Genomic DNA, 72,089 nt, shown 5'->3' with positions numbered 1-72,089 from the left:
CATCCTTCCAATAAGTTCTGGTTTCTTTTTAGTCACACTGTTCAATATAGTGTGACAAAACCCAGAAAACTAAAATATCTAAATAACATTATTAACAACTTTAGAAAAAATAATATACTTAAATGCAGATATCAAATCCTAGTTTGACCTAATAATCCCCTTGAAAACCGTAAAAAACTTCACAGATATGCTTCACATTAACATCTTTAATGAATGGGAAACTAAAAATGTTATTTGTTGGAAACAATGTATTAAAGATTTTAAAACTTTACAACTTCAGCAAATTATAAAAGACTGTATAACTTATCACTGCAAGACTGATTATTACTACAAAGTGCAATTGCTTATTCTCGAGACTTATGCAGAATTATTCAGAACTCTTCATATTTAGCTCAACCTCCCTTAATCACAATCATATCTAAAATATTATTTAATGACCAACAGTTTGACAATTTAGTATCCAAACTACACAGCATTTTGTTACACTACAATCCATTTTAACAACTAAGCAATGGAACACAATGACTAAAGGCTTACCACATAGTCTCTAACAGACAGGAAAACCTAAACTCTATCTTCAGTGAAACTTACTTCTTGAGGTCAATATTGGAGTGTATTTACCTGGAAGTTTTTACACAGAACATTTGTAACTCCTAACAAAATTGCTAAATTAAAAAAAAATTGAATAGTATAATTTGCTGGAGATGTCAAACATTGTGTAATGCAGATTGGTTCCATATTTTCTATGACTGCTCTAAGAAATTTTCAGAGAGATATTGATGATTTTCTTTCTGCTTTATTTTCTTATAACTTCATATTAATTAAAAGTTCAATTTTTCTTAATGTTGATGAAACCTTTTCTCTGAATAAATCAAATCCATACTTATATTAGACAATATTAGCAGTAGCCAGGAAATGTATTACAAGGAAATGGACCCCTACCACCTCTCCGAGTTTTGGTGAATTTCTCTCCTTACTAGATGAAACCATAAACAAGGGAGTCAGAACTAAAGAACTTAGAATATATCCGAGGAGTTTTAAGGTTTCAAACCTAATTGAGACTTTCTGAAATAATCTTTAACACTGTTTAATCATTATGTGTTTGATTAACTGAAAGTATTTTCTTAAACTATTTCTAATATTCAAACATTTTTCAGGCCTCTGTAAATAATGTAAATAGTTGATTTAGTTTCGTTGTTGTTAAATGTTGTCTATTCAGTATGGCCAAAGTATTAGACAGTGTTTATTCTCTTATTTTAACTTTAATAAAAATATTGGGGAAAAAAAGCCCATCAGAGACCCAATTTAGCAAGTCATTATCAGTGCACCTGAAGGCAACAAATAAATAAACAAATAATTTAAATTTATCTTGGAGTAATTGGAGGAATGTGAATGTAGAACATGTAGCGCTATCTCATAATCTTTATTATTTACAACCATAGTCTCTCCTTCCTTATCAACTTTTTACTAACCTTAAATTGATCATAACTTGCAGCTCCCTTAAGCTCTGTCTTTGTGTAACAGATAAACTGGAGAGGAGCCTGGTAAAACTTTCCTTAGGTCACTCTCACATACAAATCCAAAGGCAACCAAAGCACAAACTCATGGCAGGAAGTGAATTGCTTTTTTGTTTAGAAGCTTAACTCTAGGTACAATATCACCAGCTTTCCCATCTTGTTGCATATAACTTAAATTTACTTCCCTTATAAGAAACACCATTTCAAAGATCTACATACAAAAATGTAAGTATAAATAGAAAATATATATTTTAACTGCCTGAAGTGATGAACAAATACACACACAGGTGCGGGCACATGTGCACAGTACATAAATTCACAGATACAGTCAAAGAGTACTTGGTTGCCTACACTCACACATAGGCATATGAAGGCTGTACTACCACACAATTATGTGGATTTTTACTGTTCTAGTTTATTTCATTGGTCTCATACCTGTTTAGCCTTGTTTATAAAGATACACATGCACACATACACACAAATTATTATATCTGCTTTCTTTAATTTAAAAAGTCACTGTAACTCATCTGATCAACTACATCAACTATTAAATATCTGCATGATGAAATCATAACTCATCACAAAAACAAACTTATGAGGTTTCTTCTGTGATCATGAAACTAAGAAATGACTGTGCTCACAACCTACAAACTAACAGACTCAAAGCATGTATAGCTCCCAAACTCACTAATGTCAGTGTTAAGTTGTCCCTTTTTCTATCTGTCCCTGCTACCTACATTTGCCCTGTATTCTATCTTCGCAATATAGTCTTAAAAAAGTGTTCTTTTCCACAAACGTTTACACTTCCTTCCGTCCCTTCTTTGTGTGTGTTCCCTTTGTTTGCTCTTCTCTCATTTCATACTGTCCTATCTACCCCATTCCTCCCTATTTATGTGATAAAGAGAATTACCACTACATTGTGAACATCCACATGGATATATCTGTAGGCTACTGAGCTGCCTTTCTTGTACTGGATAAGTATTATATACAGCTATGTGGCACTGCATTGCAGATATGAGAGTGCCTGCTTTGGCCACACCTCATGCCTTGCCTGTAATTCCCATCAGATTGATCACGTGTGGTACTGCTGTGCTGCTCTTGCCACGGAATCTCACTGTTGCTTATTCCATTATCATTGTACTGCTCCTTAATCATGTGGTCCTTTGCTTGGTACACTGATACCATTCACTGTCTAATATATGTCTGATTAACTGTACAGCTCTTCCTCAGGTGACTTCCTCAAAAGATAGCACTGCACATGCAGCATTTATCTACAAACCCCAGCAATTCATTTTCAGCAGCTTGTACAGTGGTCTAACACCACATTTTGGTTATTCATGGATTTTCGACAATAGGTAATCAAGCCACAAAATGCATATAACTTCTTTATACAGAGAAGATGCCTCAAGAATGACTTTCACTTTTAAATGAAAAGGTGCATCCCCTTTTTCTGAAAACATATATTCTGGATGTTTAATCTTTAATTTAATGTCATTTTAATTTTCTTACAGCTATAACATAGTCTGGGATTAACTACAATGCTTCATTTTACTAGTAAGAAATTCATCCAGTCCAATAGCTACACCTAAGTACTTGCATGAATAATTCATTATTCAGTGTAAGATAGTGTAGAGCTTTTTATTAAATAATAGCCTGTTGTACCAAACATTTCTGAACACTGATCATCACATATTTTTATATATTTATAGAACCATCATCAGATAGTATGTACTGATAAGCAATTGTTACAAACATAAATCTCAACCTATTGGCACAAAAAAAATTCTAGACAAAGCTAGAAATAATGAAGGGACAAAGCACCAAAAATAGGGACAAATTTTAAATACTTTTCTTATAACCTTAGAAACCTGCTAGAATGAAATATTTTGTGTTGTCATGCATTTTCTGAAGGATATGACATCTGAAACTCAAATGCCTATCATTGTATAATGAATTCAATCATCACTGATATGCCACAAAAATGCAGAAAATCACAAATTTTGTGAAGAGCAGACCAAAAATATAAGGCAAAAATGTAGACATTCTCTGAAAATCTGGACAGCTGAGAAGTATGGTTACAAACGTTTTAGGAAATGAGGTTCTGCCACCCAACGTGGACATCAGCTTTTTACACTCAGTTTGTAATCACTATAAATATGCTATTCAGTTTTACAAAGAGAGCAAACAGAGGTCCCCATTCAGTGAGCTTTACTGAAAGAAAATACCTTCTTTCTCAATCTTTCATTCTCTTTATCCATATATATTTTTTTACTACAAATGATAATGGTATACTTTTGCAGAAACCTGGTGCAACATCCATCCTCGCCAAAGTGGCAGATTTAGCACCACGGTTTTCCTAATTCTTTATGAGACATTTTTTTTATGCAAATGAAACACTTCATGCACTAATTTAAAAATCATATAACGCACTTCATTTCACAAATGAAATGTAATTTTTTTTTTCAGTTTAACACTAATTTCTGCATCCAGTGCCTGGAGCTCAAAGCTGGTAGTCATCTTTTTGCAAGACTAAAGGCAAACAATCTTTCTATACAGTTGTCACCTTTTCAAATGCTCAAAGTGGGGCATTTATTATGAAAACAGATAACAAATCATACCCGCAGCTAGTGCACATGACTTGGCTTCACTTTGTTCAATAATAAAAGCTTCCTTTTACAGGATTTGAGTTGTGTCTGTTGTTTCATATCATATTAAGCTATTTCAGTTACAATATAATTGTTTTATGCAATTGTTATAAAAATTTAGGAAATACTTTTTTTTTGTCCTAACATCTCTGGACATTAAAGCCAAAAATAAACACTGCAATGGCAGGGATCCACACCATGAAAATCTTTATTTAAACAATTGTACACGATTGAACGCTTTCTTCTCTGCTACCAGGGATTTCATCAGAATCTACATCCATTCCCATTTTCCCCTATAAATACTTGAATTACCTCATGATGTCACAAACTGCTAAATTGATTGGTGAATTTAAAGTGCTAGGTGCATTTAAAACATGTTAAAAACCATACAAATAACATATAACTATACACATTTTAAAAGAAACAATAAAAACTTATAGAATACAATTCATACCATATGAATAGCCCTAAGTTGTGGAATATATGGGGTAATAAACCAAATTTTGTATATAAAGTAGGTGCAAACCTGAAAAATAATTTTGAATTGCACACTAAGCTGAATTATAAACTCGGGACTACAAAAATGTGGTAATTGCCCACAGTGTAAATACATATGTACAGAACAAAATATAAAAATTAACAATTATTTGCAAAATGTAGTGAAACCAGTAAGAGGGAATTGTCAAACGACTGGTGTGATTTATCTGGCTATGTGTGAAACCTGTTCCAGTTTTTACATAGGTAAAACTGAAAGAAAATTGAAAGACAGAATATATGAACACACATACCAGATAAATACACACAACTCCAACAACGCCCTATATAGGCATATTAGTAGTTCTCATGGCTGTAAAGATTTTAGATTTACAATTTTAGAAAAGGTTTCAAAAAATCCAAGGGGTGGGGATTATAGAACATTTATAGAAGAAAGAGAAATCAAGTGGCAAATAAAACTACAAGCAAGCCTACCCCCTTGTTTAAATGAAATCATTACAATAAAGCCTATATTGAATAGAAAAGTGGAATTCATAAAATGAAAATGTTTTATGGGAACATATGGTATGAATTGTATTCTATAAGTTTTTATTGTTTCTTTTAAAATGTGTATAGTTATATGTTATTTATATGGTTTTTAACATGTTTTAAATGCACCTAGCACTTTAAATTCACCAATCAATTTAGCAGTTTGTGACATCATGAGGTAATTCAAGTATTTATAGGGGAAAATGGGAATGGATGTAGATTCTGATGAAATCCCTGGTAGCAGAGAAGAAAGCGCTCAATCGTGTACAATTGTTTAAATAAAGATTTTCGTGGTGTGGATCCCTGCCGTTGCAGTGTTTATTTTTGGCTTTAATTTGTGGACTTGACACTGTTTGGCTCTATTTCATAAGGTTTTGGTTGATCTCTGGACATTAGCCATTTTTAATTTTTACAGGGCATATTTCTTCAAAAACATACATTGCACAGAATGAAGGATAGGAGATAAATCTATGTTTGTACTTTGTTGTACAACAACTATTATTTACATAATAAAGACAACTCCTGGCATGTATGTGTTTTACATTTTATATTAATATTCTGCAAACTTTTCATGGAAGCAAAGTGGTAAGCATTAATATAGGTCTAATACATGCCCAAGCTTGTATCCATTTCATGTCTACTTTTTAAATAATTTTTAACTCCAAACACTAGCACCTCTCATTGAACTGGGGTATTAATTACACTGGTACTGCTATATGTGAGGGATATCTTGTTAAGTCTGGTCAACAGTACTTGAAAGGCAGACCACACTAATAAGCCACCATGACTGCACCAGTAGAATGTTGAAATACTTGAATGATAGTTCCCATTTCAGTACAGCATCACAGAATGAGATTAATATCTTTAATGTAAGATTAGATATGACTCTTGAAGAGCTTTTTCAGGAACACATATTCAGTGAAGATGAAGTGACATATATGCTACCAGTCCTGTAATCCCTTCCTTTTTTGGGATCCCCAAAATTCATAAATCATTGGGGGACCCACCTATGAGACCTATAGTGATGGGAAGAGGGAGTACGACAGAACCCTTAGCGAAAATGTTGGATTTTCATTTAAACTGATTTTTTGAGGATAAAAATCATGTGTTGAAGGATTCTTGGTACCTACTACATGATTTGTTGAGGATAAAAATCATGTGTTAAAGGATTCCTGGCACCTACTAAAATGTATGGCAGAAAATGAGTTTAAAGAGAAAATACATTTTTTTAGTATAGATGTCAAAGACCTATTTTTGAGTATACCACATGAGGAAGGAATGGAATACTTTCAAGAAGCTTTAAAGAAAGGAACTAGATTTTCACAAGATGCAATCTATGTACTAGCTACCCTCATGGAATTAGTTTTGAAAAACAATTTTGTATGGTTTCAGGGGGAATACTTCAAAACAAACTTGAAGGGTAGCAATGGGTGCAGCAGTGGCACTGGTGGTTGCCAATATTATACTTTGGCAATGGGAAACCGAATATGTGTTGAGTTCCAAGTTTAGGAAAAGTATATATATATATATATATATATATATATACTATAGATTCCTGGATGACAGCTTAATATTATGGGAAGGTGAGCTAAAAGAGATAGAAGAACGTTTAGAGTATATTAACACTTCTACAGGACTTTTGAGCTTCATTAGTAAAATAGAGAATGAAGCAGTAAACTATTTGGACATCCACCTGTATAAAAACAGAAGGGAAGGATGTTGAATCCTGTATATACAGGAAGCCCACCTACTCAAATGGTTTCCTACACTTTGAAAGTGACCACCCCTTTTGGCAAAAAAGAAATGTGGTAAAGGGCCAAATGATTAGAACATCAAGATTAACTACAGATGATAACAGGCTCAGCGAACAAGTGGAAGAATTAAAGGTTATGCTTAGAGTAAAGGGCTACCCTATCAGTGTACTTGAAGGACAAGAGAGATATGTAGTAAGCAAAAGAAATGAGTGTTACCCTCCATTACTGCAAAACCCAGAGAGTTTGATAGGGGTGAACAAACAGAATGTGAAACTACTTGTTGTGTGTTAACATTTGACCAGGATAGTGCAGAGGTATGCAAAATGGTGGAAAAGAATTGGAACTGAATTTCTGGGGCATTCGAATTAACAGAAAAATTGGGTAATAAACCAAAAATAGTGTTCAGAAGGGGACCCAATATTAAGAATTTGTTTGAGAGGAAGATAGATAAGGGCAGGATCCCTTTAGGAAGTATGAGTAAATGTAATGGACGTAGGGAGTGTAGATACATTTATGAAAGTAGGAACATAGTTATAGAAGGCTACAAAAGAACAATCCCAGTAGTAGGAAATTACAATTGTAACACGAAAGGAGTAGTGTATGTAGCCCTGTCTCTAACATGCTGTGCATATTATGTAGGAAAAACGGAAAATAAATTAAAAAATAGACTATACCAGCATGTATAGGCAATAAAGGGACAGGTTAAAATCAATGCCCTGTTCAGACACAATGTAGGGTACAAGGATTTCAAAAAGTTTATCTTTTGTATATTGGAAAAGGTGGGTAGGCAGGAGAGAGGGGGTAACTGGTCTTGTTTTTGGAGTACAGGGAAACATATTGGCAGGTTTTGTTAAATGTCACAGTATTCCTTGGAATTAATGACAGAATTTCTTTAAGTAGTTTGCTGCATTTAAAGGCAGCAGTGATTTGATAAAAATGAATTTATTTCTTTTTACAATCAAATGTATAAATAATAATATATATACATATATTTTTTAAGGAATTATTATCTTTATCAAGTTATTAATTTTAAAATAGGCTGATTCTAACAAAATGATTTTTTTAAATTATGACTTGTAAAACAAATAAAGTCTAGGAAAATGGATTCTTAAATAATGAAGAAAGTATGTTTTTAAAAATGGGGGAATGTAGAACTTAATTGGTTGTAAAGTGTTTTGACTGGTGCAAACATCGTAACTGAATTGTATAAAGAGAGGGGAAGTGGGTAAGGTTATTGTATCTGATGAAGTTCCTTTTTTGATTGTGAATAAAGGGAACGGAAGCACTAATTACCTTACTCTGCCTGGTGTCTGATTCTTTCAAGGAATAGTACCCTTGTTTTATGTGGACAATTGTTTGCAGTCCACACTCAATTATTTTAGTTTGCTTTATCTTAATCATTAAAAATAATTTGCAGTATTCTGTGCCAGAATAAAGCACATTAAATATGAAACAAATTACTGTAGCTGAGTAGGAAATGCAAAAAAGTCTGCTTTTCTTGCTAATCTGCCTTCATAACAGCCACAAACATATGGCGAGTGACACAGGAAGAGACACCTGAAATAGGTGGAGGAGGGAGAGAAGACCCCCTCTGAGCACCCCAATCAATCCACCTGTGTGGCACCTTGCCCACACTTTCACTATGGCCAGACTGAACTGGCATAGAAGCTGCAGTAGCCACACTTCCCTGATCAATATCCTCGCCTTTCATCCATGTCCAATATTTGTGTGCTTACTGGACTGGGTAGGCATAGGCCTACTGGTTGTGTCCAATGGAAATGCAGGGGATACCTGTATGTCAACCTCAGTGTCAGATTCAACCTTTTCACCCCTGACTGTGCCTCAGTTTGGCCAGCATCATTATCAAAGTATGCTGATACACTGACATCAGGTGGCACAGGCCCACACTTCCACTGATCATCTGTGTTAAAAAGCAAGAAACAGAGGAATAAATTAAGACCTGCACTAAAATAGTGCAAGATATACTAACAAACTAACAGTGCTGCCACTATTATAGACAGTACAGCAATACATACAACAGGCCTGAGATCAACATCACACACTACAATATTTCTTTAAATTGCTTTGCAGTACTGACATAAAAATGTTTGCCTTACCATCTGCAGATGAAATACTCCTTTGTAGTCCAGATGGTCCTGGAAGAAGTTAAACAAGAGGTAAGGGCAACATCATCACAGTTAACAGTAATACAGGGGTTAATACATTTAAATCTTTATATGTCTATTTACTATAATTTCAACAAGATCATGGCTGACAACTCTAACCTAAGCTTATAACTGTATAAATCTTCAATCCCCCCCCCCAAAAAAAAGATATGTGACACAGAATTAACTTATTGATTATAATATTGATTATAATTGTTTTACTGTACAACAGTATGCAACTGTTCAGATATCAAAGCCTGCCTGAAAGCTCTACCTGAGATGTGCTTGCAGTCTTGGAAACTGTTGCTCTGACATCCAAGACATGCTGCACTGCACTCTCCTGGGAGCTGTCTGGATCTCTGATATTGGCCATTAACTCTTCATTGGGTGTGGCTCTCTAGCAAGCCCTCCCCTGGTAACCATCTGGTTTCAGCCCACTGCAGCTGCTCTCCTCCATGCAGATGTGATCATGCCAGTGGCCCTGTGGTGCACCTGCTCATATGTCTTGCCATATCCACCCATGGCATCATTATCATCTACTATCTTCCACCATATTTGCATTCTACTTGTCATATCTCCCCTCCCCTATCCAGCAGAAAAGCACCATATTGCCTGAAGACATCTACAATCACTTGGTTCTAGGTATTGGTGAAGGAGGGGGTCTACGTGGATTGACACGCCTGGGTGGCATACTCGTAGGTGTCCTAAAAGACAACAAAAGGATAATACACATAAGTATCACATAACTACAAAATAACTGTTTCCAGATAAAACAGATAAGGTAACCATTCAGTATTACCCACTGGAGAAAAATAAAACAGTTTAAAGATTTATTTATTTATTTATTTTACATTTGTTGACCGGGCTGGTCTAGCTGGATATATTTCCATTTTCAGTAGAGGCCCGGGGAGAAAAGCTCCAAACAGTAAAAACATGAAATACAAACAATGAAGGAATCATAATTGTTACATAGTACATAAACATAGTAGAAATAAAGTATGCATCTTTTTTTTTTTTTGTCAACCAGTATGTATCATTGTGATCATCAGTTCAGTCCCTCATAAGAGAAATAATGAGGAAAAAAACAAAAAAAAACTTAGTAGGGTATAAACAGATATGAGCACAGGCAAGGAAGGGTTAGTCTGGTTTACTGCATGGGCATAACCAGTGTATTTTAAAGTGTGTTTTGAGCTTTTGTTTAAAGAGAGGCAAAGAAGAGAGTGATGTTAGTTTTTTGGGAAGTAGGTTCCATTCTTTTCCCACAGTGTTAGAAAACAGGGAGTTTCCAGCCAAATTGTTAGTTTTGGTTATGCTAGCTAGCTAGCATATTGCCTGAAGACATCTACAATCACTTGGTTCTAGGTATTGGTGAAGGAGGGGGTCTACGTGGATTGACACGCCTGGGTGGTATACTCGTAGGTGTCCTAAAAGACAACAGTGATGATGATGTGAAATACTAACAACAGGCAATATGCAAAACAAGGATAGTAACAAGAGTAACATATCCTTTTTTGTGCTATAACAATAACTCACCTTTGCCACCCCAAAATAACAGTCCATCATTTTGTGCTATAACAATAACTCACCTTTGCTCCCCCTTAAACAACAGGAAAATGACCCATTTTGCTAATAAACCATCCTTGAAATAATAAAAGAGCTATCAAAGGACCTGTTCCTGAATTATTTCTACATACTGATCACACAGCATTCCATTTTCATGTATTGGCAATCATGTATACCTCTGAAATGGCTTGATAAGCATGCCCATGCCATCAGTATACTTCTAACTATTGCATACAGACAAAACTGTAAAAGCCTTTGCATCAGATTTGTCTTAAATACATTCCAGCATATGCAGTATGTAGGTGACAAAATGGAAGCATACCTCACTACTCCTCTGTACAGATATATCCTGAAGGGAAAGGGGTTTTGCAGTCTTCCAAACATATGCAACTCTCCTCACCATCAGCTTGCCTAACTACATGGTTGCCTTTTTATATGGTGTAGATTCAGGGCTGTTAGCATGGTTAATTTGCAAATGATGTGTGAACTCATTATACTTGCTGAATCCCAAAAACTTGGATCTGTGTAGGAGATGTAAACATACTGCACGCACTCCCTCATTGTTTGTTTTTAATGGATTGCACAGGTGAATGATTAGTGGTTGCGAGAAGGAAAATGCAACAGCTATGCAGGCTGCCTTACTTCCACTGGGTGCATCAGGTTAGATCTACAACATGTGGTTGGAAATGTAAGTAAGCAGCACACAATTCACAGCTTGTGCTCCTTAACATCCAACATGGCCTTCATCTTTTGACAGCTGCACATGATATTATTTCCACTTAATATCCTCACACATTTTAAGGCCAATGCTATAGAATGGCTTATACACTGCATGTCTCAGATTACTGCTCAGATAAATGGAGAATGGCCCACAAACACAAAAATGTAAGGTAGAACTGTATATTTGCAAGCAATAATCATGACAGGTTGCGTGATCACTAGGTGCACTACATCCAAAACTAGTGCATGTACAAATAACACTTGTAGGGTTTGATAAAAGTGTAGACACTGTTGCAGTTGGTTATGATACTGAGACTTGTATTTTCTCTTTGTGGGTGTTCTTTCTATGCTTTTAAAGTGAGGTTTCTGTGTTCTGCTCAGGTGGCATAATCTTGATAGAGGTCTGTTGTCTAGGCTGGTAGTTTTGTTTGAGTTTCCTGTGTTTCTGGCAGCCATTTTTTACTGATTGTCTTCATTATTATTGAGAGTAACAAGGCCTCCTGACCTTCTGTAGTACGAGTGATTGGGTAATAGCAGGGGCTGAGTAGTAATCTGATCTTCCAACTCTTCCATTCTTACTGCTATATAAACCCTGTGTCTTATAAAGGTTCTGCTTGTATTGTCAGGCTCTGGATTGCTTTGCATAAGTGGAAATTCCTTAAGATTCCAAGAGCAGGATACGTTATTTCTTGCACTTATTTCACTGAACTGCACTTCCGAAATGCTTATAATTGTGCTATACAGTTGATCTCCTACATTTTTACATTGTTATAAAGCTTTTTTTATTGTTTCACTGCATTTATGTACTGTTTTATACTGTTTTAACATTACTTAACTGTAAACTGCTTTTTCATACTGAGAGTTGTATTTTCTGTTTGTGAGTGCTCTATCCGAGCTTTTCTGTGCATTTTTGTCTGTTTACAGTTAAAAGCATTCTCAAGTCTGCTCCTTGATCTGTTCAAAAGTTTCATTTAGTGGCTACAGCTAGGAACTGTAATTTTTCCCACCCACCCTACCTAGTGTTGTGTGTTCTTATACTTGGTGGCTTTGCAGTTGCCCGCCCGTACTGTATATTTGATCTGTGACACTCCTCCAAGTCTAGTGTCATTAGTTCCCTCAAACTAATAGAGAACATTTGTGAAGGCCAACCCACTCAGATTCTTAACATTTAATTAACTTCTGATCCAGCTTTCTATATTTCCACTTTACTGGAAAAAAAAATTCTAAGCTTTCTTCCCCCCTTTTCTGTGGCAGGTCAGATACGGATTTGCTGTGTTCAGGACTGTTTGTGAGCTCCTAAGCCCCCCGCCCCCACTTAACTGGGGTTAAACTATTTTTCCTGGCGCCATAAAGTCTGTTCTTCAAAATTTCCCCTGCAACTAGCCAGCTTTTTAGTTTTAGCACTCATCTGTTTCTTTGATCTCGGCACTTGTTCAGAACTCATTGTAAGCACTAAATAAGTTACAAATTATTACAGCACTCAACTTTCCTCACTTGTCTAGAGGAAAACAGTTTTTAGTACTTAATAAATAAGCACCTATTCAGGCATGTCTAAAGGTCAGCTCCCTGTGTTTTCTCCTGTCTACCTGATGAATCTGGGCATCTTGGGACAAATCAGCAATTGCCTCATATGCACAGACAACCCTCTCCTCCTACCACCCAACACTATGACCTGTGAGAGATGCACTTATATAGCCAAACTGGAAGCAAAGCTCTCTTCACCAAAGACTGGCCTAGACAGTCAAGAGGAGAAGGTAAACACTTGCACCACACCACACTCATCACATAGTCCCTCAAAACCTACACCACCAAAACACACACACACAGAAGCACAAAACACACACCTACATTCGCGGAGGCTATCAGTACAAATCTGCCCAAATAACAGAGACCTCCAAAGCAGAAATGCAAGGAACCTCCACCCCCCAACACAACCCAAATGGCACATAGGCCACATACTCAGTGTGCCACTCAACTACAGCCCATAAGGCATAATGCACCCAACACTCTAGTCATAGGTGACTCTATAGTCAGGCACACTGATGTTCCACTCACCAGGCTAAACAAGGAAACATTTAGTGTCAGCTGCATGTCAGGTGCCAGGATCTGCCACATAACGCACACACTCAGGTCACTCCACAACAAGTACAAATATGACTTTGTCATTGACCATGTTGGTGTGAATGACCTGAGAAGTACCTCCATGGACTGCATGAAAAGAGACATGGAGGAGCACTCCGATCTTGTAGCCCAGGCCAGTATGACCCTAGCCCTGAGTAGCATCCTGCCATCACCCAGAATGACACCACAGTACAAGGACAAAATGATTGACTCTAACAATTGGCTACGCTTCTGGTGTCATTCTAAGGGAATCCAGTATCTGTCTGCCTGGGATGACATGATCAACAGACCACGTTGCTTTGCCAGAGATTGCCTGCACCTGTCACCCTTGGGATTCTGGATACTGGCAAAGGCTCTTGCCACCCCTATAGTGCCTTTTTTAGGCAAGGTTCAAATGACAAATTCACCACCATAACAGGTACAAGCAAGCAAAATATGAGGGTAATGCTACTCAATGCTAGAAGTCTAAACCTCAAAATGCACTGACTCGAGGCACTTCTTAAAATGGAGAACATTGACATCTGTGCAGTGACAGAGACCTGGTTCAAAGCTCCAGAGAGCACCCCTGCATTATCAGGCTATAATTCATACCACATCTTTCGGCCACTAAACCCAGACCGAAACACTAAAGGTGGAGGCGTGTCCATATTCATTAAGGATATCCACACTTCCAAGCTATTTGCTCAGCATAATGCATCCGAGATTATCCAAGTTCAACTAACTCTGGGCAAAACTGCAATCCAGACTGTAGTTTGCTACAGACCCCCCACCATGCCCCAGGATTCCCACTCATCTTTTCTTGATACACTAGAAAATACTAAGGTACACCCCAACACTCTAATAATGGGTGATTTCAACTACCCTACCATTAACTGGGAAAACTACTCATGTACCAACTCTTTTGCTCAACATTTTCTGGAAATCATCAATTCCAATGCCTTGGAAAAACTTATACACACCCACACAGGGGGCAGAAAAACCCTAGACCTGGTCATCACCAACATGGGTGACCGGTGTTCCACACCAGAGGTCATCTCCTCATTGGTCAGATCTGACCACAAGCTAATCACCCTAGACATCCACATCCCGCTCCCACCCGCCATTAGGAAAACAACCGTAAAAAAATTCTCCAAAGCCAACTTCATGCTTCTTAAGACAGAAGTGGCAAGCTTCACGACACCCATGCAGATGGACAATAGAGTTACGACTGCTGAATCCTACACAAATGCACTTTATAAGCACTTACACGAGTGCATGGATCGTGCTATCCCTAACAGAACAAAGATGCTATCCTCCAAAAAAAGGAAGCCAATCTGGTGGTCTTCTGCCATAAACAAACTCTACAACAAAAGAAAGAAACTGTTTCAAAAAAGAGTAAAATCCCTCGATTAGAGGAACTCATTGGTCAGCCGCAGTAAGAAGCTGAGATCCCTCATAAAATCCTCCAAAGCTAGTTATGAAAACAAAATTGCCACTGATTCTAAAGACAACCACAAAGCATTCTATAGCTATGAAAAATATCAATGGCAACACTCAGATCTGCTCTGAGTTACAGCACAATGGCACTAAATATACAGAACCAACTGATATTGCCAACATCCTGGCAGATAGGTTCAGTGCTAACTTTACCCCCCTCTCACCCCTTAAAAGGCCCATCTTTATACCAGAAGAATGGAAAGTTCCTGTAATCACGGCTGCACAGGTAAAAACTTCACTCTCCAAAGCCAAGAATACAGCATCCATGGGACCTGACAACATCCCAGGCTGCCTTCTACATGAACTACGGAATGAACTAGCACCCCACCTAAGTACCATGTTCAATCATAGCCTCAACTCAGGCTTTGTGCCCATTGAATGGCGCACTGCAACAGTTATCCCACTCCACAAAGGGGGGGCCAAAACAGACTCCAGGAGCTACCGCCCCATTAGCCTGATGAACCTCGTCTGCAAGGCCATGGAACATATCATCATGGAACTCATAAACAAAGACATTGGAGATCTCCAAATTCTGGACCCCACACAGTTTGCATTTGTAAAAGGCAGATCATGTCTCCTACACCTGATAGACTTCTTTGAAGTAGTCACCAAAGCCATAGATGAGGGTAAGGTGGTTGACACAGCCTATCTAGATATTGCCAAGGTGTTCAACGCCATCCCCCACTCTGGAATTATAGATGAACTCACTAAACTAGGTATAAATCCCTATGTCACAAGATGGGTTGCCAACTGGCTTACTGACAGAACCCCCACCGTGAAAGTAGCAGACTCCAAATCAGACTTCAGACCAGTGACAAGTGGAGTACCACATGGTTCAGTCCTGGGTCCTCTCCTATTTGGTATCTACTTCTCTGAAGTACAGGCTAACACAGAAGGTCTTTGGCTAACTAAATTCGCAGATGACTGCAAACTAGGAGCCATAATCAAAACTCCTAATGATGTGGACATCCTGCAAAAGGGCCTCACTGAGACAGATGCCTGGTGTCAAAGACATGGTCTCATGCTCAATGCCAAAAAGTGCATTGTCATCCCCTTTGGTAAAAACTCTGTACCCATGAACTACCACATAGGTGGTAGTCTACTTAACATGGAAAGTGTGATAATGAGACCTTGGGACACAGGTGGACAGTAGTCTCTCCTTTGATAATCACATCACCACAGTGGTCAAGAAATCCTTCTACGTAGCACACCTCATCACAAAAGGTTTCTCATCCAGAAAAAAGAGGTCATTGTTCCCCTCTACTCATCACTCATTAGACCCATTATAGAGTACAACGCCCCTTTTGGTATGTACCTCACAAGACATCTACAACAACTTGAAAGGCCACAAAAATACCTCACAAAGAGGATTACTGGCCTCAAACAGATGCCTTACGCAGACCGTCTCAAAAAACTCCAGCTTTACTCCATCGCATATCGCCTACTTAGAGGCGATCTCTGCCTAACATACAAAGCTATGTCAAACCCAGAGCTGTTGGACATGCTCCACTTAAAGAAATTCCAATGCCTCCAAGCTACACGCTCTAGGGACCTAAACCTCATCACCACAATAAACAGAAAATGCTGGAGGGATAGATTCCTGTCCCAGAGACTTCCCATACTCTGGAACAGACTACCTATCTATGTCAAACAGAGCTCCTCATTAACACTCTTCAAGAAAAATCTTGATGATTGGATGGGTAATAGGAAATTCACCCCAGGGATCACTTCTGTGGTTCTGCTTGAGAGGGGCACAGGAAAATAATTTTCTTGGGTGGCGAAAGCCAGGGTACCTTTTTGGCTAGGCTTGTATAGGCCCTAGGGCCAATAGCCTAGCATCTACCTATGAACCTACGTGCAGATTTATTTAACTTCTTTTCTGCAAAGCTGTTTGTGTGGCAAAGAGGGATAAGGCACCCATCCTGTGTTCTGAAGGTGCATTGCAATGAAAGTTCTAATCCAGACCTATGTAGAAACATTTCATGTGTACTAACATTTTATGGTGTGTATGTCATAGATTGCTTTTCCTCATTTCAAGTACTTCTCCCTTTTTTCTTTTTTTTGGAGGGGGCAATATTTGTGCAGTGCACCACTTAGTCCAAACTGGACAATTGGCCAGACAGGACCCAGACAAAAGCCGTATGCTTTCAATTAATACTATTAGGTATTGAGCAAACCCAGTAAGTGACTTTGTGCATCAGATAACAGTGAAACCTTAAGAACTATTAGTAAAATAGGTAATATCATGTATCTATTCCTGTGGAAGCAGGTTTAAGTGTAGGGATGGAGTATAAATGGTCCTGAGTTCCAGTACAGGGTGTGCAAAATTTGTTTTACTGGTGTGACATTAAAGTTTATAGCAATGAACTGCTACATATACAAGTGTTTTCTCTACCTTTTTGTGCCACCAGGTGTAAGTGTAAGACTGACATACACCTGGTCCTGGGTTTGGATACAGCATATTCCATGTACTTTTACTGCTTTTCCACTTGGTTTACTATCATTTTTGTGAAGACAATTGGACAGCAGGCATTATGACAAAAGTCAGATTGTCATTCACAAAATGTGAAATGTATTGCAAAGTTGAACACACTTATGTGAATGCAGTAGTGTAGTCACATAAGTGTGTTCAACAAACTGTATGGAGATCGTGGTACAGTGAGGTGTGGAAATTCATCCATATCCCCACTGTAGTGCATCTTGGACTTGGAATATATTGTTAGCAGGGGGTGTGATATGTTGTATAGGAGTATGATTTACATGAGCTCCTATACAGTTATCACATGATGTTTTCAAAGACAATGTTGACTTTGCTGAGTCAATCAGCTGAGTTGACATTGTGACATAGTCATGATGTCGTGATGCCGAGTACAATGGTTTACTTCAAAATTGTGACGGGAAATTGTTTTGCCTTTCGCAATTTCGATAATAAACCGTTCCACTTCCCATTATAGTCACTCTCACTTATAACACTTGACATGGTGCAGCTGATATTAATTATATGCATGAGGGCTGAGACCCTAGTATTGTGTCAGTTATGCATTTATTTATCTATGTATTATCACATTTATTCTCAAATGTATGACAGGAGGTATATTGTGTACTATATTCCTGTAAGTATATTTCTGCTATCTGGACTGCCATGGCTTTCACATTTGTCTAACACACATACATAACTGTCTGTACATCCAATAACTTTGAATTTGCTTTTTTACTGTTGTGCTACGCTTACCATCTTGCAGATACAGTGCTCAGCAGTGTGCACTGTTGAGCACCATGTTTGCACAATGGTAAGTAGAGCACAATATTTTCAAACAATGTGTGTGTGCTCCCAGTAAATGAGATGACTGGAATAGTTGGGAAAGCATCATTCTTCATTGCTGTAGATCCATGGCAGACATGTCAAGCATTTGTTGGGAAGGTGTTAGGTTTAAGGCACAAAGATGGGCTGTCCAGGAGTCCAAAATTTTTATTGGACTCCTAGTGAAGAACCACATCACTAGGCTTTTGCAGGGGGACTATTTTGACTCTCTGTTTAAGTCTGAAGCTTGCAATAATTTAGCCCAGGCTGTAATCAGTACCACCCATATCCCCAATACTTGTGAACAATGCGGACATCACTACAATGACCTCTGGAGGAGGAAGAGTGAAACCCTTAGCCATTGGATTGGAGAATTTAGGACAGAGGATATCCCACACCTGTGTAAGTATCAACTACAGAAAGTACTTGTAAGAATTAAAAGCTGAATATAGGCAAGAATCGTATTCATAATGGTATTCTGTTATGTTCTCTTTTTTCCACAGCTGTCAGGGACCATGAAGTCAATGTATGAACTCATGTGGTTAGATTGGTGAGGATGAGGCAAGCACGTGTATGTATACAGCAGAACAGTAGTGTTATTCTAGCATTAAAAGTTAAAGATTGCTTTTTGGTGTTTTATAGAGTTGTATCAAATTGAGCATACGTATCTCAAATGTAAAAGCAAGTATGCATGCATTAGTCTGTAGCACAAACCTTGAGTACAATATTAGACTTTAGTCAGAAGTTGTGATTCAAAGACCACACTTCCCAACTATACAATACTGTTCATTTTTCAATTATGTGTTATTTAAAAGTTTAAAGTAAAAGCTCTATACTAGTGGCAGACATGCCCTGCTGTAAAGTGTAATCTGTATAACTGGAACACATATGTGTGATATATGTGGATATGTCAAGGAGTACTTGCTGCAATCTGTGGTATAGTGTGCATCTGTTATGTGCTGGTAGTCTTAAAAGTAAAAATTATCTGTTAGGAGTTGGTAGTCTTAAAAGTAAAAGTTAAGATAATAGTCAGTTAATTATATCAATGCAATGTATGTCACATATGAAGGTACTAATCTTATATCTTTTTTCTCTTACCCCAACCATTATCTTCTCTTTTTTATTTTATTTTTATTTATTGTTTATTTTTTATTACGTGTCATCAAATTGTGTCCATGTCATCCATGTGTACCACATCACTAAATGCTCCACACCATAGATGGGTAGGCTTTACCCACAGAATATGCCTGCCCCCCCTCCACTGGTTCCAGCAACACTGCCCAGCATGTCTGGGAGCCAACTTCACAGCACCACTTCTGCTGCCCCTGCACTACCTGCCCACTCAGGTAGTCCTGCCCTGAAGGATGATCCAGTGGTGCCCTCCGGGAGCAGTGACAGAGGTGGTGATTTTAACACCCCATTCTGATTTGCCAGGGATGGTGCATATGGTTGTACGCCACATTGTTGGTGCACACCTATGCTGGCTAGACAGGCTGCTCTCCATCATTTTACATGATGCCTGGAGGAGGAGATGCAGATGTTATGCACTCCATGCAGTCCAGCCAGTGACAGAGTGAGGTGACAGTGATGACAGTCCAGTGGGTGAGAACTCGATTCTCCCTGTCACCCAGCTTGACGACCATGGGTTTGTGATATCCCCATTCTCACCCCAATCTTGGTTTCCTCCATCCTTTTGTGTTCAGCACTGTCCCTGTGTCTTGTCTTGTTTATTTTATCTGCCTGCAATTGCTTTCTCACCTACTCAACTTATCTCACCCAGACATTCCTATGCCTCTTCCCCAACATTCCTTTCTCTCAAAAAAAAAATGTGCACCTGTCACACACACAAAAAAATCATCCCATACATAGCTCTCCATTTTGCAGGTGTCTTCCTGAGACACTTGATCCAGTCCAATTGACTGTACAACATGATTGTGTTATGGTCACCCCCACCCCCCCCTCTGTCTCTGGAGGTGACAGTTCAAATTTAGCTAATGAGTGTTTACTGTTTTAGAAATGGATAGCTATGGTTCTTTCCTACCCCCTCCTGCACATTCTTGTATTGATTTCCCTTTGTTCTTCCCCCTGCTTGCTCCCCATTTCACCACTGTCCTATCTTCCTCGTTTCTTTTTTTGAATGCATTAATATGTGATGGTGTGCATTGCACACCAATGTACAGCAACAGTAATGCAGAAGTAGTTAAAAGTATTACATACAGCTGTTTTCTAACCCAGTACCATCTGGCCCCTAAAAGGAATGTATCACTGCATTAAAACATACTACCATGGAGTCAGTTAAGTAGCAGGTGCGTTCTAGACACTCAGTACTAACTGTCAGACTTTGTTCTTCCCCATGTTTGCACCCCAATTTCAGCACGTCCCTATCTACCCCATTTTAACACCTATAGTCTGGTCAAAAAATAGAAACATGCAGAACAGACATAAGTAGCAGAAAAAGCAATGGATCCCTTCACATTTTGGGCTCTGTCTTTGTGAGGAGTTGCACATCATGTACCAATGCACAGCAACAGTGAGTGGCAGCAAAATGCAGCAACACATCTCGTATAAACAATGAATGTCACTGCATTATCACTTTTAATGGAAAATATTTTAAAGCATTAGATATGCCTGTAATCAAACCCACTACCATCTGGACCAAAAAAAAAAAAAGAATATATCAATACATACATGTGCTGCCACAGAGTCAGTTAAGCATCAGGTGTATTTAATAAGCTCAATACAAACTGTCAGATTTTAGCAATGTGGCTCACATTTGTTCACTGCTTACCTACACACAAACGTGTATCTTGCATGCATATGCACTTTGCAAACTGTTGCGCAAACCCACTACTCGCTGTACTATGTAAATGTTTATATTTTGCTCTATTACTGCTGTTTACTGCTCATTTGCTGTGAGTGACATGAAATTACATGTGTAAGCATTACAAATTGAGAGCTCTATCTAACAATATGTCCCATATTTACAATACATCCATTTGTTGCCACCCCAAGCTATGCAACCTTGGTGTCTCAGTACTTCTTACAAACATATATCAACTACAGTACAAAATGTAATATCAAATGTTGTGTGGTATGCAATACACATGAACCTGGTAACATGCAGAACTACAGATATTGACCCATATGCCTAAAAACACTTATCTGCAAGGCTAGAGAAGGAATTAGCATGGACTATCTTGATAGAGACATAGGTGACCTTCAACACACTTTCCCCTACCCATTCTGTTTTTGTCAAGGGTATATCTTGCTTATTGAACCTTGTGGACATTTTGGATACTGACCCCACAGACCTGGATGAGGGATAACAGGACATACCACCTATTTTGACTTATCCAAGGCCTTTGACACTATCCCCCATTCATGTGTCTTATTGAAGATCTCCTATGTGGGAATTAAGCCATACAGTAGTGCAGGAATAGGCAACTGGCTTACTGACATAACACACACACTGAATGTTGGGGGCTGCACCTCCACCAGTAGCCATTTACCATTAGAATACCACAATAATCTGTGGTGGGCCCTCAACTGTTTGCAAACTACTTGCCTGAAGTGCAGACAATGGTAAATGGTCTGTTTACCAAGTTTGCAGATGACTTGTAACTGGGTAACTGGATGTACTAATATAGAGTCCCCCAGTGATGGTAACATATTATGTAAGGAGCTGCCGCACATAAATGATGGGCGTCAAACTCACAGACTGAACATTAAAGCATACAATGGCTCATTATCCCTTCTGGCAATGAAGTATTCCTGCTAATTATGATATACATGGCACTTCTCTAGGCTCTAACACAGTGTTGTAAGACTTGGGAACACAAGTTAATAGCAATTTGCACTTTCATCACTTTGTGTCCATAGTGATGACACACATATTCTGCATTGCACACATCATACATATTGACATCATATCTAAGACCAGGGTGGTCATACCTGTACTGTACTCTACCCTTATCAGACCACTAACTGAGTACAATGCTCCTTTCTGTCTGTACCTCACCAGAAAACTGCAGCAATTGGATAAAACACAGGCTTATGTCTGAGAGACCTCAGGGCCTCCAGACATGACAAACATGGAAAGACTAAAAGACCTGTCACTGTACTCAGTACTATGCAGGCTGCTGAGTGATAACCTATGCCTACCCTACAGAGCAGTGCCAGACCCTGTCCTACTGGAAATGCTGCACATCTGAAAATCAAATGGGACAAGAATAACTTGGGCCAGGGTTCTTAACCTAGCCTGTGACATAAACAGAAAATGCTGGGTAGACAGATATATCCCTCAGTGACTCACACTTCTCTGTATTAGGTTCCCACTGCATGTAAATCAGTTCTCCTCAATGAACCTTATTCAAGAGCAACCTTGACTACTGGTTGGGTGTTTGTAAAGTCACCTCTGGGGTAACACCTATGTCCCACATGGACAGGGCCAGTTGGTGCTGCTCACAATCTTGCCCTGCTAACAACCACCATCCAACTATGCTTAATATGGGTACTTGTGTTTTTATACAGTTAGGCTTCTAAGCACCATAGGGTCATTAGGATAGTAGCCTCCTATGTACATTTGAAGCTATGAGCCTATGCAAGTCTCCCACATGGCCTATTGATGTCATCTAGGTTCATCTGCAGTCTTGCAAAAGTCAGACTTGTGCGGTGGTGCTTGCATAACATGCTGTGTTCAATAGTCAATGCACTTAAAAAGGTAAGGGTTCTGTTCTCACTACAGTCAACTGGGTGTGTTTATGTCTGTGTCTATCCAGGAGAGCAGAAGTGTGTATTCTACAGTTACCACTCCAATCTCATGGATTGACAGTATTTTGATGCTTGCACATGCCTGTACAGCCATTCCATGCAGGCCTGCCAACTTCTTCTTTCAAATGTGCACTGCTGATGTCATCAACTATAAGTCGACCTGGAGCCATGTAAAAATCAGGCTTGTACTGCAACACTTTTGTAAAGTACTTGTGTGTTTGTCTGGTTAGAAGAACAGAAGTGTGTATCCTTTAGTTACCACTCCAATCCCATGAAGTGAGAGTATTTTTGATACTTGCACATACCTACAGACCCATTTCATGCAGGTCTCCCAATGGCTTCTCTCCAACATGCACTGCGAATATATCCACTATAAGATCACCTGCAGACATGTAAAAGTCAGACTTGTACTGTGGTGCTTGCATAAAGTACTGAGTTCTGTAGCCTGTGTACCTTAGATAGGATGGGATTTTATTCTCACTGCAGACGTGTGTGTGTGTGTGTGTGTGTGTGTGTGTGTGTGTGTGTGTGTGTGTGTGTGTGTGTGTGTGTGTGTGTGTGTGTGAGCTGTTGCTTGACATTACATACAGCATTTTACACCAGCATGAGGGACACTGTAATATTCTCCTCAACTGGCACTGCTGATGTCATCAGCTATAAAGTGTTATCTAAGAAACTCCAAGTTTGACTTCAGCTGTGGTGTTTGCATGAAGTATACAGTTCTGTAATTGTGTGCTTAGGTAGGTAGGGGGGTTATTCTCACTCCAGTCAACTGGCTGTATGTGTATGTGTGCATGTGAGTGTGGGAACTGTTGCTTGATGTAATTATGTGAGGTACTGCCAACTATGCCATTTGAATAGGGCAGTGGATGTATAACACATGCCAGCATGGCTAGCTGGAGTTTTGTAAACAATTATATGCTATTTGTATAGAAAACTGATTTGTACAGGTGCTTGTGTTGAAAATGTATTTTTTTAGAGATGCTTATGTTAAAGGAATGTACCAACCATGGGTACTGCTGGACAGAAAAAATAAATATACCTGTATGTCAGACTGTATTATAACTGTTAAAAATAATATTGTAACAGTGGATACTGGAAGCAATCCCAGCTAACACTGAAAAATAGCTTGAAATTAAATTACTTAATTTGGGCCATAAAGATTGTATCTCACAGGTCTCAATGGAGATAGAGACAAAAAGTCTGTACTAGGAAGCCTTCTGTATTGTCCTTAGCAGTGAAATAATTGCTACCCTGGAAGGGTGGAAGTTCTCAAATGGTTTTATGGCTTCCAGATATTATAGCACATCTTAGCAACGATCTATCTGTGTGTATGGTAACACATATATGAGAGATTCTGGTTCCATTTCTAGTAAAGGAGGTAGTATGGGAACCTGAAGTCAGATGGCCAGATGTATGTGATGTCATTATGAAATCCAGGACTAAAATGATGCTTTAATACCAGATGAGACTGAAGTCTCAGAGCAGTTTGTTTTTGAAACCTGACGTACAGTAGAAGGATCAGTCACCTGCTTCATCTTACCTTGCTTTAGTAAGTAACCAGGGAATAGCAATTTTTGAGATCAGTCAGGGAAATATAGTGAAATTAGTTAAGTACTGGTTTCTGTATCTGTGTGAATCTATTAATCTGTGATTGAAACTCTAGAGTTTTCATGTTATTTTATTATTTATTATTACATATATTTAACTTTTCATTGTGGCTGGTCCTTTAGAGAATATTTTAAACATTGAGAGTACTTTTATTTGCTGACGTTGTGGCACCTCCTGAAAGCCTGGCTGTTTGGATAAAATTACCATTTGTATTAGTATTAATTTCACTCAGTATAATCGGTTACCCTTTTAAGATCCTTAGAGTAGTTGGCTTGAGTGTCTGGTGCCAGTAATTACCTTGTAGTCTGGGCAGAAGGGGGCATAGCTAGTAAATGTTTGCCAGCCTTTTGTGTGTGTGTGTGTGTGTGTGTGTGTGTGTGTGTGTGTGTGTGTGTGTGTGTGTGTGTGTGTGTGTGTGAAAATCAAATCTCAAAGAGAGAGAGAGAGAGAGTGTGTGTGTGTGTGTGTGTGTGTGTGTGTGTGTGTGTGTGTGTGTGTGTGTGTGTGTGTGTGTGTGTGTCACTTGCTTGGAGCAGGGACACAAAGCACTGGTTTCACAGAGAGAGAGAGTGGTGGAGGACTTGGCTTGGATACTCAGCTGAAGAATCAGCTATACATTTGTGCCAGTGGGAAGTCTTACTTGGGACCTGGAGAGAGAGAGAGAGAGAGAGAGAGAGAGAGAAATCCAGACCCCGGACTGAGAGTGTTCCCTCTGTGCTCTTAAGGAGAAGTGTACTTGGTGCAGAGAGCTGCACCTGGAAATACTGTATCTATTTTTGTTCCAAGTGAATTTCCCTCATCGGTGTCAGTGGTGAAGATTCAGGCTCCTTGATCACTGGTCCAAAGTGGAGGATGTCACATATTGCTGAACAGTGGTGTGGATATTAATTGAACTTCTGTAGCCTGTAAGCAGTAATCACTGAAGGTGTGCGTACTCTCATCAGACAAAAGATAAACATACACAGTTTCATTTTCACAACAGTTTTATTTTTTCTTAGTTTAGTTTATTCAGGGAATGCAGACAAAGATCTCAGCAGATGATTATGGCAAGCTGACAAAGAACCAGTTGGCCAAAGTGTGTGAAGCCAAATGATGGTGCATGCCAACCTGACTAAGAGGAAATTATTTCAGCCATAGTCACTACTCAGACCAACAACCAGGAGGATATCCAGTCTAGTGATGGGAATTTGCAGCCAGCAGAAACAGGACAGTTCTTCTTTTCCTCAGAGGACATAAACATCCATCTGGAGTTAAACAGACTTGAATTGGAGGCCAAATGTTCAGAATTAGAATCAGAAGGGAGACAGCGGTATTTGGAGGCTGAAGAAAATGAGATGGTGACAGGCAAGACAGAGTTAGAATCAGCAGAAAGACTACAGGATTTGAAGGCTGAAGGAAATGACAAACAATGCCAACATGAGAGGGAGATGCTGACTCTTTGTCAGGGTCATGGAGGTAATAGGGAAAGGAATAACCCAACCCCAGAAGCAATAAAGGTGAATACATTTCTTCCACAGTTTACAGAAGGTGATAATTTTGATATGTTTCTTATGTTTGAAATTGTATGTAAACATTACAATGTTGACCAAGGGCTTTGGGTATGATTCCTAAGCCCCTTTCTCCATGGTAAAGCTGTAACTGTTGTTTTTAAATTGTCTGATATTGATTGTTTAATGTTTGCTAGAATGTTTTAAGTTAACACATGAAGCTTACAGAAAAAAAATGTCATGAGCATAGACGCAAGGCAGATGAAAGTATGTGTGATTTATATTTCTGAGTTAAGCATTTATTTTCATAGGTTGGCAAGTGGCTGTCAGGTCACCACTTTTGAAGGACTGGCAGACCTTTTGGGAAAGGAACAAGCCTTAGCACTTTGCCTGATGAAATGAGAATCTGGTTGGTAGAGCAGGAGTGTAACACTGCAGATGAGCTGAGGAGAAAAGAAGATCTCTACTTAGCAAGCAGGGCATGACTACACAAGAAGGGGATACCCAATGCTTCACATAGATCTAAATGAACCTATGGTGGGCAGCTTAAACCAACTCAACAGAGTCTACCAGTAGCAGGGAAAGACACTATTTCTGGTGTTTGGCCAGGATCAAGGGTTAGATGTTTTAAATGTAACACATTCTGCCATGCATCATATAGATGTCCACAGAAGCAAGGTGGGAATAAATGGTGGGGGAGTCAACAAGAGGGAATAACAGTATGCCAGTGGTAAATTGTCTGGAGACAACAGGGGTACTAAGCTATCACCAGAGTTTATATCCTATCTTAGTGGATGGAAAACAGGCCACTACTAAGAGACACACAGCCTCTGACATAATCATTGTGAAGCCTGCAGTATTTAAAGAGGAGCAGTACTTTCTTAGGCAGGACACACCAGTCAGAGCTTTAGGAGGGACCCCATTCTAAATGCCTTTGGCCAGGGTTCACTTTGACTGGGAGGGTGAAAAGGAAGCAAGCAAGTAGGTGTGTTTGAGGATATCCCTGCAGATGTCTTGATAGGGAGTGATTTTGATAATGCAGTACCTTGTGTGCATGCAGTTACATGCAGTCTGGCTTGCAGATGGGCATGTGGGTCTGGTAGGGTCTATATTATAATGTCAAACTCACAGGAGTTCAAATGTTGTAATATCGAACTGTAAAGTTTGAAACCCAATAATAACAAAACTGCGATTTTTTTTCCCAGGAAAAAAAATCTCTGTTCCGTGACAAAAAAAAAAAAACTTACACTTTAACTTTCACCACCCACACTCCCCAATGTGGGGGGCTGTGCCCCCTACATACCCCCTACTTAAATATACCAACTCTGAGATCGCACCACAATGGAGGAAATATCAAAGTCCCAAAAACGGCCCACTGATTTTTTTTTCCCTGGGAAAAAAAATTGGTGTGCTGTGGCTTCATTATTTTCATATTTCTGACTTTTGGGTTGGATATTACAACTTTTGAACTTGTACAAGTTCAACGTTGTAATATAGACCTGGTCTGGTAGCCTGGGGAAAACCCAGACAGACCCCACACCTGAAATCAGGGCTGGCGAGGTGGTTATTTCAGTATGGGAGCTACCCTGTAGCAGTGAACCTGTACGTGAGTAACAGTGGCTTTTACTGATGTTCCTTTGGGCAGAGTGACTGCAAGGGCAGAGGTGAGTGGTAGTATCCATGCTGACAGTGAGGCACTACTATCAGAGGATACCAGGCTCCCTGTGGAAACGGTGCTGGGAAGCATCACAAAGATAGAATTGAGAGCTGTTGGAGCCTACACTAAGGACCTTGAGGGAGGTAGCTAAGGGGGCACCTGATTCAAAAGAAAAAGGGACTCTGTATACTGGAACAAAGGTTTACTGTATAGAGAGTGGACTCCTGAAGGAGAGCTAGTGGTTGAGGTAATACAGCAGTTAGGAGTGCCTAGATCCTACCATCTGGCACTTCTAGCCATAGACCATGACATTCCTTTTGCAGGTCATATGAGCATAAAGGATACCAAGAGACATATTATGCAGAATTTTATTGGCCTAGAATTGCAAGGGATGTAACAGGGTACTGCAGGACCCATGAGCAGTGCCAAAAAGTAGGCAAACCAGGAGTCAAGTCAAGGATCCTTTGATGCCTTTGTTTGTGATTCAGTAGTCATTTCAGAGCATAGCTTTGAATATTATGGGGCCTCTAAATACCTCAAGTTCCACAGGGAAGAAGTATATCCTGGTGGTAGTAGATTATACTACTAGATATCCTGAGGCAGTGGCACTGTTCTCTATCAAGGCAGAGAGGGTGGCAAATGCTTATTTGGGATTTTCAGCAGGGTAGGTTTTCTGAAAGAAATACTAACTGAGAGAGGTGCCAATTTAATGTCAAGCCTGCGTTGTGGGCTGAAGCACCTAAAGACCATCCCCTACCACCTTCAGACTAATGTTCTTGTGAAGAGGTTAAACTCTACAATAAAGACCATGCTACAGGCATTTGCAGACCAGTTTAAGAGATAGTGGAACAAATATTTGCCCCATCTGCTGTTTGCAGACAGAGAGGTAACCCAGGAATCCACAGGTTTTCCACCCTTTGAGTTGTTGTATTTGCATAGGGTGAGGGGGCCTTTAGATTTGATTTGTGATGAGTCGGAGGATTCGTGTGAATCCCAAAAGAAGTCTGTTGTGGCATATATCCTAAACCTCAGGACAAGGCTTAGGTGACTCATGGACTTGGCCCAGGAGAACCTGCAGCAGAAAAAGGTCTGGTATGACAGGAGTGCTTGAGCCTGATATAATGCTGTGGGACAGTGAGTTATGGTTCTTATTCCTGTTAGAAACAATAAGCTGCTGGCAGATTGGGAGGGACCCTTCAAAGTCATAAGGAAGGTCAGTGATGTTAACTACATGGTAGAACTGCTAGGCAAAAGGCAGGGGCAGAAATTGTAATGTGTTAATATGATGAAGCCTTACCATGATAGAGAGGCTATGTTGCTGAGTATTTGCAGTGGATGGCAGGAGGAGTCTGAGGATGATCTATGGCTACATTGAGCCAGCCAGCAAAATGCCAAGTTACTTAGGTGGAGCTTAGGGTTGGAGGCATATGACATTACAGTGCAGCACTGTAGTTGAGTCAGTAATGCCAGTGCAGATGGGTTATCAAGACAGGGCATGGGTTATTGTATTCCCAAACAGGCCCATTCTTCTCAAGCAATGTTTCTCAAGGGTCACTTGAAAAACTAGCTTGAGTTTTCAAAGTAGGGAGATATGTGATGATGTGAGGTATTGCCAGATATGCCAAGAGAAGTAGGGTACAGGATGTGTAATGTATGCCAGTATAGCTAACTGGAGTTTTGTAAAAAAATATATGCCATCTGTATTTCAAACTGATTTGTACAGGTGCTTGTATTGAAAATGTATTTGTAAAGCAGGTTGTGTTAAAAAATGTACCAACAGTGGGTTCTGCGAGACAGAAAAAAGAAATACACCTGTTTGTCAGACAGTATTTTAACTGTTGAAATTAATATTGAGGATACTGGACGAGAGGAAGTTAAGCTCAGCCCCAGCTAACTTTCACAAACAGTTTGAAATTAAATTACTTAATTTATGTCATAAATATTGCATCCCACAGGTATCAATGCAACCAGGGACAAAAAGTCTGTACTAGGAAGCCTTCTGTATTGTCCTTAGCAGTGAACTAATTGCTACCCTGGAAGGGTGGAAGTGTCGAAATGGTTTTATGGCTTCCAGATGTTATAACACATCTTAGCAAAGCTCTATCTGTGTCTATGGTAACACATACGTGCGAGATTCTGGTTTCATTTCTAGTAAAGAGGGGTAATATGGGAACCAGAAGTCAGATGACCAGATGTATGCAATGTCACCCGGTAATCCAGGACTAAAATTATGTTTTAATATCAGATGACACTGAAGTCTCAGGACAGTCTATTTTTGAAACCTGGCATAGAAGGATCACTCACTTACTTCATCTTACCTTGCTTTATTAAGTAACCAGGGAACAGTAATTCTTGAGATCAGTCAGGAAAAAATAATGAGATTAGTTAAGTACTGTTTCTCTGTGTCTGAATCTATTCATCTGTGTTATTTTAATATTTCCTGTGATTGAAATTTGTTGTCTAGTATAACTAGACATTTAGTTCTTTCATGTTATTTTATTATGTATTATTAAATATATTTAAACTTGTCACTGCAGCTGGTCCTTTAGAGAATATTTTAACCTTTATTTGATAACACTGTGGCCATTCCTGAAAGCCTGGCTGTTTGGTCAGCATTACCATTTGTATTAGTATTAATTTCACTCAGTATAATTAGATAACCTTGCAAGAGCCTTAGAGTAGCTGAATTTAGAGTCTCTTTCTGCAGTAACTACTTTATAGTCTGGGCAGAAGGGGCATAGCTAATAAATCTGTGTCAGCCTTTCCCAGGTGTGAGTGTGTGTGTCAGCTGCTTGGAGCAGGGACACAGAGCACTGGTTTTACAGACTGTGGTGGAGGACTTGGCTTGGACACTCGGCTGAGGACTCAACTCTACAGCTGAAGTCAGTGGAGATTCTTACTGGGGGCCTGGCGAAAGAGAACAAGAGAAAGAGAAACCCAGACCCCAGACTGAGTATGTTCCCTATGTGCTTTTAAGGGAAATTGTGCTTGATACAGACAGCTACATCTGGAAATACTGTGTGTATCTATTTTTCTTCCAGGTGAATGCCCCTCACTGGTGTCATTGGTAATGATTCAGGCTCCTTGATCACTGGCCCAGAGGAGTGGGTGTCACACTTGACATACATAAAGCATTTTACACCAGCATGTGGGACACCGTTATATTTTCTTCAACAGACATTGCTGATGTCATCAGCTATAAAGTGTTGTCTGAGACACTCCAAGTTAGATTTGAGCTGTGGCACTTGCGTAAAGTAGTGTTCTGTAGTCTGTGTACTTAGGTAGGGTTTCTATTTTCACTACAGTCAACTGTGTGGTGTGTGTCTGTGTGTGTGTGTGTGTGTGTGTGTGTGTGTGTGTGTGTGTGTGTGTGTGTGTGAGTGTGGTTATGCACTTGCTTGACAGTAGAGGGAGCATTTTAAAACAGCATCTGGGACATTGCTTTCACCATCTTCCTCTCAACAGACTCTGCTGATTTTTGGATGTGCAGTATCAGGGCAGGTTCAGAGATGTTCTGTTGCACAGGTACAGGTCATCTCATCCTTTAAAGTACAGATTTTTGGAATAGGGCTTTCAGTATATCCATGTATGTCATGGCATTGTTGGTAGTACCTGTATTTTCTTGGTGTGAAACCCCTGTGGTCTGTCCAGCTGCTGCAGGTGTCTGGTGAGGTACATGCAAAAAAAGCATTATAGTGTATAGTGTATTAGTATTAAGATAACATTTGAGTACAGTGCTGTTTTATCCTCCTCAGATCTGGATACAATTGCCTGACTTCTGAGGTGTATGATGTAGCCTTTCCATACCACTGAGGATACTTGATTGAAGTTCAGATTGCTATTTATGTGCATTCCCAATTCTTGCACCACTGGTTTCCAAATAGTTGGGAGTGTTAGCAATGGTGTGTTTACCAAGAAATTTCACTTTGCATAAGGCACAAATCCTGACACATTCTGTATTTATTAGTAGACCATCTGGCTTTGGTATCAATCATTTGTATGTGTTAGCCCCTCTTGTACTATAGCACATCATCGGTAGACTCAATGATTGCAATTGATATGCATGAGTCAGCCAACTTGGTAAGCTGCAGGTCATATTTTGTAGCCTGGACAGTTGAAAAATAGATTTCAAACAGTTTAGGGCCCAGCACAGATCCTTTGGGTACACCAGTGGTGAAAGCTGCAATGGTAGAGGTCAATTCACCAACTTTCACAGTATGTGCTCTGTAGTTGAGGACATTGGTTAACCATCTAGTGATGTAAGTGTTAGTGCCTGGCTGGTAGAGTTTGTCAATGATACATGAGTTGGGGGATTGTGTTCAAATGCTAGAACAGATTACAATAGGCAGTATGCACTATGTTACCTTCATGCATGCTGTCACACATAAACAATGGACTGTGACAACATCACTGATCACCTATAGCCTGACTCAGAACATATGCCTACCTGATATGGTGTGATACACACTTCAACAAACCCTCCAGATGGACTATGCTGCCATAGAAGGGTGTACATTGACATGTATCTATCTGCGTGGGTTGGGGACAGCACCTGATGCATGCATTTAAAGACACATCCTGACTCTCCTGATCTGTGAGGTGAGTCAACGTGTCATCATGGACCGTCACTAAATGGACATTAGTAATATCCCAGCTGTGTGTGGCAGACATGTGTGAGGTTTTGATGCTACATCTATGTCTTTTACATCTACCAGATGTCCTCAAAGAGCATCATCCTGTGGATGTTGAAAAGGCCAAGGCAGTTGACAGGAGTCCAGACTGAGGTATTCACTCCACAATGACAGATGTGGCCATCAACACCTATATCACCAAGTGGGTAGAACAGCGAATCACATACGTGGCATCTAAATATGTAGAAATGTGTGAAGTGACATATATCTCATGTCCAGTGATCAAGTGTGTACAACAGGGCTGTCTGCTAGGCCTTTTCCTGTCCATGATTGAAATCACAGATGTCAAGAACGACATACAAATCCTGTGTCCCAACAACTGGCTGGAGGACTTCAGATTGTGGCTAATCATTGACTCCATCTGTGATATTGATATAATACAGACAGTATCAACACACATCAAAGATTGCTGCCACAGCCATGGCAATACATGAGATGAAAAAAAAAAACATGCAGAGATTTGGTTCATTATGCAAAGAAATGCATAAACAAAGAATCATATAGACATCACACCCTATCAGCAGACCAGTTGTTATGTGTCCTGTGTCCTGGTATATATGGTATATGGAATGTTCACCAGCATGTGTCCAAGGTGGTGAGTACCCCCCCTGTATGTAACACAACTACTAAGTATGAGCAGGATATCCACATGACTGGCCATAATACTGTCATAGTTGACAGCCTTCAACACACCAGTACCCGAGTACAATGCACCCTTCCTCATGTCCCTCTATACACATTTTCCAGTGATGTATAACTGAAGTGTACCACTTTTGTCAGTGTGAGCTGTCACACATCTAGTTGTGCATGCCTAAGTATTAGGTTTACCGCATAAACATTACTGTCTGATGGCACAAAACCTCCATCAAGGTGTAATGCCACATGCATGTGTGATATCTGTTTTGGGCATGCACTCATGACATATATAGCTGTTTAATGGCATTGATAGTATAGTTTACATTGGTAACAGTGCAGATTGTGCTGTATACATCTCTGCCATGCACATCAGTTAACTAGCTTGTAGTGATCATAATGTCAAGTTTGTCTCCTCACACCTCCTGCATATGTTAGAGACAGGAGGGTGCACTTGATTACACTCATAGATTGATGACATGTCCTAATATTTGTACAGGTGTGTTGGTGCAGAACCATCTATGCTCCCTCAGAAACACATCTATTATGTGAGAGACATGGGTATTACTGGTGGTATTATTCTGATATTGTCTATGATTTTGCATGATGGTTTTACTATTAGCCATGAGCCAGTATCTGTGTCCTACTTGTTGGAAGTCTCTATTGACAATACAGGCATACTTAATCAAATCAGTTTGAACAGCTTCACAATATGCACCCAACCCTAATTGTATTTAACATTCATTATACATGTCCTGTCCATTGTTCATGTCTGGATGCTTATATCAGACAGACATCCTCCAATGTCACATCACCTTATATGACAGTCACATCATATACATTTCTCACTGTGCAGTCCATACTGTGCCACATGGAGATGTGATTAATATTCTTGCTGCAACTGCCTTCCTTTTACATTTCTTCACGTGGGGTATTTTACAATGTTTCACCTGTTCTCCTTCCCAGTGTTCATCCCTAAACTTCATCTGTGTGTACCTATTCAATAAATACACTTCCCATGACTGTTTCTTATAAATGACAGTCCATGTACACTTACAGATCATTAACACTTGTACAGACTACCTGGAATGGGATTCCATAATACTCAGCACTGTATATACTGTCCTGTCTTATGCCTGCAACATGTACATTCATATGTGAAAAAACTGGTGGTCCTTGTGGCATTCCATGCAGTCCCGCTAGCCCAATATGCTGCAGTGTACACATATACTGTCCTGTCCTGATACACTGTCCTGTCCCCGCAACACAATACATTAATAAATGAAAAACCCTGCTGGTCCTTGTGCCATTCCATGTAATCGTGCTAGCTCAGTATGCTGCAGTGTACACATACACTGTCCTGTCCTGTCCCCGCAGTATAATGCATTAATATATGAAAAACCCTGCTGGTCCTTTTCGGCATTCTGCACAATCCCGGTAGACCAATATGCTGCTGTGTGCACATACACTATTCTGTCCTGTCCTGTCCCCGCAATATAATACATTGATATATGAAAAACCTTGGTGGTCCTTGTGGTATTCTGTGCAACCCTGAAGAAAAAACCCAAAATCCAGCGAAACCAAACTCAACCAACAAACAACACTGGTGCACCAGAAAAAACGAGCCAAGGCTCATTTTTTTTGGTGCACCAGTGTTGTTTGTTGGTTTATTCTGTGCAATCCTGCTTACCCAGTTTGCTATGCTATAACACGGTTCGCTATCTGTGTTGTTTTACATGATTTTCTGGCTGCCATGAAACCCTGCTTTCTTACATTTGAAGATGAGTTGCAGCATGAATATTCACTCAGTGCTGCTGCAGACCAAGCAAACACATAAACTCTGTGTAGGCTTCACGTGAAGACTACATGGAGTTTATTGAATCCCAGGCTCTGTATTGGTAAGCTTCTGGCTGCCATGAATAAAATTAAATCTTTTTGTGATTCAAATAAGCAGTGAATCCCGACATAGATTCAGTTGCTGTGTTCAGAATGCATGGTTACTGCCAAAAGACCAAGAGATTGTGAATGTGTACATATGTTTAGAATTACTACCAAATCTGTTTTTAACATGCTAAGATATAGTTGTATGTGTTTTACACAGATATTCTCAAATGTGGTAAAGGTGCATCATGTGATATACTACAGATTTGTCAGAGCACTCTGGGACTAATGTAAAGTACACACATTGTGTTGCTATATACACAGGTGATTGTTATATCACATCTTTGTTTAAAATAATAATCTGCAGAAGTGGGACAAAATGCACTCGTTTTCTTTCTAGCAGCCTGTTATTTGTGAATGGATGTACATTGTGTTGACAATAGTTATAACAAAAGTGCTTTGGCTTCTTTAGAGGAAGAGCAATGTGATTATTTCTAAATGCATTATTTTCTTATTGCATGTTTTCACTAGGGTAAGCCATTTCTCGGCCAGTCCTATTTACAGATAGGACCTGGAAGAAATTCCCCTGTCAGTACACAGTAGTTATTAGACATGGGAAACTATAATCTGTCTATCCACAACTCCTTTTAACCATTTTTGTATGTGGGGTTGTGGTGTCACTTAAATGGTAATGGCACACCTAAAAAATCAAATTATGCACAATAGTTTACAAATACAGCACTTTAAAATCTGTGATTATTTAATATACATTAAGGTGTAATGAGTAAGCCTAAGAACTTCAGAAGTTCATAGGTATATACTAAACTAATGATCACCAGGGCCTTTATAAGCCTAGCTGTGCAATGCTACCCAATTGTCCCCCATGTATCTTGTGTGTCTGTTAGGAGTGATATGCTAGATTGGAGGTTGCTAAGGTTTTCATGGAAGAGGCCTCTGTCCATTACAGAAATGGGGGCCAGACTTAGTGTGGATTTACAATTTCCCATCCAATGGTCAAAGTTATATTTGAATAGGGTCAGGTATGACCTGTGCTTTACGTGGATGCAGAGCCTAGTCCATTGCAAGGGGATCCTTTGAGACATATATCTGTTTTCCAACATGTTCTATTTATGTTACAAGCAAAATTTAAATCATTGGATCTAGTGGATCTGCTGCTGTTCATTTTGTGGATGTGCAGAAGATCCATCAGACATGGATCCAAGATGCCTTACATGCCAGGCATAGGTCACTTCTCAGTAACCTGTCAGAGACTGAGTACAGAGATAGGGTTTTAAGGCAATCTGTGTAAGGCAGTGTGCTAAAACTCTGGCTTCTTTTGATAAGGAATCTTTGCAGGCATTCCAACTGTTGCAAATACTTGGTCAGGCATTTGCTGAAGGGGACATTGTATTCAATGTCTGGTCTGATAGAGGCTGAATAAAGCTGTGGTATGACGTCCTTGGACCTGGATGCCATGCCCTTACTTATAAGTTGGGCAACATAGAATGATTTTCTAACTACCTTGGCCATATGTTATTCAATGGTCAGTTTACTGCCTACATATTACTGCCTATATGTGTTCCCAGATACCTGATTACTGGGTCAACTTTTGGGGTGTCACATAGATGGAATAATTAGTCTGGGTGGCTGTTTTCCCAAAAGGCACTATAATGCTTTTCTTGGCATTGAGTTTTAGTCAGTGATTTTGGCACCAGTCATTTGTCTGTGTTAGACTCTTTTGTAAGGTGTTCATGTCATGGGGAAAATCTGTGATAGCTCCCAAGGTGCAGTTATCTGTGAACTTGGTCAGCCCAAGGCCCTTGACATTAGCCTTTACCTCCATGAAGTAGATGTCATATAGGAACAGTCTCAGCACAAAACCCTGAGGCACTCTGCTGGCATCTGGTTTCTTGCTGGAGGTGGTCTCAGCAATCCTAACTTACCTGGTCCTGTCTGTGAACCAGCTGACAATCTAGTGAGTTATGTAGGGTCTTATTCCCAGTTCCATGAGTTTGTCAATAATACTAGAGTGGGAGGTCATATTAAACACTTTAGCTAGGTTAAGGTAGACAGTATGCACCATCTTGCCCCATCATCCATTGCTGTGGTGACCACCTCAAAGAAGTCTACCAGGTTAAGTAGGCATGACCTTCCCTTGACAAAGCTAACTGGTCTGGGTTCAGTGCTTGAAAGCAGCCAGTGTCTAAGTTGATCAGTTCCAGGATCATTTTTTTCCATAGATTTCTAAAGTAGACTATTCAGACTAATAGGTTTGCAGTTTCCATGATTGGCTGATGGTGCATCCTTGTGAAGTGGGATAACTATTGCAATCCTCCATTCTTGTGGTAAAAAGCCTGTTTTGAGACTATAGTTGCCAAGTGACTCAAGTGGTCCAGATATGTCATGTTTCAAGGTATTTAGGAGGCATCCAAGGATATTGTCAGGGCTCATTGAGGCTGTGCTTAAGGATTTAGTGAGTGCTGCCAGGAACTGCTCCATGTTAATAATTGTGAGGTACGCTAGCAGGTATTTCATAGTAGAAGGTAGGAGGGGGAGGGGGAGGTGAAGTTTGAGCTGAATTTGTCAACCAGCAGATTCATTATGTTGGTCTGCTCACTGAAGGTAGCCCTAATGACCACCAGTTTGGCATACTACTGTGTGCTGCCTTTGAGGTTATGGACATAGCTATAGAAGGCCTCACGGTTGCCATTAGCCTGTGAGGCATTCCTGACCTTGCAATTGGCCTTGAAGGACCTAATTAGTCTTCTTAGTTTTCTGTTTAGTTTAAGTAGAGAGCACTTATCATTATGGGAGATGCTCTTCCTGATTTCAGCCATGACGTTTTTCTTTTGTGATATACCATATTAAGATTGGGATTCCGCCAGTACGATTTGTTTTTAGAATTTGTTTTGGGCTTACATATAGTAGGTATAGCAGCCTCTCTAGAGCCACTTACATGGTTGTACAAGATCTCTCTGAACAATTCTGCATAGATTGCTGTGAACTCCGGGTTGGGGAAGGCTTTAATTTTTTACAAATTCTCACTTAATAGGAAGCAGTTTGCTTCGGAATAGTTCCTAACTTTTACATGGTTTTCTGGGGTTACTGAGTTGAGTTTTACATTGAATGAGACAACTTTGTGGTCTGACCTCATCAGTGAGGATGTGACACTGGGGGTTGTATAGCTCTCTCCCATGTTGATGAGTAATAGGTATAGTATATTTGAACATCTGATGGGTGTGCACTCTATCTGGCCAAGGGAATTTATGTTAATAAAGTCCAGAAACATTATGTCTGTGAGTCTGAGGCAGTATATGTTTCCCAGTCTATAAAGAGGTAGTTAAAGTCTTCCATGACTAGGACATTTCGTTTAATGGTGAGTGTGTCCATTAGGTTGAGTTACAAGTTATGGGATTCGTAGTGCATAGATCATGACCTACAGCTTGCTAGGAGGTGGTAAGGGACTTTATGTATGGTAACTTGCATGTGAACTCCAGGGCATGTTCCTGTTCAACCAGCATGGTGGTATATGTGTTTCTGATGTAGACTGAAACACCTCTACCTTTAGTCCTTGGTTGTGCTGCTGTTTGTCTAAATGTGTGCATGACACTGAATCCTTGCACTGTCAAAGAACTTTTGGCATCTTTAAATCATATCTTGGTAGAGGCACAGATGTCTATATTCTCCAGAAGAGAGTCTGTGGGGTTTGGAGTTTTTTTGTTTAGGCTCCTAGTGTTGAGCAGTAACACCTTATGGTTGCTTTGAGGGGTTTTTTTTTTCATTATGGTGGAAGGTTTGCCATTTTGGCATTGCCTAAAAAGGGGATGGATAAACCTTTAGCTAATATCTGAAAGTCTAGGGGAAACAAGTACATACCATCCTTTGCAAAGCAATGTGGTCTGTAAACAAAGTCCTCCCATGTGGGACATTTATTGAATCTCCCAGAAAGACACAAAAAACTAAGCCAATTGTTAAAATTGATTATCTTTGGTTCATACTGTGGCATCATCCTTGGTGAAGGTAGAATGCTGCCCAATGCAAGGGACATACCTGTCTGTGATACATATTCGGACAGACAGAAAATGTCCCTTTTCATATAGTCCAATGAAGTAGGTCTCAGGTCATTTGTACCCACATGTACTCTGAAAGTATCATATTTGTACCTGAGGTGCAGTGACATGAGTGCATAAGTGAAATTGCATAACCTGGCTGTAGATAAATAGCTTATCATTATCTTATCCTTGTCTAGCCTAGTGATTGGGGCATCTCTTGTCACACAACGGAATTCATTATGATTAAAGTCCTAGGTAAAGTGTTTTCTTACCTTCTGGGGTTCAATCTTGGGGCTCCACTGGGTGCAGGCGTATGTTTGGTATTTGTTGTTGCTTTTGGTGTATGCTTTAGAGATTGCCGAGGATAGGCATTGCCAAGAGTTGGCTTAGAAGGTCTTTGAGGTTTGGAGAAGTTTATTTTAAGTACCTCAGCATAAGATTGTCTGAGTGAGCAGTATGTATGGAGGATGTAGTGTGCATATGTGTGTGTGTGACTGTGTGTGTGTGTGTGTGTGTGTGTGTGTGTGTGTGTGTGTGGTAATCATTATGTGTAGAGGATGTAATGGGTGTGTGTGTTCTTCACAACCTTGTTTGTAAGTGAGATTTTTGCCTCTAAGAAACTTGTGTATGAACATCTCTCACATACTGTGTTATTTGCTTTAAGGATTAAATGGTTTTCTGAGAAAATGAGACAATTGCTACATTTGTCTCAGGGTGCTCATATATACCAAGCTGGCCACAGAAACATTATCCATGTTGTCCAGACCTGTATTAGGGTAGTCTGTTATAGTTGGGTTTTATAGTGGTCTCTTATGGTAGTTTCAAGGGTCAAGGGCAGATGTTAGATAGTGCTAGGATATGGTATTAGTGCTGTTCAACATGCAGACTAGCTGCTCTAACCTCAGTTCCATGCAAAGCCTCACTGTTTTACTTAATACTAATTTTACAGGTACATTTTATGTTTAAGCATTTGTTTCTGCTCATGGCAATGCTAATCATCACTGTGCAGTGAGCAGTTCCATGCAAACCAGCCTAGTTTACACCAAATACCTTGTGCTACTAGATTGATGATCCTGGAATTCCTAATGTAAATGCACAGCAAAAAGAACTACCAAGTCCAAGTCAATAACAGACAACTAAGTCCCTGGCTAGATCAACCTGCAAGGCAATTTAAAAATCAAACAGTTCAAAAGGTCAGCAGACAAAGAAAGAGAATGATTTCTCTGTCACAAAATTAATTAAATGCCTTAACAATATAGTCAAACAGTAGCGATTACAATTAATAGCAAGTGCAGAAAAAAGTAAATTACATTTTCTTAGCCTGGATGGCTCTAGATGCAGCAGATATACGTTAATCTTTCAAGCAATGTTGCCAAGCATTGCAGACTTCTGTGAAAGTGAGGCTTATTCACTTTCCAGAGTTTCTAACTTCATTTACTATTTACCTAATTGGTTACCAATTTACCTTTAACAATGTAAAAATTACACTGCACCACAAACATTTCCCTCAGCACAAAGTATTCAGATGTCTCCTGATTAATTGTCTGCACTTGTAGATAGCTTATTGATAAGCAAAAGAAGGTGGTAATGAAAAAAGAAACAGCTAATAACTGTAGGTGGATGAAGGAATATTTGCAGATGTCACTCAGAACACACTGTTCAGACTTTTCATTGTTAACTTCTTGTACCTGTAGACTTCTTTTTTGTTTTCACCTTTTTTTATAAAAAGAAACATTTTTATTAAATTATCGCTTATAACATAAGACAATCACACATTTATATAAATGAAAATAAACCATATTGACATACTTTTAGTTGCAAGCATTATACATCACTAATAATCTATCCAGTCATTGCCAGTCAAACATCATATAGCTCATTCAAATCCTGACTTATTTTAAACCTTATTCCTCATTTGCATGTATTGTTCCTACTTTTCCCATTTTTTCTATGTAATTTGCTCCTACCCTTTTCTAAAGATCATGTTCCAGCTGTTTTATCTGTTACTATGTTTGCTACCTCTAGTACAGCTGGTTTGTTATTGCCACAAAAATAGAAGCAGCATTCTCCTCTGCTTGCTGATTCATCCTTTGCTGGCTTATTTCCCCCTTAGACTCGGCAGCATCCAAAAATGTTTTTTAATCATCCAGGAAAAATATTCTGAATAAAGCTGTATACAGTGGTTTGAATCTCACTCCTGACTCTTGATAATTTCTAAATGCTATGATAAACGTGCTTCTCTTCTGACATTTACCATAAACACTCTGTTTTATAAAGTTTTTCATGCTTTACTCCCACAATTTTGTCAAGAGCAACTATCTCTGCTGGTATGACTGCATCTTTAAAAATATAGGTCTTGGTTACTTTCTCACGGTCAGATTTGGAGCATAACATATGATTTGCCCTTTCAATTAATAATTCTGCAGTGGAACAATAGTCCGGTTACTTATTTGTACTTTCATAAAATGAATCCAGTTTCAATGGTACAGCGGAAAAATCTCAAGTTTTCTCTGTGCACTTTCTGTTCTATCTCTGCTATTTTTAAAACAGCTTTTTCTTGAAAATTCTCATGCTTAAACACCCCTTTCTTCATTTCAGCCTCCAGTTTTGCAGCTTACTATCTCATCTCAACAGCTAGCTAAACCTTCTTCTATTTTTCAGTCTTTTATTTGACTGTGTATATTCCTTTAGAGATTTATGTATTTTAAACACCTCTGACTGAATACAATTTATTTTTTCATCTAACCCACTAGAAACAATCTCCTGTACCTCAGCTAAAACTTCAACTGCTTTTCAATGAACAGCTGCATGATTCTTCCCAGCTCTTTTCACTTTCTGGTTGATTTTCTGTTTCTTTCTCAACATTTCATTTTTGCTGGCAGTGTGGTTACAAACCAGTAACTGAACTGTATCCAATTTGATAGCTTTTGTCTTTTTTTAACAATTACAGTTTTCACACTGTGACTGCCCTAATCAACCTGTTGATCAGTGTCCAACTATATTGTAAGCTTTGTGATGCATTTGTTGAGAGAATCAACAATTCCACAAACTAGGTAACAGTTATAAAAGCAAAATGCCACTAAGACCAATTGTTTTTTGTTTCCCTTCTCCTCTTTTGGCTCACTCATTCCAGTTTTCCCAGTACCCTCCCTGTCTGCTCCCAGGTCTACCTGCACTTCCTTCCTTCCTTCCCCAGACTTCTCTGTGTGAGCTGGAGTTGATGTGGATCTTATGGGTGTCTTGAGGCAGAGGGCTCTTAACTGCTTCATCTGCTGAGGGGTTTATTATTAACTACCTTTGCTTCCCACACCCTAACCCTGCATTTTTGCGAAAATACTTAGTTTAAACTAATTCAAAGCAGCTACAAAACAACTAGCCTGATAGATAAACAAAAAACAAAAATTGTTAAAAAGAAAGCTGGGCATGTCATTTGACAGTTAATAAAAAAATGTATATTTAAGTAGCACAGAAACCGTATAAAAAGAAAGGAATGTAATGAAAGGCTTGGCAATGGCACCTTTTTTATGCACTCTGTATTATTCACATAGAATATTTTGTGGCATAACTTAAACTGATGGAATAAGCAAATGTTCCTGCTTTAAAGGGGAATGCTTTTCTGCTTTGTGAGGAACATATGGCATGGTGACCTCTCAGAAAATGTACTTGTTCTAGTAGCAAAAAACATCGGAAGCAAATGAGTGACTGTCCCTCTTGGAAGAGCACTCAGGCTTAGTAAGTTACTTAGATTCAAACAGTGAAGCTGAAGTAAGAATAAGTGACAATTTATTTGTAAGATTCATCCAGCCAGCTGCTTTTAATGCCAGTCAGTGGTGACTGGATGTTCTAGGAATAGAAATAATGTATATAATCCTTTTCTAGTTTTGCTTTAGGCTTTATAAATACCTGCTATCAAAGCGTAATGATATCAAATTAACATCTTTAGCTCTGTAGACCATTTCTGAAGAAAGATAACCTTTGCAATCCTGACATGGAAGGCAGGAGTCTGACTATTATTTATTTAATTATTTTTTTGAGGAACTTGCTTAATTAACAGATGTATATGAATTTCAAAGTATACCTTATGATTTGTTTGCAAACCAAGATAGTTTAAGATTTGAATACTCTTCATTTAATTAGCTAGATTTGTGTGTGCATAAAATACTGCAGTTTTCAGTCAGAATTTATTTCTCAGACAAAAACATAGTCTTTGCTTTTTGTCTTTTTCAGTTATAACTAGGTGGTAAGTAAATGGTTACAGGGGTGTCTTAATTCGTAGTGCAGAACACTGACAGAAGTTGTATGTCCTGCTTATTGCAGATGATAGAGAAATAAATTGCATATTAAATGGGATATACCTTTCTGGTATAATAACTCATCTTGTTTCTATAGTGCTCATGGACTGAGGATAAGTCTTTGAGGGACCACATCATATATTGTGTAGGCAACAATGATGCCATTTTACCAAACAGACTTCTTATTGTGACCAGATAGTTTTCTAGTCATCTAGGCTAGTGAGCAAGTGACTGACTTAATAGCTTATTATACAAAAGTATATCCACCCAGTGTCAAAGGCCTTGTATAAATTCATAGAATAATAAGATCAAAGGAGGCTACTAGACTAATGTCCTTACAATCCTAGCCAAGTTCAGTCTGTGTTCCCAATAGTGTCTGGTTCTAGCAGACACTAAAATCAGCACCTATTGCCCTTGTCCAAGAGGGACACAGGTGGAACCCCTGGGATAAATTTCCAGTTACTCATCCAATCATCCAAATTATGCTTAAATAGAGAAAATGAGGGCCTTTGTTTAACATGAATAGGAAGCTTGTTCCAAAAGTGGGGCATCCCCTATGAGACAAATCTGTCTCTCCAACAAGTTCTATTGGTATCACATACCAGGTTACTGTCCTTTGAGCCAGTGACCCTTGTGTCAGTTTACCTGTGAATGTGCAGCATTTCCATTAAAGCTGGGTCAGAGATTGCTCTATATGCAAGGCACAGTTTGTCTCTGAGCAGTCTGTATGACACAGGGTAAGGTGACAATGACTTCAGTCTGTCCGCATAAGACAAATCTTGAAGACCCTGAATTTTCTTTGTAAAGAAACTTCATGGTCTCTCCAATTGCTGTAGGTGTTTGGAGAGGAACATACCAAAGGAAGTGTTGTCCTCTATTATTGGCCTGATGAGGGAAGAGTACTGGGGAGGGGTTAAAACCTATTTTTTTTATGGAGGCAATGCCCTTACTTATGAGATGAGCAATATAAAATGCCCTTCTTACCACTGTGGAGACATGAAGATTAAAGTTAAGGTTGCTGTCAATTTGTGTGCCCAGATCTCTCACCACGGACTATGTGCTTAGGGTATTGCTATTGATGTAGTAGTTTGCATGAACATTACCATTGCCGAATAGGATGATAATGCATTTTTTTGCATTAAGCTTAAGACCATGATTTTGGCACCAGTCATTAGTCTGCATAAGACCTTCTTGCAGGATGTTGACATTGCTAGGGTTTCAATGATCGCTCCCAATTTGCAGTCATCAGCAAACTTTGTCCGTCACACTCCTTTAGTTTAGCCTCTACTTCAAAGAAGTAGATTCCGAACAATAGGGAGTCCCAGAACTGATCCCTGTGGAGCACAATTGGTTACGGGTCTGCTGGAGGAGGAGGTGGATTCCCCTATTTTGACTGCATGGTTCTATCCATGAGCCAGCTTGCAACCCACCTGACAATAAAAAACTCAGGCTATACTCAGTGGCATATCGCTTACTCAGAGGTGATCTCTGCCTGACTTACAAAGCCATGTCCAACTCAGAATTGATGGACATGCTTCATCTAAAGAAATCCAAGTCACTGCAAGCCACTAGCTCTAGTGAGCTAAACCTCACCACAACAATAAATAGAACATGCTGGAGGGATAGATTCCTGTCACAGAGACTCCCCATGCTTTGGAACAAAATTCCTAACTACATTAGGCAGAGCCCTTCACTAACACTCTTCAAGAGAAGCCTTGACAAGTGGATGGGTAACAGAAAATACACCCCTGAGATCACTTCATTGGCTCTGCTTGACAGAGACTCAGTTAATTAATCAATGGGGTGACGAAAGCCAACACACTCTGGCTAGGCTTAAAAATGCCCTCGGGCAGATAGCCTAGTACCTAGCTATGAAACTATGAATCTATAACGGCTGTGTTTTTGGCCTTGGTGAGTGTGATTATGACCTCTTCTTGGAGATAATAGGTAGAGAACTGGTGACAGGTATGCTTTGGGGTATTACTAGAGAAAGGGGTGTGAGATTTTTGCTAAACCTGTCTGCTAACAGGTTGGAAATGTCCTCAGGTTCAGTAGGACTGGTACCATCCACTATGAATTCAGTACAAAGCTGGAACTTCTGTTTTATATTACAGACATAGCTAAAGAATGCCTTGTGATCATCCTTAGCTATGGATGCTAATTTAGTTTTGTAATTAGCTTCAGAGGACATTACAAGATGTTTCATTTGCTTGTTCAATCTGTTGAGTGTGTTCTTCTGTAAAAACTGTTCCCACTAATTTCTGGACATCAGTTTCTTTCTCATGTTGTATAATCTATTTATGCTTGCTATCTACCAGGATGACTTACTTTTTCATGAGTAAATTTTCATCTGTTCTGGCATGGCTAAGTCTATACATTTGTAAAGCTGCTTATACAAGGCATTTGTGTACACCTCCATATAGGAGTCTTTACTGTCAGTAGTGGGAGAAGGTTTGCAACTATGTATGCCAACACTTAGGGGGCTATAGTTTGCTTTGGAGAATTTTTTCAACCTTTTAGATCCTGAGGGGGGGGGGGGGTCAGGTACAATTGTTACAATGAGCATGAGTGATTTATGGTCATTTCAGGTGTTTTGCCTTAAGGGCTTAATGGCTGACACACTCATAAGTGTGGTTTTATGTATAGTGGGTTCAGCTGGGACTGTAATGTGTGCAGAAGGTTTGCGTTTGTGAGGTCTCTTCTCTTTTGTTAAGTTTCTAATGACTACCTATGTGTATTTGGGGTTATGTGTTGTGCACTTGGTCTGTTGAGGAGGTGAAGTGTGTGTGTTGACAACCTGTTTGATATCTGGTTTGTTATTATCTGAGAGAGACCAAAAAGTTCAAACAGGGCAGGTAGAAAAAACACTCCAAAGATGACAGGAGATCGCTGCACCACCCCATATGTGAGACCGCCCCTGATAAGGTCTGAACATAAATCTTGGCGCTAACTTTTTTTATTAAAAAAGTTTTATTTGGAGCTGTGCTGAATCTCTGTGTTGCTTTTTTATTATTACTTCTTATTCTGTCTGTGTAGACTCATTTCTATAGCTGTATTCCAAAAGTTTTGGAATTCACAAGAAACACCAGCATGGATTCTACACAGTTGCTTTATAGCTTGTTGAATAGCTCCAACATTTTAAGATCATTACACACACCAATATTACACAGAACAATTATATACATCAATACAAATCTAAAAAAACAAACATCATCAAGGAAATGAACATACTGCATCCTGACATTAATTGCCTATATGACAACTACCAACCCAACTTATAGGTTCATAGGTTCATAGGTAGATACTAGGCTATCTGCCCTAGGGCATTTATAAGCCTAGCCAGAGTGTATTTGGCTTCCACCTCCCTATTAGATTAGCCTACTGTGCCTCTGTAAAGTAGGTCACAGAAGGTACCCTTTTAAGATTAGTTTACTGTGCCTCTGTCTAGCAGGGACACAGAAGAGGTCCCAGGGGTGAATTTGCGATTTCCCATCCACACGTCCAGATTTTGCTTGAAGAGGGTCAATGAGAGGCTATGTCTAACATGAATTGGGATTCCATTCCAGAGTGAGGGGAGCCTCTGGGAAATGAATCTGTCCCTCCAGCATGTCCTATTTATTTTTGTGCTGAGGTTTAAGTCCCTGGAGCGTGTAGCTCTAAGGGACTTGGATTTTCTGAGGTGGAGCATGTCCATTAATTCTGGGTTTGACATGGCTTTGTACATCAGGCATAGATCGCGTCTGAGTAGGCGGTAAGCAACTGAGAAGAGCTGGAGTTTCTTTAGTCGAGCTGCATAGGACATCTGTTTGTAGCCCATGATCCTCTTGGTGAGGTACTTTTGGGGTCTCTCCAGTTGCTGCAGGTGTCGGGTAATGTACATCCCAAAAGGGGCATTGTATTCAATTATGGGCCTGATGAGTGACGAGTAGAGGGGCACAATGACCTCTCTTGATCTAGATGTGAACCCTTTCGTGATAAGGTGGGCTATATAGAAGGTCTTTCTAACCACTTTGGCAACATGATTATCAAAGGAGAGATTACTATTTACCTTATTATTACTATTTAATTACTTCTTCCGTACTTAATGGATTACCACCTATGTGGTAATTTGTGGGCACCTTGTTTTTCCCAAAGGGGATGACTATGCACTTTTTAGCATTTTGCTTGAGGCCGTGGCTCTGGCACCAAGCATCCGTCTCTGTGAGACCCTTTTGGAGGATGCTTGTGTCAGCTGGAGATTCAATTATGGCCCCCAGTTTGCAGTCATCTGCGAACTTTGTCAGCCATAATCCCCCCGTGTTAGCCTGAATCTCAGAGAAGTATATACAGAACAAGAGAGGTCCCAGAACTGAGCCCTGTGGGATGCCACTTGTATCTGGTTTGGATTCGGACATGGCACCTGCGATTCTGACTATGTGGATTCTATCTCTGAGCCAGTTTGAAACCCATCTTGTGATACAGGGGTTGATATTTAAGCTGGTAAGCTTATTTATGGTGCCCGAGTGGGGTATTGTGTTGAAGGCTTTTGTGAGGTCCAGGTAGGCTGTGTGGACTACCTTGCCCTCATCTATGGCTTTGGTAACTGTTTCAAAGAAATAAACTAGGTTTAAGAGGCAAGATCTGCCCTTAGCAAAGCCGAATTGGGTAGGGTCCAGTGTCTGGAGGCTCCCAATGTCTTTGTTTATGAGATCCATGATAATACGCTCCATAGCTTTACAGACCAGACTAGTCAGGCTTATGGGGCAATAGTTCCCGGGGTCCGTTGTGGCACCACCTTTGTGGAGTGGGACCACTGTAGCTGTACGCCATTCTTTGGGTACATATCCTATAGTAAGGCTAAGTGTGAATAGTGACTTAATGTGAGGGTTCAGTTCTTCTTGGAGCTCATGTAAGACACAGCCTGGGACACCGTTCCGTCCCATAGATGCTGTGTTTTTTGCTTTGGAGAGGGCAGCTTTCACCTGTGCATCTGTGATGTCAAGGAGGTTACATTCATTTGGGATAGGCATTTGCTCCTTTGGGGCGGAAGGGGGGGAGAAGTTTGCACTGAATCTGTCTGCCAGGATGTTGGCTATGTCTGTAGGTTCGGTATATTTTGTACCGTTATGCAACAATTCAGAGCATATCTGGGAGTTTCCACCCATATTTCTGACATAACTAAAGTAGGCCTTGTGATTATCTTTAGTGTCTAGGGCAATTTTTCTTTCAAAACTGGCCTTTGATGATTTTATGAGGGATCGAAGTTTCTTGCCTTTCCTTTTTGGGATTTTGCTCTGTCATGTTCCTCCTTCTGTTGTATAGCTTATTTATGGCCAGGGTCCACCAGACCGGTCTCCTGTTTTTGGAGGAGTGAGTCTTGGTTTTATTTGGGATAGCACGATCCATGCATTCCTGCAGGTGCTCATAGAATGCATTTGTAAAGGATTCTGCAGATTGGGCTGTATTATCCTCTGGCCCGGGGGCTTTGAAGGATTCCACCTCAGTCTTGAGAAGTGCAAAGTTGGCTTTTGAGAAATTCTTTACAGTGATATCCTTGGCTGGGGGTGGGGATGGGATATGGATGTCCAGGGAAATTTGTTTATGGTCTGATCTTACCAATGAGGGGTTTACCTCTGGTGTGGAACATAGAGTCCCCATGTTGGTGATGACCAGGTTCAATATGTTGTTCCCTCTTGTGGGAGTGGTGACCAGTTGTTCCATCGCGTTAGAGTTTATAAATTCAAGGAACCATTGGGCGAGGGTGTTTGGTCTTGAGTAGTTTTCCCAGTCAATGTTTGGGTAGTTGAAGTCACCCAATAACATAGTGTTTGGAGAGACCTTCATATTCTCCAGTGTTCTCAGGAATGCCAAGTGGAGTTCCTGTAATAGGGAGGGTGTTCTGTAGCAGGCTACAAACTGAAAGGCAGTTTTGCCCACTGTTAGTTGCACATGGATGGTTTCCGATGCTTCGTGCAGTGCCACTAACCTGGAGGTGTAGGTATCTTTGATGAATATAGATACTCCCCCTCCTTTTGTGCTTCGGTCCGAGTTTTGGGGCCGAAACGCATGGTATGAGTTATAACCTGGTAGTGCTGGGATGCTGTCAGGAGCCCTGAACCAGGTTTCTGTTACTGCACAGACATCGATTTTCTCCATACTGAGGAGAGCCTCGAGTGCGTGCATCTTGAGGTTTAGACTTCTGGCATTGAGTAGCATTACCTTTAGTTTTTTTATCCTTGGGTTGTCTATGGAGGTGGGTTTGTCCTTTAAGCCTTGTCTAAGCAAAGATCACACATTTAACTCATAAAATAAAAAGAAATGTGTCTCTTTGTCTAAAACTTTACATCAGGGAGGGAAATAGTTGCAAAATTATGAGTGACAGTTTTCATATAAGTATTGTGATTTATATATACATTTTTTATACATGAAATACATGAAATTCTAAACCTACCACCCTAGAACACAAAAAAGGAAAAAAACTAAGGGTAATGCTGCTCAATGCCAGAAGTCTAAATCTCAAAATGCACGCACTTGAGGCCCTTCTCAGTATGGAGAACATCGATGTCTGTGCTGTGACAGAAACCTGGTTCAAGGCTCCTGAGAGCACCCCAGCACTAACAGGTTTTACCTCATACCATGCGTTCCGGCCCCAAAATCCGGATAATACCAAGAAAGGAGGGGGGTATCCATATTTATCAAGGACACCCACACCTCAAGACTGGTGGCAACGCACGATGCATCGGAGACCATCCAGGTGCAATTAACCATAGGCAAGACTGCTCTGCAAATTGTAGCATGTTACAGGCCACCCTCACAAACTCAGGAACCTCACATGGCTTTCCTGAAAACACTGGAGGGGATAAATGTATCTCCAAACACCATCATACTAGGTGACTTCAATTACCCTAATATAGACTGGGAACACTACTCAAGCCCAAACACCCTAGCCCAAAAGTTCCTGGAATTCATAAACTCAAATGCCATGGAACAACTAGTCACCATCCCCACAAGAGGAGAAAACATACTTGATCTCATCATCACGAACATGGGAACACAATGTTCAACACCGGAAGTATATCCCTCACTGGTGAGATCAGATCACAAACTAATCTTGCTGGAGGTCCTCATCCCACCACACCTGAAATAAAAAAGACCACAGTAAAAAACTTCTCAAAAGCCGACTTCACACTTCTAAAGACTAGTGTGGTCTCCTTTAAGGCCCTCGAGCCGGCGGAAAACAGTACTCAAGCCGCTAAATCACTTACAAATGCCTTCTACCAGCACCTGCAGGACTGCATGGATAAGGCAATCCCAAGCAAAACAAAGACTCTTTGTACCAAGGGCAAGCGTCCAGTCTGGTGGATCCCAGCCATAAACAAACTCTACAACAAAAGGAGGAAGCTACTACAAGATAGAGCAAAATCCTTAAAAGGTAAGACACCTTTGATCACTATAAGTAAAAAGCTAAGAGCTCTTATAAAATCATCCAAAGCAAATTTTGAGAGAAAAATAGCTAAAGACTCAAAAGACAATCATAAGGCCTTCTTTAGCTATGTTAGAAACCTGGAAGGAAACTCCCAGATATGCTCAGAACTAGTTCAAAATGATGTGAAGATTACTGATCCTACAGACATTGCCAACATACTGGCTGACAGGTTCAGTGCAAAATTCTCCCCCCCCCCCAAAAGGAGAGATATCTATACCAAATGGTTGCAGCCCCCCAAACATCTCAAACGCCCAAGTGAGAACTGCTCTCTCCAAAGCAAAAACACAGCATCCATGGGACCTGATGGTGTCCCAGGCTGTGTGCTCCACGAACTCAACGAGGAATTAAACCCACAGCTAGGACAGCTGTTTAATCATAGTCTCACCTCTGGATAACTACCCAGGGAGTGGCGCACTGCGACTGTGGTCCCACTTCACAAAGGCGGTGCCTCCACAGACCCTGGAAATTACCGGTCCATTAGCTTGACAAGCCTTATCTGCAAAGCTATGGAGAGGATCATAATGGACCTCATAAATAAAGACATAGGGAATTTGCAGACTTTGGATCCAACCCAGTTTGGCTTTGTCAAAGGCAGATCATGCCTTTTAAACTTGGTTGACTTTTTCGAAACAGTCACCAAAGCCATTGATGAGGGAAAGGCAGTCCATACAGCCTACCTCGATCTGGCGAAGGCCTTCGACACAATACCCCACTCGGGTATCATTGAAAAACTCATCAGCTTAAATGTTAACCCATACATCACAAGATGGGTTGCAAACTGGCTGAGTGACAGAACCCACAGGGTCAGAGTTGCTGGCGCCATGTCAGACTCAAAGCCTGTCACAAGTGGTGTCCCACAGGGCTCAGTCCTGGGCCCACTCTTGTTTGGCATCTACTTTTCCAGTACAAGCAAACACAGGAGGGTTATGGCTGACAAAGTTTGCAGATGACTGCAAACTGGGCGCCGTAGTCGAAAACACATCTGACACAGATATCCTTCAGAAGGGTCTCACAGAAACGGATGACTGGTGCCAGAGCCATGGCCTAAAGTTAAATGCCAAAAAATGCATAGTCATACCCTTCGGGAAAAACAAGGTTACCCCTAGCTACCATATAGGTGGTAATCCTCTGAGCACAGAAGAAGTTATCAGGGACCTGGGGACCCAGGTTGACAGTAGCCTGTCATTCGACACCCATGTAGCTAAAGAAGTTAGGAAGACCTTCGACATTGCCCACCTTATCATGAAGGGATTCACATCTAGATCAAGGGAGGTCATAGTCTCCCTATACTCATCACTCATCAGACCAATGATTGAGTACAATGCCCCATTCGGAATGTATCTGACCCGACACTTGCAGCAGCTGGAGAGGCCACAAAAGTTCCTCACCAAAAGGATAAAGGGTCTCAAAAATCTGTCCTATGCTGCCCGACTGAAAGAACTCTAGCTCTATTCAGTCGCTTACCGCTTGCTCAGAGGTGACCTTTGCCTGACATACAAGGCCATGTCTAACCCAGATTTGATGAATATGCTTCACCTCAAAAAATCTAGATCCATCAGAGCCACAAGGGCGGGAGACTTAAACCTCGACACGGCTATTAATAGGACGTGCTGGAGGGATAGATTCATCACCCAAAGACTCCCTATGCTGTGGAACAAAATCCCGGTATATGTGAGGCAGAGCACCTCGCTGGCCTTGTTCAAGAGAAATCTTGACCAATGGATGGGAGATCGCAGATATACTCCAGAGATTACCTCAGTGTCACTGCTAGACAGACGCACAGCAAAATAATGGGTATAGTTCCCCATACAAAAGGGGTGGCGTAAGCCACAAAACTATGGGCTAGGCTTATAAATGCCCTTGGGCAGATAGCCTAGTATGAACCTATGAACCTAATTGGCATTTTAATTGTTGGATTTTATAGATGAACAAGAGAAATGCATATAATATGTTGATTGAGGAATAATATTGATCATGTGATGTCTAATATATTTAAATAGATGCTTTGTGAACACATATTCAGATTCTGATGAAGTCTCACAAGACAAGACAAAACAGCTAAATCTGATCAAAGCTTTGGATTTTAACTTACTTGACAGTGTCTATTTGCATGTTTTTATTGTTTTTTGGGTCTTGATTCAACATTTGGCTCATGAATACCAGTATTCGTTTTTATTTTTTGAGAGATATATTTCACCCTAGGGATGATTCTACTGTCTCTTGAACTTCAGTGTACAGACTAGGTAGCTCAGAAGGGAAGCCCCAACTACCAAACCCCAAGGAAAATGTAACACACATCCAGAAAGACCATATGCCCAAACAACAAGATTATGATGTTGTGAAGCATCCCACTGCACCTGCACTAATAATTCAGATAAACCTGTCCCTCTAATTACCTATCTCACCACCTGACATCACACATGCATATGGCATCCATTTCAAGGTCATATCAGCAGGTCTATATTAGCATTTCAAAAGACGAAAATGCCGAATACCAGTTGGTCGACACGGAAATGTCAAAATACGACATTGCTGAATGGCCAAATCACTGATTTCATTCCAAGGGAAAGAAATTGGTTGGCCAAACACCAACGCTAAACACATTCTTAAGTGAGGGGCTTTGCCCTCTACACCCCAGTAACTAATTATTCGAACTCTGAGACTGCACTAAACTCAGAGAAAGGGCAGGTGTAAGGAAACGGCCAAACCACTTTCTTTCCGTTTGGAAGAAATCAGTGATTTGGCTGTTCGGCAATGTCGTAGTTCAACATTTACATGTCGGCCAACTGGTATTCGGCATTTTCGTCTTTTGAATGGCTGATATAGAACCATATCAGCTACTATCCCCATATGCTGTGCTCCTTGCAATCCCTGTAAATTTATTTCCAGTATTGACCAGCACTCAATGACTGCATGCTTTTCCACTGTGTAGAATGACTTTCATGGTTGCAGGGGCTGTAGCATAAATAAGACTAGATGTACCTAATGAGGAAACAGTTGTATGGAGCCATATTGGCCATCTGTGCACCAACTAGATCTATTATCTTGTTATCCCACTGCAAATGTTTTGCCAAAATTTCCTAATCAAGGAATATTCCAAGAATATATAGAACAAGGATCCACTGACTCCTTCCCCTGACAAAGCTCACGCCACAATAAATATCCTGAATAATCTTTCTGGGGACAAAAATAATCTATGCAAATACATCCAGGCATAAATCCGTCACTTACAGAATGAGGTATTGGTTGAAGGGACTGATAAAGCACAGGCAATGTTTTGATAAGATAATGCCAGTTCCCTCTTCTATCAGAACACGTATTCAGCAATGAGGGCAAAGATAATAAATATCCCATAAGTATAAATAAAACGTAGAAAAGATTACCTAGCAATCCTGGAAGGCTCATTTGTAGCCCTAATATATTGAAATATTGTATGTGAAAGGGCTGACTCTCTTACTTGGGAATTAACCTTGAAATTAGTAGTAGAAGTTAACTAACTAAAACAAAATAAATGGATAGCAAGTAGCCTGTACTTAAAATCACTTCTTCAAAATACATAAGACCTACCCCTGAAAAAAAGTTGATATGCAAAAGAAATGTGTCTGTCTCTCCAAAATCAGTAAGGAAACAATGTCAGCTTAAGCTGGAAACCAAGATATAGCTGCATATGGAAAATTGTAAATATCAGACCTCTTGCATAGTCTGTAGATTGTAGGCATGAGTATACAGTCTAATAAACAGTGTTAAGATACAGAGAGGTTCCTACCTTCTGAAGTTTCTTAAAATATCCTATAGCACTGATATGTAAGGCAGCCAGCCAGACATCCTGGTTCTACCTCCATCTCCTGGAGTCCCATTTGTAACCACCACAGTGATAGGCATACAGAATCTACAATCATATACATCCAAAACAGAACAGGGCAAAGGCAATACAACTCCACTACACAGTGGATCATTGCCATTTTATAGGCTCGCCCTAACCCTGGAATCCAGAACCCCCTCCCGGATGCTTAGAAGCCTAATGAAAGCACTGACAACAGCAGATAAAACAAGGAGACCACAAAAAGGCTAATATCTGGCTTTCCCACTTATGAATGAAACAATTGAGAAACCTTATTGGTTAGGTCTACATATATTAACTTATAGTAAATAACCACTTTCATGATTAAGACTTTCAACAGAAATGGAAGGATCCATGATAATCATTCATGAATACTGTCTGCCAATACTCATGAAAATATTTAAGATTTAAATACCTCATTTCACTCGAGTATTTAATAAATGGGAGACTGAACATAAAATTGTTTTGCCTTGTAAGAGTGTTGGAGATGTAATAATTAATGGCCAAAAAAATGACTTGTTAGGATCAGTGGCGGCTGGTGACTTCAAATCAAAGGGGGGCTGCAGGAGACAGCTGAATGGGTGTGGTCAATGGGAAGGGGTGCGGCCAACTAGAAAGGGGAGGAGCTATACTCAAAACCACAAAAACTAACTAAATACACTGCCGTGGGTGCCAAACCGTCATTATGAGGAGTCCAATCAAGACAAAATGAAGTGTAGAAGAATAAAAATATTTCAATGCATTGGCTGCATGACAGCTTACTTAATATCTAGATGGAAACAAAAAGGTTGTGAGGCATGAAAAAATAAATTTCTTTTTTAAATACATTAATGGAATGTCAGTCAAAATCAAGAAAAACAAGCAGCACTCAAACACAAACCACTTCTTGCACTGCAGTTCTAATTTATATTCAACTTTATTAAAGTACCAAGTAACATGCTGAAAGTAGAATTCTCTGATGCCCCCACTTGTAAAAATGTTCCTTATCCAAAAAAAGACCTGCTGCCTGACAACTATCTACTTGTTTCATAGGGAAAACATGATCAAAGTAAAAAATGAAAAGCAAACAAGAAATAAGCTCAAGATACATTGCTTAAAAGGATTACTGTACGGGTTATGGACCACATGACTGGCATTCTGTTTAGTTTACGGGTAAAGCCTGCAAAGATGACTGAAGTCTCCAAGTGTAATGAGCTTCTTAAAATAATGTAATCCTGTCCTTTATGACAAATACTGTCATATGCATTTCAATACCAAAGGCTTATATATTATCTAGTTAAGTATTCTCTACATGGTAACAAAAGAAAGCCTTTCAATGTTGACAATTCTTTAACAGTATTCTTATTAAAGCTTACTTGCATCTTACAATCTCAGCCAAGCTTACCTGATGGCCATTAAAGTATTGCTACTTAAACACAGAGCAACAGGCACTTTGAGTAATAAGCATAAATCAACAGTACAAAAAATGACAGAAACCAGACCATTCTGCAAAAATCAAGGACAGATGAAAAGCCACTGTAGTACTTGTGTCTGCCTTGGATGGGGGGGGGGTACTCTGCACATTTACACTGCATAACTACTCCTTGCCTTGCTTCGACACATCCAGAGTCACCACATGGGGGAGTGGGGTGTAACAAGTATGTCACAATTTGAAATGTCTCTGGCTGACTGTGATGACCCTGACATTTGTCATACCTCTCAACCTCAGAGCAAGAAATCTGGACAAAGCCATACAAAGAAGTGGGACAAAGGCCCAAAAATAAGGACAGTTTTTAAAATATTGCTCTTATAAACTTAGAAAGATAATAGAATAGGTCTTGCATTAGTATGGATTTTCTGAATGGTATGAAATCTGAAACTCAAATGTCTGTCATTATTTTCTAACTTCAGTCTTTAATGGTTTGTCACTAATTTGCCAAAAAAACACAATTTTATGAAAATTGGACCAAAAATGTGATGTAAAAATATATAAAATAGCCACACAATTCAGCTGGGAACCTGTCAAAGAAGGGACACTTTAATATTAGTACTGCTAACTTGAGCAGCTGACAAAATAAAATAATCTACATGCATTTCTGAAATAAAAGTAATCTATAACTCTATTATTACAGTTATTTCTTAATTGTAAACCCTCCATGTTTTCTTCCAAAATTGCTATTTTGCGGAGGGATTATTAGGGGAAGAGCAACATTTTGAGCCAAAATCAGGGACAGTTGAGAGGTTTGGCTATGTCTAATTCTATAAAGCAATTTATTTGCATGTACCTCTCAACCTGTTAATGCAATAAATTTGGACAAGGCCAAATATATTGGGGGAACATATAAACAGTACTAAAAATTGCTCTTGTATAAACTGAGACAGTTGATAGAACAACAGGTCTTACTTTAGCATGCATTTTTCTGAAGGTTATGAAGTCTGAAACTCGGTGTGTCATTGTTTAGTGACTTAATTCCTAAATGATTTGCCAGAAAACCACACATTTTATGTGGAACAAACCAAAAATAAGAAGCAAAAATCTATTCATTCTTTGAGAATCTGGACAGTTGGGAGGTATAGTTCAGCTGGGGCTGCCTAAGTTTGCCGCCCTTCCCCCTCACAAAATCATGGTCGAATGGAGCCTCCCCCTGCAGCCATTCCAATGATCCATTACTTGGCTATTTCACTCCATTTACCATAAACACTAATGTGCATACTGATTTATTTCTATGATGATTTGGACTTCATTTGAAAGTTTTATTTTGCATTTTACAGCACAAACACGAAGACATCTGCTAAACAAACTTAGCATTAAAACTTCTCTGCCCTTGAAACTCACATTCATTGAAACAGCATTGAAACCCACATTCAAAGAAAATACATTTTACCAGTGGCAGATAAAGATTAATTCTGGGCTGTTTTCAAATCATAGGCCCCTTGCATATGAAACATACATGTGCTCTTTGATACACCTTCCTATTGTTTTGAACATTTTTCCAGTAAACAATGAAACAAAATGCATGCACCAATAATGACAAAACTGCCCAATTCAGAACATTTCCATCATAAAAGTCTACTAAAACTTCTACAGTCCACCATTATCAGTAAATATGCACAATTCTGCAGTCCACCATTATCAGTAAATATGCACAATCTCTGAAGAAGTAAAAAATGTATCTAAATTTCACATTAAATAAATCTGTAACTAATGAAGATGTTGCTGCTAGCAAACACCTTTATATTTCATGGTTTCATCGAAAAATAAAGTGTCTGATGCCCCTGAGGAATAAATTGCCTATATTACATTAAAAATAAGCTAGTAATATTGCAATAGGAAATGAATGGATGGCAAGCTGATAACAGGCTCATAGTTAGTATCTTAAGTTTTTCAGTATGGCAGCATTCACCCCTTGTGGGAGTAGAACCAACAACCTTCTGCATCAAAAGCAAGTACACAACCTGTTGTGCTATTAACAATGCAAGCAGCACTAAACTTCTCTTCCCCTGCAGCTCTCAGCTGCTTGTAAAATCTACTCAATACTCAACTGCATCTCAACTTCGCAGCACAAGAAATCTGGAAAAAGCCAAATTTATTAGGGGGGTTCAAATGGCCAAAAAACAGGGACACATTAAACATTGCTTGTATAATCTTGGAAAAGTTGCTAGAATAAAATGTTGTGTTACCACCATACATTTTACTGCCAAGGTCCCTGTGCAAAAGAGTCATAGCAACATACTACTATGCCAAATCACCTGCTTTGTGAAAGAAAAATGCTATGTTACCACCATACATTTTACTGCCAAGGTCCCTGTGCAAAACAGTCAGAGCAACATACCACTATGCCAAATCAGCTGCTTTGTGAAAGAGAGGAAGCCTGAAACTTAAATGGCTATCATTTAATGAATTCAGTTCTCACCATAGCTGTCAACCTCTTAGCACAAAACACCTGGACAAACCCAGTAATGAGGGAATACAGCCCTCAGGCATATTCAGTGAATTCAGTTATTGCCAAAGTTGTCAACCTTAGCACAAAAAACCTGGACAAAGCCAATAATGGGGTAATACAGTCCCAAAAGTGTTGCTATGTATTTTCTGAAGAATATGAAGTCTGAAATTCAAATGCCTGTCAATTTTACTTCTGATGGAACAAAAACAATTTTCAGCAGAGGCCCAGGGAGAAATACTACAGACACATGTCTTTGTAAAATGGCAGGACACCAGAGCAAATCCACACAAACACAGGGATGAGATGCAGACTCCACACAGAAGGCACCCCAGCCAAGAATCAAACCAGAAAACCTATAACTGTGAGGCAACAATGCTACCACTGCACCATCAAATATGTAAGGAATTGAACATTCATAAACCTGAAGTCTGAAATTCAAATGTCTGTCAATTTTATTTAACATTTGTTAATCAGGACAATCTGACTTGGAACAAAAAAACAATTTTCAGCAGAGGCCCAGGAAGAAATAATGCAGACATGTCTTTATAACATGGGAGGACACAAAAGCAAACCCACACAAACACAGGGAGAAGATGCAGACCCCACACAGAAGGCACCCCAGCCAAGAATCAAACCCAAGAACCTGCAGTTGTAAAGCAACAATGCTACCAGTGTACCATCAAATATCAAGCATTGCAGTATTTAGAAACCACAGATATTATGAGGAACAAATCAGATAAAATAGGAGGCAAAAATCTGCAATTTTTTTTACAAATGGTGGTGGGTAGGGAATTCAGGTCCTTAACACCACCAAACAAAGTACAGGGTTCAAGCCTGAGTATCTCTACCCACCACCATTTGTTAACTGGGGCATTATACACACACACACACACACACACACACACACACACACACACACACACACACACACACACACACACACTTCAGTTGCATAACTTTCCTGTTTTTTAGTTAACCCAAGTGGTTTTCTTTTTTACTTCAGGCCTCTGTTTTAAAGCATGCAACAAAACAGTTTTGGTTTTGTTACACACTTCACTCATTTTATTAACAGCATGCATTGCCTTGTGTGTAAGCAAATCAGTGTTTTTTTTTAACTTGATTTGCTTACACACAAGGCAATGCATGATACATAGATTAATTTCATTTAATCCTGACAGCTCACAGCTGCCATGAACATTACTGTAGACTCTTCAGTGTTTTTTTTTTTAACTTGAAGAGTCTACATAGTAATCTTCATGGCAGCTGTCAGGATTAAATGAAATTAATCTATGTATCATGAACACATTTTATGTTCATTCAGATATAAACAAATTGACAGTTAAAAATAAAAGATGCAGTTGGCTAGGACAATAAAAAATAATATACATTACCACCAAGAAGAAAACTCTCTGTAGTGTAGTGTACTCTACTCTTCTCTTACTCTCCTCTGTTCTTCTTCTTCTTCTTCTACTCTCTACTTCTTTCTTCAGTTCTTGTTCTTCTATCTTCTTCAGCACAGGCTACAGCTGAGCTGACAAAATATAGGCTGCCCAAAAAATAATTAAAAAAAAATATAGAAATCCAATTCCAAATGAATCCTTCCCTTGCAATTGACTCAATCAGTCCACACTGTCTTCTAACTGATTGATTCTCGCTCTTTTCCCAGCACATAAAGCCCGGGAAGAGAGCGACAACCAATCAGCAGCATTTTAGGCCAGGCACATCATGTACGTGCCTGCACTGCCTGCGGATGTCGCAGTCCGAACCCCTTTCAGTTCTATGCGGTTTGGAACCGCATAGACTGCTGGGCATCACACTGATGCCTCAATGTCCTCACCGGACTGCAGCAGAAACAAAAAAAAGTCTTTATTTAAACCGCCGCAACCCGAGGCGGTTAAAGTGCGCATGCGCGTATTTCCGAGTCGCGGACTCAAATTTCACATTTAAACAAAAAAAAAAAAAACATCTGCTACTGTCATACAACAAAAGGTATTTTTTTTTTCATTTTCTTCTTTTTAGCTGAGGGGGCTGCAGTCCGGCAGTCCGATGCCACGAGCCGCCCCTCGGATTAATCTTATATGAAGTACCTGGTTGCTAATCCTACAGCATCATTCAGCAAAGTGTAAGGGTGACCTCTGAATTTTTAATACAAACTAATACAGCAGCTGCACACAAGGATAGTTTTCACTGGTTTATTCCTTCTAAAGCAGCCTGCTTTCAGTCTGCTGGCACAGGCTGAAAAGCTACTGCTAACGGTTCAATAGGCAATAAGACCAGTTTATTTATTTTATTTGTATTTGTTTTATAGGGTAGAGCACTGATCTTCATGGACCTTTTTCAGATTCAACCCAGAAGGGGTGTCTGGTTAAGTGACTTGTTCAGAGTTACACAGATAGGCAATGGAGGCTGAAGGAATCAAACCTTGCATCTCAGGACCACAGGAAACAGCTTATTAATATCTAAGCCAACTGCCAGACCATTCAATAAGCTATCATAGTAACAGAGGATCAAGAGGGAATCCTTGCCTGACCCCTATGAACATAATGAAAGGGAACAGGATATATGGCCTACTCTATACAACTTGTATAGATCCATAATATAAACATCTGGATGCACCATTAAGACAGGGTGGTTAATTAAAACATTCCTGTACTTAGAAAAGATAGGCCAATTTAACACAGTGCAAGGCCTTCGCTGTGTCTACTACTATTAATGCCTATGGGGTATCTGAATGGGGCCTTGATTCAAGCCATTGTGTCACTGAAAAAATGATATGTGATGCAGACTTTCCCTTCACAAAACCTACCTGATCTGGGTCTGCAAAGGCAGGCATCAGTGGAGTAAGACATGCATCCAAAGCCACCATATTAACACTGCAATCTGCTTTTTGAAGTGGTATATGTCTATAGCTACTAGAAAGTGATGGATCTTTACCTGGCCTAAGAAGTAGCAGAAGAAGTGCCTGCTGTCAGAACAGTGGTGCTAAGTTGTCAGCTGACACAGCAAAGCAAGTCTGCCATTGAAAGGCCTAAAGCAGAAGAAGAAAGTTGCATATACATCTTGACAGAAAGACCATCTGTCCCTGACACTTTATTTGTCTTTAAATGCCAGATGGAAACAAAATTCTTCATTTTTAGTAAAAAGTTTATTTAAAACCTACTCGCTGTCCTCTGAATGTTCTGACATCCTATGAAAAGTAGAATCCAGACTTGGGGACGGAGATGCCAAAAATTAAGTTTTATCCATCTCAGGACAGATATATTGCTAGTAAGAGCTATACTTTTCTGCAATCTCCAGAAAAGACATAAATTCAGTACCTCTGTCTCCACCTTCAGGTGCTAAAGGTAAAGAATGAATTTACACTTCCTAACCTGACCGAGTTAATCTAATTGTCATTATTGCAAAGTACCTTCATGAAGGGCTTGCTGATTTACCATAAACATAATTTCCAAAAATGTACAAGGCCATGTGCTAATAGCCCTAGAGTTCATGTACAAGTTTTAACAGTATAAGTTAATATTTTTCTTTACTTCATACATAATAACAAGATGCAGAATTTCTTTATCTCTACAGATTTGAGTGTACTTCGATTACATAAACAATAATATTCTGTTGTTTTGTCATTTAGGCTGAGAACAGTGAAGGAGAAAAGCTGTCAGACCTATTTCTTTACTATGTAAATATGCAATTGCAATTTAACGTTTGTGATACTCTATTTTTGGTATATTTGTTATCAAATGTTATATTTGCATTCCTGTTGTTTGTTGAATACTCTATCATATTGTCTGCTTTGGATACCTAATGGCGCAGGTTGTGGTTGGCAAGGGACTTTGGACAAGCATACTAATTCAATTAACAAACAAAATAAGCAAACAAACAAGCATATTCCTTCCACAGATCATGGAAAATATTATTGTGAGTTCCAAATACACAATATTGCAAAACAAGCATAACATTTACATCAGTCTTAAACTTTAAAACAGAATGAACAATGAGCATTCTGACTAACAGAAGACAAGGCACTATCCAAACCTCTCTACCTTATAATGGCTTTGTATGCAAGAATATAAGAAATTCTTGGTACTTGGCAAAAGAACACACCCCAGACCTCCTACTATCTAATCAAGGAGTATGAATAATCATACCAAAAACTGAACATAGTAATACAGAATGTATGTTTTAACCCTGGACAGAAAAAATAATCCCCAGCATTCAATAAAATCTGTGCAGTCTCCATGCAGAGCCTACATGGAATGTATCCATGTACACAGCCACAGTTCCTCACTGGCAGCTCGCCATACATATTAATTATAGTGCACTGCCGAGGGAGATGACAGTAACATGGATATTGAATTCATGGAAACAGTAGTGCAGAGGCAGTCCTGTATTTGTGGACTGCCCAGAAAACATCTGGACAGGTGTTAAGCACAGTACAGTGTTTTATTTTTTTGTAATTTGTATGTGTTTGCTCAGTACAGCGTGGTGCTTAGCGATGCCGAGCTGTGCTTATACATATACACCTGACATCTGCTATATATCTAAAAATAGAAACCGGATATAATCAGAGTTCAAAATGGCTGATGTTCTGTGAACACTGCTTTCACCTAGCTCTCTGATATACCCTGGATTAAAACAAACCCAGAAGGCAATGCAGAAGTAATAATACAGAAATAACTGTAGATATTTACTGCTAATATCATCCAGCAAACAAAAAATGAAGAAAAAGTGACAGATTCAGCTCAAAAACAGCAGGATTAACTAAGATTTCTGAATAACAGCTTAAGTTATGCACTACTAAGGCCTTGCATCTGACTGCAAGATTGGTAAAACACTATACAGCAAGATGTCAAAAGAGGCAAATAATATGGAAACAACAACAGCTAAGACCAAATTCTCACTACTAGCCTCATCTGAAAAAGGCACAACTTCAAAAAGACAAAAGACCACCAAACAAACTGACAACTCTAAAACTACAAATAAATCCAAGATAGACCAGCCAGCTAATCTGTAAGACATAAAAACTGCCTTATTACCTATCCAGCAAGCAATAAAGGACTTATCATTACAATTTCAAACCTTTGGTGACTCATTCAGCCAAATAATATCCAGAATGGAAAAAGTCCAAAATAATAGAGAATAAAATAAAAATAAACTCTATTTCTCAAAGAACTCATGCCCATGACAAAGAAATACAAAACTTACAAGCAAAAATAACAGACCTAGAAGCAAGATCTCAAAGGAACAATATCATCAGAGAAATACCTGAAACTGTACCTCTTAACAATCTAATACCAAAAATCAAGCAAATAATAAATTCCCTGCTAGAGGAACCTGAAGAAATACAACAAATAACAATAGAGAGAGCCCACAGAGCCCCGAGGGAAATGAGAACACCACTGAAACCAAGACCTGTATATATTAAAATATTAAACTATCAAGATGTAAATAAAATTACACTGGCAGCAAAGAAAAAAGGCACACTCACCTGGAATAATAATACAATCTCCTTTGCTAAAAACCTCCCAATACAAATAAGACAAGTAATACAACTACTATCTCCATACTGCAGGTTCCTAATAGAAAACAAAAATCAAATTCCAGATGAAATATCCAAATCAGTTAATCTTCTACATCAAAGAGGTTAAATACATGGTCACTAACCCCAAAGAGGCAAAAGAGACATTCCTGGCCATTTTCAAGCAAATTCCACCTTCAGAAATGAAATAAATCTGCAAAAAATGATAAATGACCCTTGGGTTAAGAAACGACCCCATTCATGAGCACTCTAGCTGGGATCCAACTCTGAAAGCTTCCCTTTGCTGTCTAGGCCCTTAAATCTATGATGTGAGCCATGAGGAACACAGAAAAAGGAAGTAAAGCCTGAGTAGGAACCAAAAATCAACTGCCGTTTCCGATGCGCAAATATAGGAAGGAACCTCCTTCTGGGACACTGGTCTGCAAAATCGGCCTCCCTATGATTTTGATGGCTCCATTAAGAAGAACAGTCAGACAAAATGGATCTCAGCAAGCTCCAAAAGATTTTACTGCCTGAAAAAACGAAAATTGATCTGCACTAGCTAAAAGAAGAAAGCTGCACCATATATGTCAACCAACCTGCAAGCAAAACCTTGAAGAAATAAGGTACTGTTAAACTGAACTATTCACTAAAACAGTACACCCAGTACTGTGAAGGTGAATGAAAATCCAGCCTTAAATAATAGGCAAGAAATAAACTGTCAGAAACAGGCTAGCTCATAGATTAATATTGGGAAAAAATGTTAAATGTTTTATTTAAATACGAGAAATGTGTTAAAAGATCCTGGAGAGAAGTCATCTCAGGAAAAAAGTAAATAACCTAACAATCTTGGAATAATGTAAATATAGCCTTAATATGCTAACTATAGCAGAAGGACTGTTTGGCTAAGCTGTTTTTTTTTCTCTATGTATATACTTCCTATCCCTGATAAATAGGTGCCAAGTATATATTTTATAACCCACACAGATTGATGTGGAAAAACATTTCAGGTACCAAAGAAGGCCACAATCTGAATAAATAAAGGGGAGGAAAAAGAAGTCAAATGAAAGAAAAATGTAAAAATTACAAGATTGATTGTTTAACAATATTACTATGGTACATATATTGTTATAATTTACTGAGGGATGTATGTTAATATGATGTTTTAAAAAATACTATTAGAAAGAATTAGTCACAAAACAAAACAATACATACTGTACCTTAAATGCAATACCATAATTGTATAAATAGTATGTTGGAAGAGGCTAGGGACATTAGGTAGCAGTGTTTGTTGAGGAAACTAGTATGTTTAGCTTTGTCTGCATTATATATAGTAACACAGGGGGGATACTATGGGTTAAATCAATATCTAAAAATAAAACACATTCCAAGATTAGAAGTAAAGGTAAACCATATAACGGACCTTCATCCTCCCTCCCTGATTATTCCTGGTCCAGGGATATAGTGGTTAGGCACAGAGTAGGGACAGGGATTAATAGATGCTTTCCTAAACCATCACACAGTAGCACATACAAAGATAACAAAACAGAACTAATATACATGACATATCTAAGGAATACACCTAATAAATAAATGTGGGAAATAGAATCATGAAACGTTAAAGGGCTCCAAAATAATAAGAAAAGAAAACTATTCTTACACCTTACATTAAAAAGCACAGCCAACCTCATACTAATACAATAAATATGCTTGACTGCAGAGCAATGGGCAGAAATTAGCAGAAAGAAATGGATAAGTCAAATTATAGCTTCAGAGGGGAAAACAAACAGTGCTGGGGTGGCCATAATAATTAAAAAAAAATGTAAGGAAAAAATACTTGAAACCAAAGCTGACAAGGAGGGAAGATGGTGTTATGTAACATTTACTAGTCCTACAATACCAAAACCTATAATGGTACTTAATGTTTCCGCACCCTGTAATAACCAACAACACTTTTTTATGTCATTATACCCAACCTTAAACCAATTTAAAGATCACTACCTAGTGATTGGAGGTGACTGGAACACATATCAAAAGCCAAAAATGGATAAATCTAATCTGACCAAATCACCTAATAAACAAGCCACATTAGCCCTTAATGAACTCAAACAAGATTTCAAACTATATGACCCTTTTAAATATGGGAACAGTGAAGATAAAAAAAGGAAATTCACATTCTATTCGCAATGCCACAAAATGTGGTCAAGGATAGACTTCTTCTTAATCTCTGACATATTCATTAACATGGACCCAACAATAACTATACATACCAGGTTCTTTTCAGATCACTCCAAAATAACACTGAACATTAACTGGGACAAAAATATATATTTAGAGAATAGGGGTCATAATTGGTCATTTAACCCTAATTTACTCTCCAAAAATGGATGTAATAAAAGAAACAGAAGCAATACTAAAAATAGTTTTTACAAATATCACTAACTCCCAAGTACCAACTGACATAGAATGGGCTGCAACCAAAGCACAAATTAGGGGACTGTTTATCAAAAAAGCAGCATACTATAAAAAAATACAACTGAAAGAGGAGCATACACTGAAAAGGAAAATAGAGCATCTTGAAAAAGAACTAATAAATAACCCCAAGAACCAAACAGAAGCAGCACTTTTAAACCTGCAAAGGGATCTATATATGTTAGAAACCAGGAAGCTATATTTTTATGAAGCCAGAATGTTAGCCACTTACGCAGAAGAAGCTCAAATACCATCTATAGCTCTGGCCATAATTATCTCCCAACACAAAAATGCCTCCAATATATCAGAAATAAACTACAGAGACAAAAACTACACAAAAAAATGAAGACATTATTAAAACATTTGAATAAATATACTCTCAAATATATGGAGCGCAAATACTACAAACCTCAAAGGAAGATAGAACTCGTTTACTTCAAAAATTGAAATTCCCTAAACTAAATTTAGACCAACAAAAAAAACTAACTGAACCGATATCCATCAGTAAAATTATTACAACAATCAAACACTTAAAAGCACATAAGGCTCCAGGTCGGGATGGACTCACATCAGAATTTTACAAAGCATTTTCCCCCTTGATAGCCAAATTACTATACTATACACTGAATTACATAATAAACTATAAAATAAATGATATCCACTTTAATGCCTCTAAAACCATCTTTATATTAAAAGAACACACAGACCACAAAAACCCTGACAGCTACAGACCCATCTCCCTCTTAAATATATATTATAAAATATTTACCTATATACTTGCAAACAGAATGAAAAATCTGATAGAGAAAATCATCTCTCCAGAACAATCCGGTTTTGCTCCACATAGACCGACTAATGACAATACAGTAACATTAGATGCACTAATATTCTATGCTAACCGATACAATATCAACATCTACACAATGGTAGTGGATGCCCACAAGGCATTTGATAGGGTTAACCTAGAATTCTTACTCCAAGCACTACCCTACTTTAATATACCCAATAACTTCATTCAGATCATCTAAACTCTCTATAGCAACCTATACACATCTCTCTATATAAATAAAACTTGGTCAAATAGGATCTTAATAAAAAATGGAACAAGACAAGGATGCCCATTATCACCCTTCCTGTTTAACCTATACCTAGAACCACTCTTTCTATACATTAAACAAAATACATACCAGAATCCTCCATCAACACACAACTTCAAAATATACCTCACTGCATTTGTGGATGATCTGAACATATACTGCACTACACCAAATTCAGATATAAACAAAATAATAGCTGCAATTGAACATTTCTCAACTATGTCTAAGTACAAACTAAACCTCAATAAAACTAATATTTTCCCCCTAAAAAACACCCAAACTCATCTCACTAATACCATTGTTAAACACAATAAAAATAAAAGAAGAAACTAAATACCTGGGAATTACCTTTTTCCAGAATAACAAATACTTCTACCAACACAATGTAAACTTTAAATGGCAAAACATAATGCAAGACTGTAAAAGATGGAACAACCTAAAGCTACCATTCTAGGCCATAGTATCAGTAATCAAAATGAACATTTTACCTAGACTAACGTATATATTCATGACATCACAGACAATAATACATAATAAATTCTTCAAACAAATTCATACCTTCCTAGCAAAATTTATATGGGAACCCAAAAACAAAAACAAAACAGAATCTCCTATCCAAAATGAACACTCCCCAAAAACAAAGGAGGACTAAAATGACCAGATTTTAAAATATACTACTCGATTATTAACACTAACAGAATATTAAGAATAGCTGAACATAACCCGTCAATGGAAAATAGGTCTCCTCTTTGGGTGACAATCTATTATAGATATATTAAAGCTCTAGGTTTCAATCCCAAAGCACTTCTATTCCTGAAGCAGAAAGAAATACAAACTTATAACATTATAGAGCCCTTAAAACATTCCATCAACTTAGCATAAAAACTTTTTCAATTCTTCAACCTTGGACAAGTCATGACAATACTGCAACCCCTTCATAAAAACCCAAATTTAAAAATAGACAATAAGATGCTGGACTTAGTCCGTTTCCCCAGACTGAAAGATAAAACAATCCAATATATTTATCTCTATGTTAACTGTTCAATACAAGAAATGAGGACCAACTTAAACCTCCCTAAATCACACATAATAATCCTAAAACAAATTAAAGAACTGTGTTCTATTTACCTCCAAAATGCTACTATGACCAATAGTGACATATAAACTTGTAGCAGGTTTTGGAAAACTATTATCACAACAAAGAAAACTATTACTAATTCATATAAATGATAAATGAAATCAAATACCAGAAAGACCTCCTCTTCTCTAACTACTGGAGAAAAAATAAACCATCCATAGATGATCAGCAAATAAGCCAGGCAATCAATCTAACACTGAAGATTATATCCCTCAAAAAGTTAGCATACACTCAGCTTATGATCAGTAATAATGCATATTTTACACCTGCAATCCTATACAAATTTAACACATCAAAATCACCTATCTGCCCACACTGTAAGGACCAGATAGCTGACTTAATCCATGTATTTTGGAGCTGTAAATGTGTCTGTAATCTCTGGAACTCTCTCAAGGTACAATTACAAAAAATGGGTTATCAAACATCAGCATTAACTTGGGAATTCACTCTATTACACATTCTCCCACCCAACACACCAAGAAAACAAGCAAATGCACTTTTAACAATCTTCCTACTAATGAAACTGTATATAGCTTTTAAATGGCTAGATACAATAAATATCTCTTGGGAGGGTTTTAAACAAGTAGCTATACAATACCTTTTAGCTCATAAAATAGTAATAGATAAAAGAAACAAAAACATGAAATCCAGAGAATTTGGGAATAAACCTTTAATATCATATTAGCATAATTCATCACAAAGCAACTTAGAAATACACTCTAATGGAATGGAAGAACACATATAAGTTCAGATATTAAATAATAACTTGGATATTACAAATGTATATACTGTCTGTACACCTGTGGAATTAACAGTGAAAGCATCTATGTACATAGTGTAAATAGATATGTTGTACTACTTATATCCTGTGGTATTGACATCACTGTATAACATATATATACGGTCATGTTGTAAGATGGTTTTTATCTGTGACATTTATTAATGTACAAAAAAAAAAAAAGAAACCGGATGTAATCAATTGTATATTTTTAGTCTGTCCCTGTTTGTGTGGAGCAGCGTGGTGCTTAGCAACACCTGTGGAATTAACAGTGAAAGCATCTATGTACATAGTGTAAATAGATATGTTGTGCTACTTATATCCTGTGGTACTGACATCACTGTATAACATATATATACGGTCATGTTGTAAGATGTTTTTTATCTGTGACATTTATTAATGTACAAAAAAAAAAAAGAAACCGGATGTAATCAATTGTATATTTTTAGTCTGTCCCTGTTTGTGTGGGGCAGCGTGGTGCTTAGCAACACCATCAGACATCTAAAAATAGAAACCAGATATATTTAATTGTTATAGTTGTCTTATGCTTAGCAATGAGCAAACCCACACAGCTTCACTGCACAATGCTAACAGGCATCTCAGTAGTATATCTGAAGATAAACTGCTTCCCTGTACTATCCAAGTAGCTAGATAGGTTGAGTCATGATCTACAGTGTAGTAGGATCCCAGGTTCGAGTCCTGAGCAGTTATATATTTTACATTTATTGCTGTGAAAATGTGTCAGATGACTGAAACATAAGTTTAATTTAAAATTAAAAATTGTTACATTTAGAAAAGCTGCATGATGCTAAGCACTGATTAACATGGTCAATGGTCTACAGTGTTTGTGCTATGCTTAAACATAGCTTGTGCGAGTTTGCATGATGCTCAGCTTTGCTCAGGTTTGTGCGAGCGATACAGTGCTTTTTTGAAAATAACAGTATGACATGTAAGGGCAGAAATGCAGCCTATATAAAGGCCAATAGGCAAGAATTTCACACCATTCATTGGAGTCTTCATTTGGCTGTCGATATACCTGGTGGTGTTGGAGAGGGAGGGAGTGTTTGGGCACAGAGGTGGGGTGTGCAAGGACCCCAAAGTGTTTGTTGGACTCCTGGAGAAAAACATGATCCCAGCTGCGGCAGGGCAATTACCAGGGCTCAGAATGTAAGTCGGAGGACTGGGATCGGTTGGCCAGGGCACTTACCAGTGCTACTGGTATCCCCCACACTGGTGAGCAGTGTCATCACCACTATGATGACCTGAAGTGGAGGAAGGGGAGAACCTTGGACACCTGTGGCCAAGAAGCACAGGCTGGGCAGACCCCACAGATATGTGAGTATGTTTGCCAATGCTTTAGAAATATACAATTGAATCTGTTCAAAACTGATATGCATAATGGTTTGCTTCTCTTATAAAAGCTTCAGATGAGAGGGAACACAGTGTCCAGTCCCATGCAGGGCACCTGGCCAGGATGAGGTGAGAATGTAGTAAGAAGGGAAACATCAAAGTAATAATGTAATGCATAGTGTAATCTTGTAATAAATTAGTTACAGAGTTTACAGTCTTAACACTCAGGTACGACATACCTGGGACATGTAACATGTTTAGTAATGTGTCACTGTCTACCCGAAATGGTAAAGCAAGTTAAATCAGGTAAACATGCAGTACTGTGTAGTATAGCTTCCAAACATCAGTTAATGTTGTGGCCTACCAATATTAACAGTCACTGTTCTGGTCTGCTCATTGTCTGAAATATGCTGTAGGTTGCCCTCAATTAATGGAGGAAATATACTGGTTATCTATTAGATATATTTCACAGCAATCCATGGTCTACATGCCATACTTGAAGCAACATTAATCAATAAAACCAAAAAGATGATGGTGCTTTGATATGTAAATGTTTTAATATAAAAAGTGTTCACTATTCCTGTATTCACTGCATGTGTGTTCTAATCTCACACCAGTCAACTGTGAAATGTAAATGAATAAAGAATGCAGGAAAAACTGACTGAAATAAGTGTAGTGCATTACCCAGCATAAGGTCCAAGCCTGTGTTTTGCTCATTTTGTCTGACATAATGCTGTATATTCTATGCAGGCAATGAACATGGTATATGGGTAAGGTAACTGAAGTCTTGGCCTACTATCTATGTGTCTAAGTGGCAGATATTAGGGAACATTTTCAATACAGTTTAACTCAGGAGTGTGCTTTGATAAGTAACCTTTTCAAATAAATGTTCATTATTCCTGTAATCACTGCATGTGTGTTCTAATTTGACACCAATCAACTGTTAAATGTTAATGAATATAGAATGTAGTCACAAATGTCTTAAATGCATGTAGTGCAATAACCACAGTAAGGTTCATGTCTGTATCCTGCTCATTCTGTCTGACATAATGCTGTATATTCCACAGAGGCAATGAACACCGTATACGGATAAGGTAACTGAAGTCCTGGACTGCTAACTATGTGTCTAAATGCCAGATTTAAAGGAACAC

The sequence above is a fragment of the Protopterus annectens genome, chromosome 14.part0 (assembly GCF_019279795.1).
Source record: "Protopterus annectens isolate FY-2018-M chromosome 14.part0, PAN1.0, whole genome shotgun sequence".
NCBI classification, from domain to species: Eukaryota; Metazoa; Chordata; order Ceratodontiformes; family Protopteridae; genus Protopterus; species Protopterus annectens.
Note: the sequence above shows the minus strand (reverse complement) of the source record.